Here is a 56,206-nt window from a genome sequence, read left to right as displayed (position 1 = left end):
AGCATCCTTTTTATTAGTGAAATGCAGTGAAAGCGAGAAGGGAACTATACCATTATGTTCTGTGTAATTAGGTCAGGTAATTTTTGTTCCATTTCCTTTCCTCTTCTTTTTCAACTTGGAGCAAATGCTTTTTGTTTCACCAAAACCATTGAGGAAATCTTGTAGCTGTTTCTTGGCTTTTTCTTGACTCAAAAATACCTGAACAACTCAAGGCTAAGTTCCACACTACAGTTGTCTGCCTAGTAGCCCAATATGGGGCAGAGACCTGGCCAGCAACAAAGAAACATGAACACAATGGAAATGAAAATGCTGAGATGGATCTTGGCTTGACACTTCTTGACCACATGCCAAATGATGACATCAGGCAAAGATTAGGAATCAAAGCGATTAGCAAGAAAATGAAGGACGTAAGATGACTGTGGTATGGCCATGCCATGAGAAGAGAACCAACTTCAGTAGCATAAACAGCACTGCATTTGAAGATTGCAGAACAGCAACGAAATAAAAGATGGATGGACACCATCGATGAAGACATGTGCGCTGCCAACCTATGACCTGAGGATGCCCAAAACAAAGCCTTGTGGAAACGACAGTCACAATGCTAACCGCTAAATGGGAAAATATCTTAGAAAGAAGATCAAAGGAGATAATCCACTTTACCTGCTTTGAACTAGATTATATGAGTCTACACTGCCATATAATCCAGTTCAAATTAGATAATCTGGTTGTAGATGGGACCTTAGGGCCCTTCCAGACAGGCTCTGATCCCAGGTTTTCTGCTTTAAACTGGAATATAGGAGTCCGCACTGCCAGATAATCTGGAGCCCCTTCCACACAGCCATATAACCCAGAATATCAAGACAGACAATCCACAATATCTGCTTTGAACTGGCCATATAATCTGCCATATAATCCAGTTCAATGTGGATTTTATACAGCTGTGTGGAAAATAAAGCCCTGTGGAAATGACAGTCACAATGCTAATCCCGCCAATTGGGAAAATAGTTTAGAAAGAAGAAGACTGCAATTTGGGGGCTGCAGTTCCCATAATCCGTCATCATTACATACACAGCCCAAGGCTTTATAGGAATAAAGGGGAAGGGGGGAATCAGGAAGGCTAGTTGTCCATCTCTGGTTGAAAATTAAAATGAGGTTGTATTGCTGGAGGCTTTCATGGCTGGAATCACTGGGTTGATGTAAGTTTTCTGGGCTCTATGGCCATGTTCCAGAAACATTCTCTCCTGATGTTTCACCCACATCTATGTCAGGAATTCTCAGTCAGCCATAGCAGATCACTTGATGAACCAACCTGGACACAGCATATTATTTGAGAATACAGAAATGCTGGACCACTCTAACAACCCCCATGTCAGACTACACTGAAAAGCCATTGAAATCTACAAACATGAGGACAATTTCAACAGAAAGGAGGAAACCATCAAATGAACAAAATTTGGCTACCAGTTTTTTAAAATTCTGAAATCAGGACAGTAAATAAAGAACAACACTCACAAAACAGGGGAAATCCAGAGAGGAAACCATCAGGGCCAGCTAATATCTCCCAACAAAGGATTCTCCCAGGCAGGAAGCAGTCAGACTTGAAGCTGAAAGGTCATTCAATGCTAATCAAGGTGGCCAGTTGCCACATTCACACTTGCCTCAAACAGACAAGAGTTCTTTCTCCCACCACAGATGTACAAACCTCACTTGCCTAGTTTCCAACAGACCTCACAACCTCTGAAGATGCCTGCCAGATATGTGGGCGGAACATGGCCATACAACCCGGAAAACTCACAGCAACCCTATAATGAGGTTAATGCCTCCCGCAGCCCCAGAGGAAAGGCACTTCCCAAACGCTCCAGGCGGGGGCGCCAAAGCAGCGGCGTCTTCTTCTCATTGGCTTCTGCTGCAGTTCCCCGTCCGGCCGTGAGGTGGAGCTCGACGGCCATTGGCGGAACTGAGGCCTACTCGCGCTTAAGCCCTTCAAAGCCGTGCGACTCGAGCTCCGAAGTTTCCGCCGCCGGAGACAATAACAACAGCAGCAGCAGCCCCTTGGCAGCGCGAAGGAATGAGGCGGAGACGGCAGTGAGGTAAAGTGCGTCGTCGTTTTGTCCTAGCGTCTTGTCGTCGAGGCGCTGAGAACGCTGTACTTTGTAGACTCCCCTTTCCCTCTCGTCGCAGTCGTACAACATCAAAAATATGCGCCGCTTCCCTGAACGTTGTGGGCGCCAAACACCCCACAGCCCCTCATTTCTCAGGCAGGGGCGGAAAGCAGTAGACTACAACTCCCATCCACCATTGACTTTTCCGCCCGGCTAAGGTTAATGGGAGTTGGAGGCCCCTTCCACACAGATGACTAAAATCCCACATTTTCTGCTTTGAACTGGAATATATGACAGTGTGGATTTAGATAAACCAATTCTCGGTTATATGGCTGTGTGAGAGTTGGAGAGCCGTGGTCCAAAAAACCCCCTCTACTAAGGGCCTTTCCAGACAGCCCTATATCCCAGAATATCAAGGCAGAAAAATCCCACACTATATGAGTGTGGACTCAGATAAGCCAGTTCAAAGCAGATATTGTGGGATTTTCTGCCTTGATATTTTGAAATATTGGGCTGTATGGAAGGGCCCTAAGGGTCATATAACCCAAATATCAAGGCAGATAATCCCACAATATCTGCTTTGAACTGGTTTATCTGAGTCCCCACTGCCATATATTCCAGTTCAAAGCAAAAAAATGAGGGATTTTATTCAGCTGTGTGGGAGGGGCTTGTTTTCTATTTATCCCAGGCCTCTTCCACACAGCTGTATGAAATCCACATTGAACTGGATTATATGGCAATGTGGACTCCAATAACCTAGTTCAAAGCAGATATTTTGGATTGTCTGTCTTGATATTCTGAATTATATGGCTGTGTGGAAGGGCCCCCAGATTATCTGGCAGTGCGGACTCTTCTATTTCAGTTTAAAGCAGAAAACCAGGGATCAGATCCTGGGATATAGGACCTGTCAGAAAGGGCCCTAAGGTCTCATCTACACTGACATGTAAAACCAGATTATCTACTTTGAACTGGATTATATGGCAGTGTAGACTCATAATCCAATTCAAAGCAGATAATGTGGGCCCCTTCCACACAGCGATTTAACCCAGAATATCAAGGCAGATAATCCACAATGCCATATAACGCAGTTCAAAGCAGAAAATGTGGAATTTTATTCAGCTGTGTGGAAACAGCCGTGGATTATTTGCTTTGATTTTCTTTCTAAGCTATTTTCCCATTTAATTATTTATCGTGTCAGAAGCGAATTGAGGGTACAAGTTGTAATGTATTTGAGAACACAAAGTTATAAAACTTGGCATTAAATTCAGTGTTCTGTGACTAGTAGCTGGCCACTTGTAGTGCCTCTGGTGTTGCGATAAGAAGGTTCTCTGTGTATGTGGTAGGGCTCAAACTGCATTGTAATAGGTGGCCTGGTGTTTGCTCTTCTCTACATTCACATTTCATGGTCTCCACTTTGTAGCTCCATTTCTTAAGGTTGGCTCTGCATCTTGTGGTGCCAGAGTGTGGTGCCGGAGCGCCTTCCAAGTGGCCCAGTCTCCTGTGTGCTCAGGAGGGAATCTCTCATCCAGCGTTAGACGCTTATTGAGATTCCGGGTTTTAGCTTACCACTTTTGGACTCTCGCTTGCTGAGGTCTTCCTGCAAGTGTCTCTGTAGATCTTAGAAAACTATTTCTTGATTTATGGTGTTGGCGTGCTGGATGATATCCAAACAGGGGATGGGCAGGAGTGTCTATGCCTTGGTCCTTTCATTGCTAGCTGCTACTTCCCGACAGATGTCAGGTGGTGCAGTGCTAGCTAAACAGTATAATTTTTCCAGTGATGTGAGGCATAGACATTCTGTGATAATGCGACATGTCTCATTAAGAGCCACGTGTTGAGATGTATTCCACGCTGGGCATGCGTATTCAGCAGAAGAGTAGCAAAGTCCAAGGGCAGATGTCTTTACTGTGTCTGGTTGTGATCCCCAAGTTGTACCAGTCAGCTTTCGTATTATGTTATTTTTAGTGCCCACTTTTTGCTTGATAGTCAAGCAGAGCTTCTTGTAAGTCAGGGCACGGTCCAGGGTAACTCCCAAGTATTTTAGTGTGCTGCAATATTCCAGTGGGATTCCTTCCCAGGTAATCCTCAGAGCTTGAGATGCTTGTCTGTTCTTAAGGTGAAAAGCACATGTCTGCATTTTAGATGGGTTAGGGATCAGCTGATTTTCCCTGTAATAGGCTTACTGAGCACCTAAAGCTTCGGAGAGCTTCTGTTCAACCATTTCAAAACTCCCTGCTTGAGCGGTGATGGCATGATCATCAGCATAGATGAAACTTTCTGTCCCTCCTGGCAGTGGCTGGTCATTTGTGTAAATGTTAAACATTGATGGAGCAAGCATTGACCCATTGACGGGTTACCATTGTGATTGTAGTTTCCACAGGGCTTTGTTTGGGCTTCCTCAGGTCTCAGGTTGGCAGCACACATGTCTTCGTTGATGGTGTCCATCCATCTTTTGTTTGGTCACCATCTCCAAATGCAGTGCTGTTTGTGCTACTGGTGTTGGTTCTATTCTCATGACATGGCCGTACCACCGTAATCTTGCTTGCTGCATTTTCTTGCTGATTGCTTTTATTCCTAGTCTTTGACAGATGTCATCATTTGGCACATGGTTGAGAAGTGTCCATCTCGGCATTTCCATTTCCATTGTGTTAACGGCTTGTTTGTGTTCCTTTGTTGCTGGCCAGCACTCTGTAGAGGGCTGACTACTGGGTGGACAACTGTAGTGTAGATATTAGCCTTGAGTTGTTAAGGCATTTTTGAGTCACACAGAATGGCAGTAGTTTGCCACCATTTCAACCAGGCTGCATTTATTCGTTACCGTACGTCTGGCATTGTGTTGCTATCTATGAAGACCAGAGACCCTAGGTATTTAAATCCGGTGGCCTTCTTTAGTGGTTGTCCATTCATTTGAATTGTTTTTCCAGTTTGAAGGTCACATTTCAGATTCTCTGTTTTGGGTATCTTCAATTGAAAATCATTTTCACTGAGTCTATCTATCTGCTTTGAGAATCTGAATTATATGGCAGTGTAGATCCAGCCTAAAACACCCAGGATTCTGCAGTATTGAGCCATGGCAGTTAAAGTGGCACCAAACTGTAACATTTCCACACATCCACACAATGTGAAGAATTTCATATTTTAGAATCTTTACTTACTACGTTCCTCCAACATCAGTAGAGGAATGAAATGGGTGTATCTCTGTGGTGTCTTATTTATGCTTGCTTTATGTAAATAATGCAAATACATACTACCCTTTTACCGTAGGGTGTGGAGGAGTGGACTGTGTGTCATCCTAGATATTTGTACACGTCATAGCATTCAGGTGCTACAGGTTTCATGGACTTAATTGCTCTGCCATAGATTTGTCTTGCTTTTTGTTGTTGTATGACTTCTTTGAAGGCTTTTCAACAGAGGGCATCTGTTGGGAGAGCTTTGATTATGCTTTTCCTGCATGGCCGGGGGGGGGGGGGGGGTTGAACTAGATGGTCAATGTGGTCTCTTCCAATTCTGTGAACATTAGGAAGAACTTCTTGACAGTAAGAGCTGTTCAGCAATGGAACTCACTGCCGTAGAGTGTGGTGGAAGCTTCTTCCTTTGAGGCTTATATGACTGTGTGGAAGGGCCTCCAGATTATCTGGCAGTGCTGACTCTTATATTTCAGTTGAAAGCAGAAAACCTGGCTCTCCTTGCTTTTCCTCATTACTTAAAAGCTACAGAGCAAGCTCTGATTAAGGGATACTTCTGTGCCAGTCCAAATAGAGTTGCGCCACTGGAGGTTTTGTCAATGCCAGAGTGAAGACTGAAACGACATCGCCTGTACTAAAGGTACCATTTTCGAGTTATAGTCTTCTTATGTATGTATGTATTCATGAATGTATTCGTTGGAGATTTGTTATTGTTTGTTAACCTACACATTGTAGGTTTTTATGGGAAAGGGAGAGATGTGCTTAGAGCCCTGGTTCCCAGTGTGGGAGGTAATTTGATTTTTAAGGGGGGGGGCAATTTAAGAATGAGTTACAGGCAGTCCCTAAGTTACAAATAAGATTAGTTTTGTAGGTTTGTTCTTAAATTGAACTTGTATGTAAGTTGAAACAAGTACATTTTAAAGCGTAACTCCAACCATATATATGTATATGTATATTATGTATATGTACACACACATACGTACATGCAAGCTTTGGATATCATAAGCAAATTGGGTTTGTTCTGGTGTCGTGCCCTTATTCAGAAGATTTCACCTCACTTTCTGTTCCCTTGAGAATTGGATTTTGAAAAGTTTGGCTTGTTGTGGAAACAAGGATTGGTGATAAAGCTTCAGTGGGGACACCTTTTCCCTATGGTAATAACTCTTCCAGGAGTGAATTTCCCTTCTGAGGGGTAGATTTCTCTCACTTCCTATTGTCTCACCCACATTCTTAACTATGAATCATTTGTAAGTCGGATGTTTAAACCTTGGGGGCTGCCTGTTTTGCATTTCTTATGGTTCCAAGGGCCTCATAAACAGCATATAAATATATATTGTGACATACACATTTTAAAAATTAAAATCAGAATATACACAGCGGTGAGCGGGTGACAATGGTGAAGGTGAAAGCTCACTCATTGAGAGGATTAGGGAAAGCATAGAGTTAACTAAAGCATGTATGAGCACAGAAAAGTGAGGAAACATTCTTTCCAAACACTTCCATTCCTCTTAGTGTTCTTTTAACATTACAAGTTATACAAAATATATAAAATGTATTTTTGTTCGGCGTATGAATGTAGCAAGAAATGTGTGAAAAAATCCAACGCACTATTATTACTTTCATAGGTAAGTCAATATTTTGTATGCATTTTTAAAAAAAATAATATTACACTATGTAACAAAACTGGGAAACAATTTCTGTTCCCTGGTTTGAAAAGTGTTATTTCCTGTTTAATTGCATGGTGCTTTTGCAATTAGTTATTATTCTCCAGAAGCTTCGTTTTGTGGCTGTCACAAACCATGTTGAATTATTTGAGACTTGATTCCTATTGAACTTTAATGGTAGGTGAATAATGTTTTTGATTTCAACAAAGTATGGGTTATGAACCCGACTTAGTTTTTCAGAAATACTTCCCATCAGAAATTTGAAGGGAAGTATTTCTGAATTTGAAAAGGTAACCATCAAACAAAACCAGCATTTGTAAGGGTTTCTAAACAAGATTGACTGGTGTTCCTTTTTTATGAAGTAAAACAGGCATTTTCTGCATGTTGTTGCTAACAGATTCACTTAAATGTTTGAAGTAGCCACCAGGTGGCAAGCTATACACATTTTTCACAACCCCATCATTCAGTTAGTGGACCCTAAATGGGATCATGGCCCACAGTTTAAGAAACTTTGTTTTAGGCCCCTTTTACACTGCCATATAATCCAGATTATTAAATCAGATAATCCACATTATCTGAGTCTACACTGCCATATAATCCAGTTCAAAGCTGATATTCTGGATTTTATTTGGCAGTGGAGAAGGAGCCTTAGGGTAGCATGGTTTTCAGTTCCATTTCTTACCACTATTTGTAATTATAGTTTGAATAAAACTAAGGCATGAATAATTTCTTATAAATGACAAAGAGTACAAGTTGAATTCTTGTGAAAATATTGATTTGCTCTTACAAATGTCCCCAGTGCCCATAAATATGTTGCATTCTCCTTCGAAGTATTTGTTTGCAGATCTGTAGATTGAATAGTATAGTATGCTCATTCTGTTACTGTCACAAAGCAAAATTGTTGGCTACTTCTTAGCAACTTTCAATAGTAGTTTTGAAATCAAAACCTTAGATCACATTAAAAACAAAAGTGGGGCATAGATTTACATGATAAATGTTTATAAGTAGCAGCATCACAGGGTTTTTTTTAAATGCTGTTTATTTTTAGGTTTCAGTCTAAAAATCATGCTTGTTGCAGGAAAATCGTGTACAAGGTTATCTTTTCCTGCTTCTTAGCAGGGGGTTGGACTGGATGGCCCATGAGGTCTCTTCCAACTCTATGATTCTATGATTCGATATTCCTTTAAGAACATTATAAGCTGCCACATGTCATTGATCCACTTAGCAAAGTAAAAGTTGAATAAAACACTGATTGCTCAAATAAGATTTACCTCTAGATGATTATTATTTACATTTTGTTTCTGTTTTGCAAAACATAAATATGAAGACTGATCAATTACTGTCAATGTCCCTTGCACTTGAACATTTTTAAAGGGTTTATTAATTTTGAGTGGACAGATTTTAAAAATAAATTATGATTTTAATGCTATCTGACATTGCAAATGTCTGGTTTAAATTTCTTTATCTGGCAAGTTGTGAAGATGACCATTTTGTAATTAGGACTTGAAAAGTGTACAACATCCTTCAGTGCTGAAAATGGAATAAGTTTCCTCCTTCCTAAAGACTTTTTTGTCATGGCAAATATTTGTCAGAGTTATGCTGGTCTTACAGTGGTATTTTTTCCATAGCTTTATACCTGGTGACAACAGGCCAAAGCAGGGTCCAGAGAACTTGTATGTTAGTGTTCGTAGCCTCTTGCTTGGTACTTTAATTGTCCACAGCTGCTAAAGTATTGCATCAATTCATGCAACACTGTACATGAAATGTAGAAATATAAACCACAGAGGCCTATGACAAACATGATTAGATTTTACATGATCTACCCTTCTATTCTTTATAGCAATTGGCCTAAAAATACATCAAAAGTTTAACTAAAACTTAAGAAGATCTCTTTGAAAATCCATATGAAAATGGGGGTGGAGGAAGAAATGCAATAATATTTCAATTTACTAAAGAAATAAAAGGAAATAAGATATTGAAGAATATGTTTCTGATTCATTGTCTAAATTGAGCTATGAAGTTTTTCATGATAACTAAAGACTAAATTTTTGTTTCTATTGACTTAATTGTAGGTTTGATAGTGATATTTAAAATTTCTTAACCAGTTAATCAAGAAAACAGGAATTTAGTGTTAAAATCTGTAATGTCGGTGGACCCAGGGTGTGTATTTAAAATTGCACACACTTAATTTTTTTCTGTAAGAAGATAGGGGTGGGTAGGTAATAACATAAATTACATGGCTTCAAGATCTCAGTCTGCTCTTGTGATATGTGCTCTTAACATCAGTAACTTATTTCTAGATTGACACCTGTCTGTATGTAGATAAATTCTAAAGGAAGTCTTCATGCTCCTCCAAAGTTTTTAAAGCTAATAACTTAACATGGGGTTCAAAAACACCTTTCTCTTCCCTCTGTTATGATGGTGAACTAGAAAAGAGTTCTTAGCTGAGGTTTTTCTAATCTAGAGAATATGATCCTTTGCATCAAGGTGTCTTGAGGTCAGTATCTTTAGCAGGTTCTTTTAATGGTACCAATGATTCTATCCTGCTTTATTGCTGGGGGACCTGAAATTCATCTTTATCTTTGTACTACTAATAAAAAACATGCAGCATTCATTCCACAATGAAAGCTACTGTATATTTTTAATACTATAATATTATATCTACTTGTCTGGAATTTCTCAGTATGTATGTTAGAATACAACATGAAAGCTGAATCTGATTTCTTAACATGTTTAGCCTTCTCTCTTCCTTTCCCCATTAGCTATCTTGAATAATTCTACTAAGGTGCCATCTACACTGCCATATAAAATCCAGTTTATTCCCTGAAGAAAGCAGGGAGGTTTTTTTTTTTTTTTTGTATATTAGACCATAGTTCATTCTTTATTCTCGCCTTGGCTACTGCACTCTTGTTTTGACTGGTCTTCCCTTATATCACCTTTTTAGCCTATAGTTTTAATTGTGTTACTTACTTTTGATATCTCTGCATTGGTTCCCCAGTCTTTCTAGGGCCCCTTCCACGCAGCTGAACAAAATCTCACATTATTTGCTTTGAACAGGAATATATGGCAATGTGGACTCAGATAACTTAGATTAAAGCAGATATTGTACGATTTTTTGTCTTGATATTCTGGGTTATATGACTGGGAAGAAGGGTGCTCAGATTCAGTATAAATGTCTCATTTTAATATTCAAAGCCCTACACAACTTAGTTCCCCCAACTTTCAGTCCTTATTTCTTTTTACTGGCCTGCTTGAGAACAGCATTTTACGCATTCTAAGCTTCTCACCTAAGTAAGGGTTTCCTCTTCCTTGGCTCAGCTTTGTCCTTTCTCACTCACTGCTCTTGGAATCACCTCTGAACTTTTGAAAACTGTTCTATTCATATTTTTTGTAATCTCAAGTGGAAACATTTTTGTTTTTTGTAACTTCTAGAATTTTAGTTTGACATTATTTTATATTCTTGCATATTTTGATTACATGTATTAATCAGTTTGCTTTGTATTATAATGGTTTTGGGGTGTTTTACATTTTATCTAGATGGTTTATTTTGTAGTTAAATTACTAGTTTTGTGTTTTGTTATTCCTCCTTCTCTCTGTGTGTGTATGTGTTCACACATATGTTTAGATAGTACAACTTTGGCAGGACCAACTGTTTTGCATATTTTACTGTAAAGCACCATGTACATTTGATGGCAATGTATAAATCAATGGTTCCCAACTTTTTTTTTTTACCAGGGAATACTTGACCAGGAATCACTTTGACCAGGAACAACTATGACCAGGGACTACTCTCCAACATTAGTACCAAAAGAATTACTAATCAGTTTTTGGGCAACTTTAGATTCAGTTTGATTATTTGGGTTGCTGATTCAGAAAATTGCATTGGATAGACCACATCAGCTCTAGTTTCTGATGCAGAACATATGCCACCCAGTAGTCGCCATCTGCTTGCCCACAGAAAACCATATTTAATAATCTAGAGCTGATGTGGTCTTTCCAATTTTCTGAATCAGCATCCCAACTAACCTCAGGAACAGGCCTAAAATGAAGACACCAAGGTGTCCCCACTTCCAGGCGCCACATGGAACGGCTCTGCTCAGAGGGAGGGAGGGAGGAGGAGGACAAGCAGCAGTTAGGAGGCTTGTTGTCATGCCTTTTGTGGGTAGTCAACCTCTCCCCTCCCTACATCCCTATTGTCTCGGCACTCTAAGAGGGTTTCGCGAGAGTCACTCTCGTTACAACAGTGTAGTAATGGTAAGGCTACACCAGTGGTCTTGGGGACCACTGGTGGTCCACGGACCACAGGTTGAGAACCACTGGTATAAATAAACCACAACCACAGTAACAACAAAGCAACAACAATTGTACATTATGGAGCAAATCTGAAGTCATTTTGGAGTTTAGAACACCAGATTCCTACAAAACCATTATCAGCATACATTCTTTAAAAAGTTTTTATGACCCTCAATTTGGCAGGCTTGTATTATAATTCTGCTTTTATACGAGAAAATATATTTTGACTTTTAACTATTGCATACTTTTTTTTGTAGGTTAATGAATTCCAACACCAGGTTAAACAAATGAAGCAAAACCCAGACTGGATTATTATGTTTCTCATGAGGAGTTATAAAAAGGATAATTGTCTGAAGTAGTAGATACTGAAGAGTTTATACTCCTTATCATTGATTAATGATCTTTCATGTCATTAATCATAAAACAGATGAAATGTGGAAAAGAAGGGACCACTGAATTTTTTTTTGATCTAAGTCATAGTGAGTAAATATTTGCATCTTCCTTTTATAGTCTTGTGTTAAGATGTCACAAAGTAATGTTCAGTGCTTTAAGCATATAGTGTTTGTTCAGCATCCTTAACCTCTGTGCCCCATGTACATTGGCCATGAATCATGCATTCTGCAGGCCATGTGCATTTCTAAGGCAATATTTTTGGACATATCCAGGCCACCATGCTATCCAAATAAAGTAAAAAATGCTCTCAGAAGCAGTGATCTTTTATAACAGTCAAGCATAGGGACCTATGTGGAAGAATTTTTTATTATCAAAAAACTGAAAGTATTCTAATAGTCGTTTCTGGTTAAAGTTAAATTGCTGACATTTTATATGTAAGCTATATTTCTCTTTATATTAGTGATCTAAAAATATAATGTTTCCAGTTTCATCTTTTTTTTTTTTTTTAAAAGCATATGAAAATTTACCAGACTTTTTTTGCTTGTTCTAATTGTTCCAGAAAGTTCACATCACTAGTTTAGGTAACATCTATAGTAACCATCCCTGAAAATTAAAAACATTGAACCCATGAATTATTGGTGTATTTCATCTGAGGGGCCTTCTATACTGGCACAAATTCACATTAAAATGATGTTTAATACACTGATTTCATGTGAATTTGGTGCTCACACAGCGAGCCAAAACCCCTCCTTCTTGGTGGGGAGAGCATCGCCAGACACCCACCTGTGCTAAATCATCATCAGCACAAGTGAGCACAATTTGTATTTTAAATATGGCCAAGCTTTGTTAGGCAATTGGAGAATTATCTATGTATATAGGCTGAATCTTCCTTTCCCAAAATGCTTAGACCAGAATGTATAATACATACTGTATATACTCGAGTATAAGCCTAGTTTTTCAGGCCTTTTTTAGGGCTGAAAAAGCTCCCCTCGGCTTATACTTGAGTGAGGATCCTGGCTGGTTTATGTTCGGGTCGGCTTATACTCAAGTATATAGGTAATCAGACTTAGACAGTCTTATCTTATTAAAGTCTTATTATTATTATTATCATAAGTTACAATTTTATGTAAACATTAAAAAACATTTAACCTATTGATGCCTCAAATAATGTAATTTTATTAGTATCTATATTTTTATTTTTGAAATTTGCCAGTAGCTGCTGCATTTCCCACCCTCGTCTTATACTCGAGTCAATAGGTTTTCCCAGTTTTGTGATAAAATTAGGTGCCTCAGCTTATATTCAGGTCGGCTTATACTCGAGTATATACGGTAATTATTTTTGATAATATACTGTTCTGTAGGTGACACAACTGATGTATTAAATTGCTTTGTTATAAATTGAAAATTATGCTGTTGAATAATATTTTTATAGGGCACATTTGAAATTTGGCCGTTAAGTCTGCTGAAAAATTTGATTTATGCTTGTAACATTTTTTTTTCTATAAGAGAGAGATCCCTCTTAATTTACCTAAGAAAATCTATATCTGGATATTTTTTTCAGTATTAAATAATTGGCTTTATCTCAAGATTAGTTGTTAGGCTGTGTGTGTATTTGTACAAAGTGTCATATAAAAGATAAATCATGATTGCATGTTTTAAAATACTTGTCCCCTCTCTCTACTCTAGTTTTTTTTAAATCTGGATATGTCTTTGTAAAAATGCCTTTCTTTTGTTCTTGACATAACTAGCATCATGCAAATAAAATAAAACACAAAGGAATATTTACATTAAGAAAGAAAATGCCAAAGAAAAAGAAAAACCTAGGTGTGAGCCCAACAAAAAAAATCAAAAACACAGAAACAATTCCAGCTGACTTGATGTCCTCAGCAGTTGATCGAGCAATGGTACAAACACCTCATGGGACCAAGAAAGAGGAGCTCATCAGCAATCTTTCAGAAATGTTTTCAGATTTGGATCCCACTGTCATTTACATGGTGCTGTCTGAATGTGATTTTCAAGGTAAACAAAATTTTATCAGTTGTGTTAGCTTGTGTGCTTAATATGGGGATGTGATTTTTCAGAAAAAAAACCCTTACATTGATTCAGATTTGATTCATTATTTTTATTTTACTTTTGTTTAATTCAAAAAAATAACTGGTCTGTTAACATTTTAATAGCCCTCCTTCTAGGTCAGATGTGGGTTAATCATTTCACCCCTGTGTTACTGAAATATTAGATTCAAAACTATAATCAGAAGTTACTGTTACTGGAATTAGTATAAATACTTTAAATTAGAATTATTAACATATAACAGCTCAACAATCGGCACTTCTCTTGTTCCATTCAGATTTCAGTGACAGATGTTTCATAGAATCATAGAATCATAGAATAGTAGAGTTGGAAGAGACCTCATGGGACATCCAGTCCAACCCCCTGCCAAGAAGCAGGAAATCACATTCATAGCACCCCCGACAGATGGCCATCCAGCCTCTGTTTAAAAGCCTCCAAAGAAGGAGCCTCCACCACAGTCCGGGGGAGAGAGTTCCACTGCCGAACAGCCCTCACTGTGAGGAAGTTCTTCCTAATGTTCAGGTGGAATCTCCTTTCCTGTAGTTTGAAGCCATTGTTCCGTGTCCTAGTCTGCAGGGCAGCAGAAAACAAGCTTGCTCCCTCCTCCCTATGACTTCCCCTCACATATTTGTACATGGCTATCATGTCTCCTCTCAGCCTTCTCTTCTGCAGGCTAAACATGCCCAGCTCTTTAAGCCGCTCCCCATAGGACTTGTTCTCCAGACCTTTGATCATTTTAGTTGCCCTCCTCTGGACGCTTTCCAGCTTGTCAACATCTCCCTTCAACTGTGGTGCCCAGAATTGGACACAGTATTCCAGGTGTGGTCTGACCAAGGCAGAATAGAGGGGTAGCATGACTTCCCTGGATCTAGACGCTATTCCCCTATTGATGCAGGCCAGAATCCCGTTGGCTTTCTTAGCAGCCACATCACATTGCTGGCTCATGTTTAACTTGTTGTCCACAAGGACTCCAAAATCTTTTTCACATGTTTAGGCTTTTGGAAACAATTGCCATTATAATTTTGAGTGTTTTCATGCATGTTTAACCACAAAGTATTTATGAAAATGTGAAAGAGTTAGTTACAGCGTTGATTCACTGGAAAGCCCAGCGAGTCTGAAGGAGAAACTGGAATGTTCAGTCTTCTAACAACCTGTTCTACTAGACAAGGCAAACTTTGATTTTCAGTTAAGTGGTGGTGCTACACATTTTAGGATCAGTTTTATCTTGTATGGAGCAAGTTTTATTTTATTAATGTGAAGATCTCTGTTAGTCATTATATTTTTCACTGGAGAGATAGCTGAAAACACCATAGTTGTAGGATCATTATCTTCAATGTTGCAGTCAACATTCTTTCCTAAAATTTATAATTCACTGTCCGGAGTTTGCTGAAACGCTTTGCTCACTATCATAGTTTGCTTACTTGTTTCTTCTTTATGGTAATACTTATTGCCTATATATTTTTCATTTATTCAACAGATGCCATCAAGATTTGGGTTTAGATTGTTATGAATGGCACTTCTTAAGTATCTTCCTCTTCCTTTCCTTCTTCATTTGAGCAGTTAAATTTGGGACTTATGACTAGAAAACATTGCGGTTTTTAAAAATTAGTAAAAAAATATTGTCACTTTCTTTACTAATATCTCATATTTTAAAAATTTGGTTATACGTTCTGAATACAACATGGAGTTCCACCTTCATTCTCATTTTTTATTATTTAGTTAGATGCAAGTAATTTATAACATTGTCACAATTGTATATACACAATGATATATTATTATTATTTATCTATTATAACATATTCTATTGATAACATTTTATCCTTTACAGTTCTATACCTCTAATACTTATACCTATCCATTTCTCCCCTCCCTCGTTTTTCCTCCCTCCCTCTCACTCTGGGACAGTTATGACTCTACTCATTGGTTTATATTATTTGTTTGATCATGAAGATTTTTTGGTTGGGTAAATAATTGTTTTTGTTTAGTTCAGTTCTTCTAATCATCCTTCATTCTCATCCTTAATCTTTTCGTAAAAATTTTGTAGCTTTTCACAGTCCCACCACATATGGATAAACCCTCAAATTCCCCTGCATTTATGCCAACAAAATTTAAATTTTTTGTAATGTGGGCCCTTTGAATCGTGCAGGCTGTGTAATGGATGTGCTTGTTGCAGGTATTACCTTTTGATCAATTGATATTAAAAAGTAATTTATACTAGATTCTCAAATAAACAAATTAACTTCTCATTGTTAGCTCAAAGCACCGCTGCTTGGCCTTTATGTAGCTGTCAGTTTTCAACTTTTTTTGGTTGGAGGATGGACAAAAGTTACTGAGTCAGGCTGGCAGGATATATGGAGAACAAGGTAATCTTCAAAAGAAAATAAGTTATGTTTAGCCCTGTGTTTTACCAGAGAAAAGTCTTTGTATAGCTTCCCACAACACTGATCTTTCCTTATTTAATAGTGGAAGAAACAATGGATTACCTTCTGGAATTGTCCACAGCTGCAAAGGATATAACATCCGAAGTCTCAGGTTTTGATTCCATATCTGCATCACTGGTTGGTGAAAATCAGCCCTGCTCCGAAACAGATGGCCAAAATTCTGCTTCAATGAAAACTGTGAACTCCAGTAAAGAAACTGAAACATCTTTATCATCTGAAGAACTATTTTCCTTGCTACATAATTCTTTGGGGGAACATAATGTAGATAGTGAAATGAAGGATTCAGAAAATGACCAGATTTTGGGTAATCTTTCTCTGGCTTTGTACTATAGTAGTCCTGACTATGTTAAGGAGTCATCTCAACATGTAAAATCCAGTTTAGGTTATAACACTATGCTTTCTTCAAAACAAATGGAAACAGACAGTGAAAAATTAGAAAGCGCCTTTACACCATTAAATACAGATTACTATAAAGCCTCTGATCTGATTTGTAGAAAATCAAACATTCAGACAAAGTCTAGCCCATTAGATGAAGTAGATATTTTTGCAGCAGTCCCAGAGAGCTGTAGTTTGCCTGCAGTAGTACTTGACAGTGGTGTGGTTCTTGAAGGTATTCCCCTAGCCAACATGGAAGCATCTGGTACTGACCCATCTCAAACACATAATGTTGGTTTGGACTTTACAACTGTAAATGGAATACCAACTCAACTCCACCAGGAATTTGCTGAATCTGAGACAGGTGCATTTGATAGTTTTAGTTCACAAGGTGCTGAAAACCAGGCACATGTCATAGATGTACATCAGAGTCCTAAAAATGCTGCTGTGCCTGATCTCTGTGCAGGATCTGGTTTAACATTCACATCTTTTATGAGTGTTGACCCAACTCAGCAAATGTGGAATTCAGAATTTTCTATGCTCCAGAAGCATGCACAACAGCCTATTTTTTATCCTTCATTTTATCCTCAAACTACAAGTCATAGCTTTGTAACGCCAGTTGCAATCAGCCCTGGGAAATGGAGACCTGCTTCAGATTTCAGAAGTCGTCGAAAAATGTGTTCTCCTCAAGCATTCTCACAATCCTGGGACAACAACTCCTCTGTGCCAAAGGTATTGGGGAATAAAGATGGAAGTCAAAAAATGAACTTCTCCCAATTACACCCACTTGCTGGTTATCACGCAGTGAGAAGAAAGACTTCCTTTGCAGGTCATGTCCTTGTTCTTCTTAGAGGGGTTCCTGGATCTGGTAAATCATATTTGGCAAGGTGGGTTATTCATTTATGCTGCATAATAAAGTAGTATTCTCTCTCCCTTTCTTTCTTTCTTGCTCTTATTGTGGCTTTGCATTAAGTGTGTATACATGCAAGCCTGGTCCCTTCCTAACATTAATGTTCAGGTCTGCTGCAAACCGCAGTTTTGTCCTCTAATAAATGAGAGCCATTTGGTGCCAGACCTCATGTAAAACAAAACCATGGGGCAGATGATTGCTCTGGGTGAAGGTATGAAGAATGGCATTGTAATAGATCCCTTTGAACAGGCTGGCTCTCAAGTTCTAACCTCTAGGAATTCTGCCACAAACCCTGCCCTTGTTCCCCCAGTTATTTCCTTGCTGTATTGGTTAGTTGGTTTCCAAGTGACCTCTTGAATCTGGATTTGTGGCTGTGTTGTTGTGTGTGTGCATGTATTTTTGGTATGCATGGCTTGATAGGCTTGATAGCACTATATAACACTAGCTCTGGGGATGCCTGCCAGAGATGTGGTCGAAATGTCAGGAGATAATGCTTCTGGAACACGGCCATATAGTCCGTAAAACTCACAGCAACCCAGTGATTCTAGCCACGAAAGCCTTCAACAACACATAGTACAAGTCCTGTTTTAGACTTTTCAATCACTAATGCTGCCGTTGTAAAAAAAAAAATCAGTTCATCTTCACATGAACCAAAAGTTAGTGTGTTGTGTGTGCATGCTTGAGTTTAGGTGAAATAACTTGTTTTGAGTTTAGGAGAAAGACTGCGATATCTGATTTTGATTTGTTTCATAATTTTGCACAGAGCTCTGCTTGAAGATAATCCTGGTGGAATCATTCTTAGTACAGATGATTATTTTTACCAAAAAAATGGGGAGTACCAATTTGATGCTAATTGTTTAGCAGAAGCACATGAATGGAACCGAAAACGAGGTAAGTGGAGATATAATGGATATAGTAGAGTAACAAAATATCGCTTAAGTATATTATAGAGAGGTAGCTATGTTATTCTATTGAATTTCCAGAAGGATGGCTTTGGTGTTCTGTTGCAGCAAAATCAGTAAATAATCCTGTGGCATCTTAAAAGACAAAACAAATTGTAAGTGAAATAAACCTTCATGGATATATGTCATCAGATTTGGTGGGTTGGAGTCCACAAAAGTGGATGCCAAACAAAACTTGTTAGTTGCTCAGGTTCAATAATACAATTTGTTGTTTAGGCATGTTGACATCTATGTATAACAAACTTCCTTAGAATTCTTTTGCCAAGTTCACATAATCAGGTCAATAAAATATCAGTCATACAGAAGAGGCACAGTAATCTCCAATACCATGGATTCATAGCTGGGGACTAGGAAAATGAAAAGAGTACATTATACATAATGATTCAAAATAGCAATATGTATTCTCATACATCAAATAATGTTTTTAAAGGTCAGTATTGAAAATCATTACATAGGTTAATGAGAAAACCCATAAATACAAATGATACAAATTATGTTGAGGTTATAATAGTACTCTCATTTCTATTTATGCATTTTCATTAGCTTCTGCAATTTGCTTTGTACTATTATCAGTGTGCATACATTCTTTTATATTTGATGAACATAGTCTGATTCCAAACATCCCATACACTATGACCAAAAGGATAGAGTGATTATGAAGAACTATTTTTTTTAAAAAAATTAAATAAAAAGGTATAGTGTAGATGAAGAGATGGTGTAGTGTAAATGAAGTTAAGTTTGATTCTCAATTCCTTGCTTTTTATGATGGTGCTGTCACATAGGCAAATAATAGATTTATTAGGGGATCCACAAAAATAGTTTTTTTTTATTCAAGAGACAGACGGAAAAGTTTTATAGAACACTTCATAATGTAATCTGTTAAAATCTGTGTAGATAATTTCTAATCAGTAACTATTAATTGGGTAGAATAAGAACATAGAAATAACATTATACTTCTGGTTATCTTTCTGTAATTACTTTTTAAATAACCTCTAACAAAATGTTGCTTATATTGTACAATTTTTTACACTTTTAAAATTTACTGATATATTTTTCAGCCAAAGAAGCTTTCGAAAAACGGATCACACCCATAATAATAGACAACACAAACACTCAGGCTTGGGAGATGAAGCCTTATGTTGTTTTGGTTAGTATTCTATAATTTAGGGTTGTTGAACTAAAAGCATTTAAAGTTTTCTATGTCTGTTGTTAGGTGGCACCATGGTACTTTAGGCATTTGACCTAAAGGAACATAGCACCAAATGAGACAGGATGCGGTGAATGGGCCCCATGGTGTCCACATGACATATGGGGCCAATTCACCATAATGGCCCTCCAAGGCCACTTAACATAAACTTATCCCATATTTTGAAAAGTTGGCTACACTTTGTAGTAGTGTAAACAGTTGGGTGGGTTCTGATTCAGAACCAGCTGTGGTTGCTTTCCTTGGGCTTGGGCAGTCTGGGGATAGGGGATGGCACTCACTGCTCCCCTAGTGTTGTCAGTAGTCGTCACTCGTTGCACTGGAGTGATTTGACACAGAAGTGAGGAAAGGAATGGACAATTCTATCTTATTCTCCTCCCTTCTCTTGTGTTGCTCTGACACTTCGGCCACAGTCAATAGATGCAACAAGTGATTACCATCAGGAATTTTTCATCCAATGGTTGCTGCTAAGCCATAGACATGAGGGGCAGTAAAGATGGCGGTGCGGCAGAACTGACATGGGTTTGGTGCCACTCGGCCATGCAGGTTCCATCCAGTTGGCAGGCCCAACCCAGATCAGCTTCAAGGTACTTGACCCATGGAAATAGGCCCTATGTCTGTCAATATTATACTTTTTGGAAGATCACAAATGGCCTAATGATTGCGCATTGGTTGGAGGGAGCATGAGCTCAAGGCCCATTAAATGGATCATTTGATATCTAACACTCAGAGAAGCAAGCATCCAAAGCTTATGTTCATCTGTTTGGAAACAAGAGTCACTGAGTCCAGTAGGTCATACTTTCAGATAACTGTTTTAAGGTTGCATTCTGTCGTTTGGTTTTGGAAGCAGTCAGTTAGACAAGACATTTGTTAGGAACAACCATAACCTATGGATAGATGTATTTATATAATATGTTTATGATGAGGGTATTTCTATCATATAGTTATGGGAAAACAATAGTGTTAGGAGCAGAGGAATGACTAATTAGATGGTTTCTAAAATAAAGTTTGGTTCACTTTTAATTGTATTCTTAACCTGATCTTTGGGGAATATGGAGATACAGTGACATGTTGTGCTTTTCTATACTTTTCCTTAGTCACAGCAACACAACTATAAAGTTATATTTCGTGAACCGGATACTTGGTGGAAGTTTAAACCAAAAGAACTGGAAAGGTAAATAACAGTAATAGTGATACCTTACGTTAAATTACAATTTATATTAGAAGAAAGACTAAAGTAGTCTTAGTTTAGAAAGGAGCAGCTTTTATTGGAATCAAATATGTTAATTCAGCTGATTTTTTTTTAAACATTCTCTCAGTTGTTCCTGCTTACCTCTCATGGGATTTTATGAGATTGCTTAGCGTAATTCATTAGTGGATTTCATCTTTAGTTTTAGTAGATATTCCTTTAAATTGACTTAAGAACAGACAGCATAATTTTGGGATTGTTCTTGCATTTGACACTTTCAGACTTTTGACACTTGAGGTTCAGACCAGTTTCTTCATTCTACCTTCAGCAAATTTTCTTTCTTAGTAAAGAAAGTCAAATGCTGACTGATCCAGATATAAACATGTGGATCAACTCAGGAACAGTGGCTACTGGTCTTTCTTATTCCTTATATAATTTTGATGCTATTTTTTCCCTGCAGTCCGTTGCCAGTAAGAGCTAAACTTGATATTGTTTGAAAATATCGGCAAGAAACAAGTCTGTGCCCATTTTGTTTCCTTGTTAAAATATCCTGACTTGTAACTCTGAGCTTCTCAACATTTGAGAAAATGTCATTAAACAGTCATATAGAAATTGATATTAAAAGTGTTAAAAGTCCCCTTTGATCAGTTTAGAACTCAACTGAATTAATAAAATAAGTATTTTATCAGAAGTAATGAGATATCAAGGAATTTATGTAATTTTGAAGTTTTGCAATGTTCCTCATTTGAATTGTGATGTCCCAGGAAGCAACTTAAGCTAACTAATTTCTTCACATGTTTCAAATTTGTTAAGCATATGCATATTATGGTATTACAGTCTCAAATGTTCTGGTTTTTTTTTAATGTTTAGGCGAAATATTCATGGTGTGTCTAAAGAAAAAATAAAAAAAATGTTGGAACGGTATGAGCGTTGCCTGACTGTTAATTCAATTTTGAATTCTTCAATCCCAGATGAATTGAAAAGTGGAACTTGTGATGAAATTCTTCATCAGAAAAAGGATCTGGGGTAAAATGAATATATTTCATGGGCCTTTGGGGTGACAGTGGATGACAGGAAATTCTAAGACTTATTGACGCATACAGTCTCCCTAAACTGCAATTTATGAAAACATTGATGCTTAGAAAACTGTGAAATAGCATAATACCCAATCATGACACTGAAGAACTCACAAATGATCCACAGGATAAGGTTTAATTTTTTTACTGTGCCCAAACATTTTTTGTTGTTGCCTAATACTTGTTATCAGGACTACTTTCAAGGATTTTTATTTTACAATCATTGGTCCATTTGTCGTATTTTCTGATTTATCTTTTTTTTCTTTTGGAGAAATATTCTGTTGAACATATGTTGCACATTTTAAGTGTTTCAGTCTATTTATTTTTTTAATCTGGAAATACTGAAACACATTTCAGTATGAACATTTAGACTGATTGAAAAATCCCAGATCATTTGCTGTTCTTTCTGCTTAAAATAAACCAACCTGAACAGCTGGTATAAAATGTCTATGATAATACAAGGAGCTGTCAGGAAATATTCTGAGATAAATAAAAGGTCTATAGAAATCCAGAATAAAATCAGACACAACAGGAACAAAATCTAGGACTGTATTAAAGATGAGATTTAGCAGAGATACACATGGTAGAGATAATTATAAAAACAAAAAAGACAACTCGATTTTGTTTTTTCACTTACAGGAAAGAAATTATACATTCTTATGGGGATAATGAAGAACTTTTTATTTCACCTATAAAATGTCTAGATGACAGGCATTTCTTAGAAAAAGCTGCAGTAGAAAATCAGAAACTTAAGAAGGAAAAACATGATACTACATATAATTTACAAGAATGTAGTTCTGAATTCGGAGTCCATCAGGATGACGTGGATATTTACATATCATCAAGGAAAGACAAAATTGATTCTTCTTCTGAAACAGAAATCATTAAAACTGACATCACAGTATTGAGAGGAAAGGCACTCTCAGATTCCTGTGTCAATGAAAACATTCAGGAATGCAGTAACAGTGATTTCAAAGTTCAAGTAGAAGCAAGTCAGTCCACTGGAGTAGTAATAGAAACAAAATCAACAGAGGAGCAATTTACGGACTTAAGAGATTCAACTTTAGACAAACCAATAAGGCCAGAAGTGTTCAATTTTGTGGGAGACTGGCCAATAGAACAAACTATGGGGCAGAGGGTGAAAAAAGCCAAAAAATTTACAAAGGATCACAAAGAAGATAAAGATGCAAGCATGACCACTTTGGATTCATTAAAGATTCAGAAAGGAGAACAAATGGGCCTGATTGATATTCTGAAGGAAATGGGACTTTCTGAAAATAAGGAGGATGACAATCACCAAGCCTCTGCCTCTTTGTCCAGAACTGATACAGAAAAAGGTACAACAGGATGGCAAGTAGCAGGAGACTGGCCTGTCCAAAACTCTCTAGGACAAAGACAAAACAGACAGAAAAGAATATCTCAGAAAATTCTTAGTGAATCAGAAGGGATTGCAAGTAGTCAGTGTGATACCAACATAAATATTCCAAACACGGTAGTTGGCCTTTCAGGAACATGTGCAAACATTGGTGAAAAGAAGGAAGGTTTTCAGACATCTGATAACTCAGTTCCTGACACTGTTTATGAGAAGAAGCCAGTGCAGAATAAAAGAATACGGAAGCACCATAAATTAGCCTTGACATTTACCAATAATTTGACCCTTAGCAAACCAGAGGAACAGTTGGCTTTGTTTAATGAGCTGGAACAGAAACCTGACCAATGCATCATGATAGAAACCAGCAAGCATTCACAAACAGAGCCTCATGATTTTGCTCTTCTATGGAGGCTTGAAAGGAAAATAGTTGTTTCACAGGATACTAAAGTTTTACATGGCAGGCTAGATGGGTTCATACCAAAAGGTATTGATGCTACCTCAGACTGTCCAGAAAAAATACCTTATAAAGTAACTTATGAGAAAAGCACATATGTGGAAGAAAGTGAATTTGTCAGTGTCGATGAATCTGAGAATCTGAATATTTTGTGTAAACTCTTTGGGTCCCTTTCATTTGATGCACTAAAAGATTTGTATGAAAGATGCAACAGAGACATTGATTGGACTACAGGAATCCTGTTAGATTCTGATGAAAAGTTAGGCAAAGATGATGAGATTGAATGCTTGCAGAAGGGAGGTACTCCGTCTCTTAAGTCTGAAGAAAATGTTAATTGTGAAGGGGCTGTTGCAAACTCTGAAGAGAACAAGCAAGAAACGGTGGATGTGATTTCTAGATTTACTTCAGATTCTGAAATCACAGGTAACTTAGTTGATAATGGACAACATATAATGAAAGAATCCTTGAAGGAAAATGCTGAAATACCCAACTTGTTAGCAAATGTGTTGATTGCTCCCTCAGAAAGAAACAAAAATTCCAACCAAACTCTTCCAGAAGCTCTTGCAGAAGAAGCAGAGAAGGAGGAGGCACCTTTCTTAGATCATATGAAAACACATACAAAGGAGATGTACTCTGCTTCAGTGTCAGTAAAAGAACAGCAGAACATCACTTTACACAATGAAAACAATGTGTGTGTTTCTGCGATGCTATCTGATAATTTGAATGGAGGCTTCATCACTTTGAAACCTACTTTTGATACGGTAACAGATAATACATCTTCAGATCATCGGGAGTGCTCAGCTGTAAAAGATACATGTATTCAGGAGGCGTTGTCTGATGTAAAGCAAACAGAAAAAATGGGAAATAATGGAGGCAGGTTTGAACAGCACAAAGAAATGAAGTCTAAACCATTGTTTTCAGAGGAAGCAGGAAAGAAACAGAACAATATGCCTAGTCAATATGATGATATAACCAAAATACAGAACCCAACACCTACGTCAAACCCTGTGAATATAGATTGTTTGGAGCTGACCTTACCTCCAGAATTAGCCATTCAATTAAGTGAAATATTTGGACCGGTTGGTGTTGATATAGGTATGGTACCATAAAATATTACTGTTTTGTTGATGCCCATATTTATTACAAAGGGGCCCCTGGTGGCACAGTGTGTTAAAGCGCTGAGCTGCTGAACTTGCGGACCAAAATGTCCCAGGTTCAAATTCTGGGAGCGGAATGAGCGCCCGTTGTTAGCCCCAGCTCCTGCCAACCTAGCAGTTCGAAAACATGCAAATGTGAGTAGATCAATAGGTACCGCTCTGGCGGGAAGGTAACGGCACTGCATGCAGTCATGCTGGCCACATGACCTTGGAGGTGTCTACGGACAATGCCGGCTCTTCGGCTTAGAAATGGAGATGAGCACCAACCCCCAGAGTCGGTCACGACTGGACTTAACGTCAGGGGAAAACCTTTACCTAGGTATTTGGATGTTGTGACATAATTGATGCATTGTAACAGAAAGCCAAATGTCTGAGGGCTTTTAGAGGAGGAAGCAAGTGCTCTTATCTCAGTCCACAGTACTCCATCCCAGCCATGGGAGGAGAAAGAGGGAAAGGTTATGGTGGGAGTAGCTTGTATGGTGGCCTTCTTGCATGTTGCTGAGATTGTAGGAGCTGGGAAGGACAGCTATTGTTTTGAATCCTTGTTGGAGCTAAATTGGGAGTGAAACTTCGCTACAGAACAGGTGATTTTTTCCCCCAGTCCTTCCTCCTAGTGTCATTGCTCCAGCAACTATTTGAAACAGTAACATGTCCAGCTCCATCCCTGGAAAGCATGTGGGAGCTGTAGGTCATTCTCTCTTCTTCCTCCTTCCATAGCAATGATTGAGGGAGGCAATCTGTAGCAGTCCTAATTGGCTACCAGCTAGGGTGCTTTAATCTCCCTATATCAGCCTGGCTCCATTCATCTCATGTCAATATTTCTGTATCTTCAAGTACATTACAATCTCCTCCTCCACCTCATATGCATGAATGACTGCCATTCACCTATGCAGAGGCTGGGGAACAAATTAAAAAGAGAGAACTTTAAACCTGCTTCATTCAAACCTGGTGTCTAAAGTGAGAGTCAAAAATTTGTTGTTGTCGTGTACCTTCTCCTCATTTCCAACTTATGGTGACAGTAAGGCCCCTTCTACGTTGTGATATAATCCAGATTATCAAAGCAGATAATCTGGATTTTATATGGCAGAAAAGGGGCCTAAGATAAACCTATTGTGGGATTTTCTTAGTAAATTTTGTTCACGGGGGATTTGTTTTTGCCTTCCTTTCAGGCTAAGAGAGAAGTTGTAAAGGGTTATCCTCTTAAATATGTCTTAAGGCCTTTCTACACTGCCATACAAAATCAAGGTTATCCACTTTGAACTGGATTATATGGCAGTGTAAACTCATAATCCAGTTCAAAGCAGATAATGTAGATTATCTGCTTTGATAATCTGGTTTATGTGGCAGTATAGAAGGGGCCTGAGATTGCAGAAATTTTGTTTTGGCCCTGTAGAACTCAAGAAATCTATCTTTGAAGGACTTGAACCTTTCACCTTCATTGTTTCAGTTTGCGTTCTGTAGTAAGGAAAATTGTCCTCTGTGTCATTCAGCAATTAGGAAGGATATTTATTTAATCTTACATAGAGTCAATTTACTTTTTTGTGACATGTTTTTTTTCTATGACACAATTTGAATTGGGGTTGAAAGTCCTATATGCCTATCGCCTTTAGATATGCCCTCTGTATTATTTGAAGGAGTTATGTTTATGCCAGAACGTATTTCATAAGTATATTAACAAAATTATTGGGCAGTGTGTTCTTAAATAAGAACAGTGTGAGAAAGTGTTGTCGAAGGTTTTCATGGTCGGAATAACTGGGTTGCTGTGAGTTTTACGGGCTGTATGACCATGTTCCAGAAGCATTTTCTCCTGATGTGTCAGCCACATCTATGGCAGGGAGCCTCAGAGGTTGTGAGGTGTATATATCTGTGAAAAGTTCAGATTGGGAGAAAGAACTCTTATCTTTTGGAGGCAAGTGCAACACAGCAAGATTCACAGCAACTCAATGTGAAGAAGGAAAATACAGTTACAGTATAAAGCAATAAATTGATGTACAGGAGGTCTTGAAAGGGAAAAGGCTAAAACTAAAAAACTATATCTTAAAAATGGTACTGTGTTAAATGCCTTCTAATATACCTGATTGAATACATGAATGTCTCATTTTCATTTATTTCATTCCTTATCTCCATGTCTCTTATTGTTTAATTAAGGATCACTAACTTCTGATGATTATGTGGTTCATATTGATCTCAATTTGGCCAGAGAAATTCATGAGAAATGGAAAGCATCTATTATGGTTAGTCATATTATTTCTAATTGTCAGGACTGTGTTATTTCTTTTATTCAGTTACCATAATTAGTTTTGAAAAACAAAACTGAAGAGAGCAGTTTGCTAACTAATGGTATTGGATCATCCAAATGTACATGATGCTTAGACAGAATCATGTTATTTTTTTAAATAAGGAGACAATGAAAAATGCGATATTTATTTATTTTTTACATATTTCCCAGTTTGGGACTTAAGGAGACTTACAGTGACTAAAACACTATAACATTTGAAACCAGCCAAAACAAAATAATAGCAGAAACATATAAAATTCATCAAATTATAAAAACAAAAAAATGACAGTCAGGTGTCTCCCAAGAGATTGCATTAATTAAATATGTGCAGTCATGACTGGAACGTCTTTTTGACTAAGATTATGTGGTTCTTGCTAATAATTGGTTTTGATGTTTTACATTTTTAATCGTATGTGTTTTATTGTATCTGTTCATTTTACTATATGTCTGTTTAATGTTTATGGCATCAGATTGCTGCCTACTATAAGGCCGCTCTGGGTCCTCTTTGGTTTGAGAAGGACATGATATAAATACTGTAAACAAACAAACAAACAAATAAATAAATAATTTGAATTACCATTTGGGAAAGTGGACATTCTCTCTTCTCTTAGTCCAACTGTTGTAGCTTTTGCAGTATAGATGTTAAATCTTCCTACATCATCAGATTAATATGGAGAAAATAAGGTATGATTGGAATCAGGAGCTGGGTACTAGAAAGAGGACAACTTCAGATTATATTGCTCAGTAAGATAGGTGTCTTTAAAATCAACTGGAGTTCAAGACTTTAGCCTTCTGAGATCTCCTATCTTGCTCCCAAGTTCTTGGCCTGATGGACAGAGTGGTAACAGCAGTTGTATTCAGAGTGCCCATTTACACTGAGATGTGCTCAGTATTGGCTTGTTTGTTTCATTAGTTACCTGAAATGACCACAGTTCATGATAGGATAGTGTGAATTTTCTTCTTATATCTCAGGACAGGGAATTTGAAGCCCTTCATATGTTGCTGGTATCCCCTGTATCATCAGTAGTGAGAGACAATAGCTGTTGTAGTCCAATGATCTCTACAGGACTCGCAATTTCCCACCTCTAATAACATGTATTGGGAGCTAGCATTTTGTCAATAAGAAATATTGTTGCTTCAGAATTTAAAATTTTAGTTTCTTGCATATCTGAACCTGTTCTGAATCATGAATCCATCTAAATAAATTGTTTTAAGTTCTGAAACGTATTTCGGCATCCTTGTACTTATATATGTTCTTCATTATTAAATATTTTAATTTAGAAGCGTCAAAAGAGAGAGGAGGACTTGAACAAGCTCCTTGAAGAAAGTAAGTATGTGCTGTTATCTTTGACCAAGTGTGTATTTCCTTGTATTAAAGTAGGATGGTGCATTAAATATGCTTCTAGGAAACCAAGTTCAGATCCTTGATAAGAGGCAAAATCAAGAATTTAATCTTTTACCCTTGTCTCTGTAAAAAAAATTAAAAATATAAATTCATATAAAATCATATTTGATTCTATTTTTCCTTCATGGAGTTCAGACTTTCCTATTCAAAGTTATTCTGTTTTATCCCCAAACCATCCTGAAAAATATATTTGGCGTCATGAGTGTGGTGTGTATCTGTTTCCCCTTGTACCTCCCCTTTTTTGCATGGATAAAAAAGACACACTCTGCATGTAGGAAGAGGAAAGGAGCCAGAATCTGCAGCAATGTGCATGGTAATGGGGCGAATAAGTCCTACTCCTCCTCTTCTTGCCCATGAGATCACAATAAGTAGTGTCCAGGAGCAGAAAAAGCAACCATTCTCTCTCTCTCTCCCCCCCCCCCCCCCAATTTGACTGAAAAAAAGGAGTTGGGATATCATGAGTGGGGCATGACTGGAATTTGCCAACAATATTTTTTAAAGCACAGGAAAAAGAATGCACTTAAATTTTCATTAGCTTTTTTTTTTAATTGAAACATTGTTTTTCTTTTTCAATCTTTTTTTCCTGAAGATCCTATGCTACTTGAGCAGTTGCACCTAGATGAGCTGAACAGTGCCCTTTGTCAATATGAAAATAGTCAAGCACAAAAGACTGGAAAACTACCTCCAGATGAAATGGCTGGAAAGACAGTGGCTTCAGACATTTTTCCTTTCATGGACCACTGGAATGTCCAGACTCAGAAAGTATCTCTTCGGGAGATTATGTCTGAAGAAATTGCCTTGCAAGAAAAACAGGATCTGGTATGAACATTGCCTATTACAACTGTGTCTTACCTGTATTTCTGCCTGTGAGCGGCAGTAGATAACATAAGATCCATCAAGTGGCTCAACAATTAATCCATGCCACGATGGCCCTTTTGTGTCACATTTCCAGGCCTCCTATTTTACCGCCATCATTATTGGCTGGGCAGAACAAACATAACTTGCATTGGCCAGTCAGTTGGAGCTTTCCAACGTTCCCAAAACCTGCAGCAACCAGATGTGTTTGGATTTCACCCTCCCCTGTTTACATTTTATAGGGGCGTTGTGTAAGTCAAACTACAGAACCTAGAGTCCTCCCCCTTTCTGTTCACCATCAAGAGACAACAGGAAGTGAGTGGAAATCTGCCCCTAGGAAGGGAAATTCACTTTTGTAAGTTATTATGGGGAAAAGGTGTCTCCACTGGAGCTTTATCCCCAATCCTTGTTTCCACAACAACCCAAAAGTTTCAAAATCCAGTTGGCACAGGCATAGAAAATGAAGTGAAATCTTCTGAACAGGAGCAAAGACAGCAAAATAAATGTTACAGGGTTATTAACCCTTCCCTGTACTATCCAAAACTAAAAAAATGGCTGCAGATACACTTAAAAATATACATGTTCCAACTTACACACAAATTCAATTTAAGAACAAATTTACAGAACCTATCTTGTTCATAATCTGGGGACTGCCTGTTTCTGGAAAAATAAACTGACTCAACCTGTATTTTACTGGTGAAATTATTTTTCTGTAAAAGGTATGTAATTATATCTATACATTTTAATCCCGTAGAAAGGTTTTCTTTTCATGGCTCGAAAAGACTGTGCTGCCAGACTGAAAGAGAAACAACTCCTGGAACTATTCCCAACGATAAATCCAAATTTCCTAATGGACATGTTCAAGGACAACAAGTGAGCTTCTGATAATACAATGTATATTAATGGAAAAAGAGTTGCTGCTTAGTTTTAAAATTTAACATAGTAAATACTTTGAATTTAAAGTGCTAAATAGCTTGGGTTCTTGAAGACCACTTTCTTTGTCATCATCAGAAGTTCTTTCCAGGTCCCCCTGCTATCTGAAATAAGACTGATAGTGAATAACAATCATATCTCTCAGATTTGGTGTCTGGCTCCCCCTTTTTTTATTGTGAGAAAAATATACACATACACACATAAAAAGCATAGTCTTTGAAATTCCGCAATCAAAACACAAGTATTATTTCTCCAGTCCCACCTGTGAATCCCCACCCTTGACTTGACTTTACGTAATACAAAGGTACATGAATACTATTGAAAATTTATACTTCAGTATAATCAAGCATGTAATTATTTTCTCTTGGTTTCACCAGCTATTCCATTATTGCTCAGTCTTATTAATCTTATACATAGCTGTCTGTCTAAGGTTCTCAAAAGTAATCATTTTGTTTTCTTCTTCATCCTGTATCCTGTTTTACATCATTTCCCCTCTTTCTCCCTCCCCCTTCCCCCTGGGAACAGTTTACTAATCTTGTTATGCTTATTATAATTGTTCAGTCATGAGGGTAATCTTATTTAATTCTTTATATTTATCTTTCCTCTTTATTCTGGGCATGAGACCTTTCCATTTTGCCTCCTATAATAAATTTTTATTTCACTAATATGGTCTTGGAGGAGGTAGTCGGCTAGATATTTATACCAAGTTTTTATATCCCATTTCTTTCGGTCCCTCCAACTTAGGGCAACTGAGCCTTTAATTGCATCTAATATGTGTTTTATTATTTCCTCCCATTCTTTAAGTCCCCCATTACCCCCCATTTTTTGAATGAAATACTGGTGCCTTGTTCCAGATACAAAATAATAATTAATGCAACATAATGGTAACTCAAGATACCATGCATTGGTATGCTATCGCCTTTAGGTTTGTTAAGCCTTTGTTACTTGTATTATTATTATTTTATACAAGGATATGAATTGAGAATTTGAACATGAAGGATTAGAAATAATGTTTCTCTTGTGTTTTTTTCTTGTCCTGCTGCAGAAGGATTTGGCTAATTTATTCCATCACCCCTTTTCTTTTCAATTTGTCTTAGTTATTCTTTGAAACAAACTGTTCAGTTTCTAAATACCGTTCTGGAAGCTGATCCAGTAAAAACAGTTATTGCCAAAGAAACTGCTCAGAGTGCCATTCTACCAACTGCTTTGAAGAAAAAGGTAAGGTTCATTTTGCACAGCCATTCAAATATGTATTTTTTAAAGAGAGCTCTGTAAAGGCTAAATAATTATCCATTTCAGAGAAAAGATTGTCTTCAGTAAATTCAGAACCAAGCAAATAGAATGTGATTGTGCAGGTTTCTCTGCATGTCGTGGAGCATCTAACAAATTTTGGACTATGTTCTTATTACAAATTTTATGAATCTTAGGTCAAAAAGACCAAGGAGCCAGAAGACATTCTCAGTGAGAACGCATTTCAAGACTTTGACTATCCTGGCTATGATGACTTCAGGGCTGAGGCATTTCTTCACCAGCAGCGCAGGCAAGAGAGTCTGACAAAAGCTGGGGAAGCATATCGCATGGGAATGAAGCCTGTGGCAGCATTTTATGTGCAACAGGTAATTTAATTCAACCAACAACTGTGCTAGCTTTGCATAATTTAATATATTTTTGACACTTGTAACCACAAATCTGAGTGTCTGTCCTGTTAATTCACTTAAAAATGTTTAGTGCAAATTATACATGAGCTTAAATAGGTCTTGTCAGAGATAATTTCTAAAAAGGAAAAAGCATTCAAAAATAGTAAAGAAGCGGTAGCAGCAACATCAGCAGTTTGGCAGATCAGAAGCTTCTAGTGCCAGCAGTAGACTGATAGAGCTCCCTTCTACACTGTCATATAAAATCCAAACTATCTGCTTTGAACTGGATTATGTGGCAGTGTAGATTCATATACTCCAGTTCAAAGAAGAGAATGTGGATAGTTTGGATTATATGGCAGTGTATAAGGGGCCTGAGTTTAAGCAACTCAAGAGCAGAGTCAAGCTTTAAAGTTATAGAAGACTTTATTGAAATAATTACATTTCTCTATAGAAAAGTAAGGGCCTAGCTTTCTAACTACAGTAGAGTCTCACTTATCCAACATAAACGGGCCGGCAGAACATTGGATAAGCGAATATGTTGGATAATGAGAGATAAAAAAAAAGCCTATTAAACATCAAAATAGGTTATGATTTTACAAATTAAGCACCAAAACATCATGTTTTACAACAAATTTGACAGAAAAAGTAGTTCAATACGCAGTAATGCTATGTAGTAATTACTGTATTTACGAATTTAGCACCAAAATATCACGATTTATTGAAAACATTGACTACAAAAAGGCGTTGGATAATCCAGAATGTTGGATAAGCGAGTGTTGGATAAGTGAGACTCTACTGTATTTGGAGATATCTTGTCTCTCTTCACACTCACAGGAGAAGAACAAAATCTAGAACAAAATGGAGGTCTGGTCAACAGTTTGACAGTATCACTCAAATTTCTAAACTCTTTCTAAAGCCAGCCTCCATGTAGAGTTTGCAATAGTAATGCACACAATAGAACACAAGGTGTACTTCACTATGACCAGAGTATCTATGCTCAGCAACAGGGGAAGCTAGTAAGTTTATTTTAACTGGGGAAATACACTCCTGGGTGCTGCTGCAACATGGACATTCATGATCAGGGCTGAGTCCAGGAGTATATCCAGACTGCAATACCGAGTTTTCTAGAAGAGCCCCATCCATCATAAATTGAATTCACATGTCATCACATAACCAGTCTTGAAGCCAAATTAAAAGGGATCTAGTTAATCTTTCTCTCCCAGGAATGTATGGAACTAGGAAGTCACTGTATACTCAAGTGCCTTGCCTAGCAGTTGTCCAGTAGGATGGAGTTCAGAGTTGGACTTGTTTTTAGCAACCTCTGCCTCTTTTATAAAGGGTCGCCTTCACGAGCAGAAGATGAAAGAAGCAAATCATGCTGCCGCTTTGCAAATCTTTGAGAAGGTGAATGCCTCCAAACTGCCTGAAAATCTTTTGGACCTTCATGGTCTTCATGTGGATGAAGCTTTGGATCACCTGAGTAGAGTACTACAGGAAAAAGAAGAAGGTAAGTGACTACTTTGCCGCTTTGAGTCTCCTTGTGGAGAGAAAAAACTGGCATCAATAAATATATTAACAACAACAAAACAACAACATCTCTCTCTCTCTTCCCTCTAATATAAAAGGCAAAAAAAAAAAAAACACCCCAACACCTCATAATAAGATACAAACCCCAAAACAAAATCCCCATAATACTCCATCCACAGTCTATCTTCACCAACAGTCAACCACCATCACCCCTATTTAAAATATCATAAGCTTCTTTTTCAAAGATGCTATTCTGTTAGATCAGGGGTTCTCAACCTGAGGTCCCCAGATGTTTTCGGCCTTTAACTCCCAGAAATCTTAACAGCTGGCAAACTGGTTGGGATTTCTGGGAGTTGTAGGCCAAAAACATCTGGGGACCCCAGGTTGAGAACCTCTGTGTTCGATGCTATGCAGCCCTCTGCCAAAGAGATTCAGTGTGCTCTTTCCCTGTTTTCTTCTGCCTGCAAGCCAAGACCTTCTTATTGAAACAAACCTTCAATTTTTTTAATCTGGTTGGGATAGTGCAGTGTGTAGGTTTTAATATGTTTTAATTGTTTTAAGATGAAATTTTATTTAAGAGGCTTGTTTTTCATGCTTTTTTGATTGCTGTATTCCAGATTGTTTTAAGCTGTATTGTTTAATAAATCAGCTAAATTAACTGTCATAATTTCAAATACAACTTCCAGCAGGCCTATCCAGGCAATTTTAACTTGCAAATTTTAACATGCAGGGTAAACCTTAATCTGTGTATTACCTGTGTATATTTGTAATATGTATTTAATAGTGTTTTGTTTTGACCATGTTGTACCCTGCCTCAAGCCACAAAGAGGCACGATAAATAATAACAACAACAACAACAACAACAACAACGTATAGCATCTTTAGGTGTCGTGGGAGAAAATCAGAATATTCATTAAATAATTTAAGACTGGGGTATAGGAACTAAAACAAATTATTGAATTGCTTTATCATCAGTGAGAAAAAAGTTATGATACTATTGCATGTTAGAGTGGGACATTACAGGGAATAGTAGAGCATGTGCTTTGTTTTCAGAAATGTATTAAAAGTGGCTTTCTAAAAAGATAATATTCTGACTGTTACAATTTTTGTATAACAGAGTGCAGCCTGGCTGGTGGTAAGCCATATCTCTACGTGATCACAGGAAGGGGAAACCATAGCCAGGGAGGAGTTGCTCGCATCAAACCAGCCGTTATGAAATACCTCACAAGCCACAAGTTCAGGTAGGTTGACATACTGTGACTAAAGGTTTGAAACCTACATGTACATTTAACTCATTAAAAGTTGACAATGATTTTCAAGGAACATTGATATATAGTTCTTTTTATAATGCTCCTTTCATATAGGTATTACTTGGTCCGCAGTCTGCCCCCTCTATTTTCTGTACATCTTCTCTAAGGGAGTGAGAGCCAAGCTTATGAGAAATGCCACAGTGCTATTGCTGTATTAGGAACGTCACTAGTCCAGTGATGGTAATAGTCTCTTCACATTTCTAGGGAAAAGTAGACATGGAAAAAATGTGGAAACAAATGGCAATAATCATCATAATCATATATAGCATCTATTATTATTATTTGAAAGCACACCACAGTAACCAGGATTTTGAACAACTTATCTGGAAGGTAACAGGTTGATGAAGGCCATATAACATTTCAAACCAGTTAGATAATTAAAGGAAGAATGAATGGCAATTTAGTAGATTGGGAATGTGGAGGAATTTGAGCATTTTTAAGTTCTCTAGACTAGCTCAAACACCCTGCATCACATTCTAAAACATTTCTTTTATTTTACCTTGGAAAACATCCCACTTAATGTCTGAAGGAGCAACTTCTTTATCTGATGGTCATGGACAATTTCAAAAGTGTCCAAGGACTTGGGCTTGGCCATTTTTCTTTTTAAAAAAATCTGTGAATAATCTCTCCACTTTCCCCATGCTCTTATCAAAAATTGCTTTTGAAAACCACTTTTGCTATCTGATATGAGACCTGCTTTCTCTGAAAATGCATGATTGCATATCATCCTTGTGCAAATAAGACAAACTGAATTATTCTTTTAATTCTGTTGTGTGTAGTTTTTGTTTATAGTGTTTCTCTTTTTCTTGATTTATATTCTCTCTTTTATCAAATATTGTAAAAGCTGGGTTGCTGTGAGTTTTCCAAAATATATGGCCATGTTCTAGAAGCATTCTCTTCTGACATTTCGCCTTTGTCTATGGCAGGCATTCTCGGAGGTTATTAAGGTCTATTGGAAACTAGGACCTCAACTGCATGGTATACGGTAGACTCCTGCAGGGGTCCCTCTTGTCTTTTTCTGAATGTGGTATTTGCTGGATTTTCTTAGTGGGTCTGTAGATAGTTTGTAGATTGTGTTTCTTCATCAGCTTCCCTATGCGGACAGAGTGAAGCCATGAGAGTAAAGACAAACATCCACCCAGAGGTAAAGGATTCTTACCATACATCAAGGGAACTACTGACCGCATAGGAACCTACAAATTATCTACAGACACACTAAGAAAATCTGGCTGCCAGTATTAAAAAACTCTAATATCAGGACAGCAAATAAAGAACAACATTCTGAATCCCATACATGAAACAATCTGGTCCAGTTAACACTTCCCAACAAAGGATTCCTCCAGGCAGGAATCAGCCAGGCTTTGAAGCTGCAAGGCTTTTCAGTGCTAATCAAGGTGATTAATTGAAACATTCACACTTGCATCCAACAGACAAGAGTTCCTTCTCCCACCCTGGACCTTTCACAGATATATAAACCTCACTTGCCTAGTTTCCAACAAACCTCCACAGCCCCTGAGGATGCCTGCCATAGATGTGGGCGAAACGTCAGGAGCGAATGCTTCTGGAACATGGCCATACAGCCTGGAAAACTTACAGCAACCCAGTGATTCCGGCCATGAAAGCCTTAGACAACACATTGTAAAAGCTAGTTGGACTCCATTATTTTTCTACCAAATGCAGAGAGGGTTTTTTAAACTCACAAAATTGCCATTTTATACCTTGTGAGAAAAGTAAAACTAAATTCAAGACTAATCATCCATGAAACGTCCTGCAGAAGCATAAGAAGAACTCCTGAATTTAATGGTGTGCAAACAGTTTAGAAGTTACTATTTAAATTCAATCCTATGTGAATCTTCAGTGATATTATCTTTTGATTTCCAGGTTCACAGAAATAAAACCAGGCTGCTTGAAAGTCATGCTGAAGTAAATGGATACTGGAATAACATCACAATTTCTTGGAATTACTGTGTACTTCAAAGAACAATATTTTTCTGTAAATTGATAAACCTATTTTTTGCAGATATTTTTGGTCATATTACTTCCCCTTCCCACATGACAACTGAATGGGGTATTGGTTTTTAAGATATTTATTTTTGCAGGCCATTTGCTCTTAAGAATTGCGTTGTGAAGTGCATTTTGGTTTCTGTACAAGAAATGACCTTTCAAAGGGAAACAACAGTTCCATCTTGCAACACCGTCCTTCTCAGATTATGGAACAATATCTGTGAATGTCTGGAGCACTATCCTTTTTGACATTGTCCTTTTTGTATTAGCATTTTAAAACCTGGCAAGTTTTAAATATTTTTAGCTGCCATAACACATTGTAGTAACACAGTGGAGTATCTTGCATTTGTCCCTGTTGAACTTCATTTTGTTAGTTTTAGCCCATTTTTCTGATATGTTTAGATTGTTTTGAATTCTGCTCCTGTCTTCTGGAGTATTAGCTATCCCTCCCAGTTTGGTGTCATCTGAAAACTTGATAAGCACACCCTCTAAATCACTGGGTTCTCAACCTGTGGGTCCCCAGATGTTTTGATCTTCAACTTTCAGAAATCCTAACATCTTGTAAACTAGCTGGGATTTCTGGGAGTTGTAGGCCAAAACACCTGGGGGCCCACAGGTTGAGAACCACTGCTCTAAACCATAGTACATCAGGGAGGCAGGAAGCATGAATGAGACCATTTGGGAAGCCATTCCTCTCCATCAGGCCGAGGCTGGAGAAACAATTCCCAACTAGCTTCATTCACAAGGCCTTCAAAACCAAGGGAGCACACCTCCCTGTCCGGCCTCCAAGGCTCTGGGTTCCTTTGGGCCTTTTCACGCAGGTGGGATGATGTGTTCCATTCTAACCACACCATTAAATCTAATGTGCACCTCCATTTTGACAACGATTTAGCTAAAAAAGGTGAGCGTTAGACTCAAGTAAATATGGTACTAGGACTAATGTTTTCAAAACTAGAGGTTTTGACTACATATAATATAGTAGGATTTAAATAATTTCAGGCATTTTAATGCATGTTATATATAACCATGAAAATAAATTGCATGCATACCCAGTGAGACTTTTTACAGAAGTTCTTAGTTGAAATGGCCCTAGTTTTGATGCCTGCTTCTACATTGCATTAGTCTAAGGGAGTTCCAGTCTTTCTAAAGAGAACTTTGAGTAAAAATTGTTTTTTAGACATGGATCTGCCCTCCCACCACAAGTAAAGGGACTATTTATAAATTTTTATCTTTAAAATCCAATATATTGAATGTGTGGAAGAGGAGGTAGCAGAGATCCACATTGCCTTTTGAATTACAGATATATTGACTTATAGGGAGAAGGGAAATATTTCTTCTATTTTTATAGATCAGGGATTTGAAGTATTTGTAGGGAGGTGAATGTAGACAGGAAAATATATCCATCCAAGTGAATTGTAATGTATTTGCTAACATAATCGACAAATGTTGACTCCCACTTTTTTAAAAAAAAAACCCTATCTAGATTGCATTTGTGCAAGAATCCTTTGTAGAGCAGGAGTGCTTCACCTATTATGCCCAAGACCTATATGTCAGTTTTGCTTCATATATTCATGATAGAAGATCATGTAGTACTTAAAAATAACATGAATAAGTGGAAAGTGCTCCAGATGAAAACCCCATTCTAGGGAGTTCTGAGAATTGTAAGTGCCATTTTCAAGCTTTTCCTATGTCAAAAAGATTCACGTGTTAAGAAAACTATGGTGTGAAAATTTCAAGTTACTTATGCTACACAGGTATTGATGACAGAATTATAAGATGTGATACATTTGATTGTTTTTCTGTTAAGATTCCAGTTAGAAAATGTCTACATAAAGTAGTTTTGCTCAAATCAGCCTCATTTTAATAAGACTTGCCTGTGACAGTGACTAGAATGGTACTCCTCTCTGTGTGCCATTAAGGTTCTAGTAGATTATTGAAAAATAGCCATATGACAGATGAATTATGCATCCATAAAAATACTCTTGGGTTTGCTGAGGAAATTAAAAATTAAATCTGAATATAATATCTTGTGCTCTTGAAGGGCTCAGTAATACCGCCATAATTGTTCTGCTTTCCTATTAAACTTAATAGGAATCCCTGATCTGCGAAGAGCCAGTGATGGTTACAGTCTTAACAGAATTTGAAGGGCTGCATGATTCCTGCCCTTGCCTTAAATAAATTAGGATCGGTGTTTCGCTGCTAAATCTCTGATCATTGTTTTGCTGCTAAATCTATGTTGTATTGAAAAGAAATGTACTCAGGGCATTGGGTTTTTCCTGAAAAGTGCCTAAGGAAATGAAAGCCTTCCCTCAAATTGTTCTCAGCAGATATTTACAGAGGGATTTTAAGTAAGGTTTCTATTAATCATATGCATGCAGGTCAAGTTTCAGAACCTAATATCTACTTGTTTCCTATCACATGAGAAAAAATACATCACGGAATATACATGATACATGAATTTTAAAATTCTTGGATAAAATATTCAAGGCTGGTCCATATGCATTATGTACATCTGTGTATTTACTGCATTTTTAATGGATGAACAGATGGGAAATACTGATCACATGCATTACCTGCACAATGATTCCTATGCTCATATTACCTTTTTTTTCTGGTCATGAGAATTAGGGAAATTGCTGCAGGCCATAAGCAGTTGCAGTAATCCCATACTAACATTTCTCCTTATGATCCTGTACCAGGATGATGACAAATATTCACAAAAAAGCAGGGGAAATAATATTGATCTTTTTCTTTCCAAAGAAGAAAAAAAACTTTCGGGAGCCTATTGAACAAGAAAATATACTGTTACTATTAAAATGTGTGGATTTAAAATTTAGTACTACTCAAATCTTATGGCCAGTACATACATGGATTTCTTTGTCCTTTTAAAAAATGTTTTACATGCATAAAGCTGTTCTGGGTTTCTGTTTTGTAATGCTCCGTTGTTATAGTATAGATTTTCGTATGTGAACTTTAAAATAAAATACCTTAATGAAGAAATTGCATGATGTCATTATTTAGAAGTTTTAGAGGATTCTCAAAATGAAACAATTTTTATTCATCAGCTAATTGGCCTTATCAAAACACCCAATATAAACACAACATACAGTATACCTCTAGCCCGATTAGAAATATAAATATACAAGTACAGAGAGAAAAAGTGGGGGTGATCAACTTGTAACTAAATATACCTTAATCTGAAGTACCGTATTTTTCGCTTTATAAGACGCACCTGATGATAAGACGCACCTAGTTTTCAGAGGAGGAAAATGGGGAAAAATAATTTGAACTAAAAGATGACCCCACGCTCCTGCGGGCCTACTCTGCCTCGGAGGGAAGGGAGGGAAGGCGAAGGCGAGAGAGAGTGAGAGAGGCCCGCCCTCAGCAGCCAGGGGGGGAGGAGGAGGAGGAGGACGGCCCCACGTGAGGTCATATTGCGTTTATAAGACGCACTGACTTTTTCCCTCTATTTTGGGGGGAAAAAAGAGCATCTTATAAAGCAAAAAATACGGTATATACATTAAATGTCCTCATCCCCCTTACACTGTATACCAATCTGATAAATATGATCTAATCTCTTTTTAGATGCTTTTTACAGATAAAGGACAACTTTTGTTGTTAAAATGTGGTTATAACCAGCTAGTAAAAATGTGGTTTTGGCTGCTGTATCCCAGCCCGTTTTATTACAAACTCTTGGATATCCGGCATTTCCCGGGTTATTTAAAAAAGTAATTGTTTAAAAATCGTAAAAAATGTATAAGGTTGTGGATTAACTACAGCTCACATCAAGCCAGGTTAACCTCAAGAAACTCCAGTACTTAAAGTTTGTTATGTTTGGCAAGTTTGCTCTGGATGCATCATCGGTGGGGTTCAGTGTGCTCTCTGGCTGTAGGGTAAATTACAACTCCCATAACTGTGAGTCAGTACCCTCAACCCCCTCTGGTAGGTTGAGTTCGTCATGTGGGTTCTGTGTGCCAAGTTTGGACCATTTTTAATGTGTGCCAAGTTTGGATCATTGGTGGTGGTCACAGCTTCCCTGGTTTATAGCTCACCTACAATCAAAGAGCTATTTGAATCCCACCAACGACAGCGGCATCCTGTGATTGATGCTATATTGTACCAAAGAAGAAGAAAAGAGATATTTAAGGACAGGTTATATTCCAGTGGAACTTCTGATATGTTGATATTTCTGATTGACTTATGGATAATGGAAGAACATTCAGTCATGAGACACCCAACTGCAGCTTGAAGCAACAAAGTGCACTGGTATAAGCATTTGAAACCACTTGGACATAGAAACTCACTTCGGCAAGTTACACTCAGCCTCAGAAGAAGACCATGGGAAGCTCCCTCTGAACAAATATTTCCAAGAAATCCCATTTTATGGCTGCCACCAGATGTCGGAAATGACATGGTGGCACACAACAATAGCGACAAATGGAGACACAGTACTTTCCTAACTTCCAAGTGCATGTATAAGAGCAGCTGAATGCCACAAATGCTAGCTCCACCTCCAACACTTAATATGCTATAGGTATACTTAGTAACTATACTTTCCTTTAATCTATTTTTCTACATATTGAATGGATTGGCATATACTAAATGAATTGGCAGTAAAAACTGGGTAGTAAAGGTAAAGTTAAAGGTTTTCCCCTGACATTAAGTCTAGCCACGTCCAACTGGAGTACTCATCTCCATTTCTAAGCCGAAGAGCTGGCATTGTCCATAGAGGCCTCCAAGGTCATGTGACCGGCATGACTGCATGGAGTGCCATTACCTTTCTGCTAGAGCGGTATTTATTGATCTCACATTTGCATGAACTGCTAGGCTGGCAGAAGCTGAGGCTAACAGCGGGAGCTCATTCTGCTCCCCAGATTCGAACTGCCGACCTTGGTTTAATCCACTGTGCCACTGGGGGCCTCATAAACTGGGTAGTTTTGAATTTAGAACAACTTGCATTTTTAAGGCAATTGCCCACTCTATAAATAATGATTTATCAGCAAAGCGTGTATATAGCACAGGCTGGAAACCTATTGCTTACACAATAGGTATTGACATTATATTCAACAAGTTTTCCATCAAAGGAACTGACAAATAAAAATATTGTCTATTGGCCGGGCTGTGGCGCAGGCTGGAGAGCAGCCAGCTGTAACAAATCACTCTGACCAAGGGGTCATGAGTTCGAGGCCAGCTCGGAGCCTGCTTTTGTCTCTGTTCTACGTTAAGGCATTGAATGTTTGCCTTATATATGTGCAATGTGATCCGCCCTGAGTCCCCTTCGGGGTAAGAAGAGTGGAATATAAATATTGTAAATAAATAAATAAAATAACCTTACCTTGACTCCCGAGGACTGAAAAAGTTTATTGAAAATGTTTAAAAGTGTAGCATGTCTTTATCACCACTAGAGGTTGCTGGTGATACTACACAACATTCCTCTCCAAAGTAACTAAGGTCTGCTGCTTTTCTGCAGATGTGTAAATAATAGCTTCCTCTCCTGAGGTGGACAATAACTCAAGGAAAAGATCATGTAATAACACATGTGTCAAGGAAAAATCATGTTAGGTTATAAATAATTATTGAGCTACAGTTTATGCTATTTTGACCGGCACAGCAGACTTACTTTACTCTTTCATGAGGCAGAAATGGGGAAATCATTTGGTTACATCCTTCCTTCAGTTTTTCATAGGCTGGATCTATACAGCTCTATATCCCAGGATCTGATCCCAGGTTATCTGCGTATCTCAGATTATTTGTCAATGCAGACTCATATAATTCAGTTCAAAGCAGATAATCTAGGATCAGATCCTGGGATATAGGGCAATGTAGATCCAGTCTTAGTGATAGGAAAAAATAACTGGATATTGGTAGTAAATCTGTTAACTTTAGACCAGCACTGGGATACTGTTGGACTAATTCGCACCATCCCAAGTCAACTTAGCCATTTGTGAAGGGGTTGAGCAAGTATCGTAATCTCATTTATTTATGAAGTGAACGGCTTGGTATCTATAGTTTCATAAAGGACTTACAAAAAAGGTATTTTGAATGCCTGTTCGACAAAGCAACCTTGTGGTCGCATATGCAACAGAGTTTGAAAAGAGCAGTAGAGTGCCATGGAAAGGTGGAAATGGCAAGGGACAAAAAAAGATACAGTAAAATAAGGGGGATTGCAATAGGATAAGGAGATGAAACAACTGAGATAAATATAAATGAAAGAGATGAATTAAAGGAGTGCTGAAGAGGAGTTTCTTTCTTGTAGACTTTGAAAATGAGGGAACAGTAGCTTGGTGATAGGGAAATGTGAGTTTGGTGAAATGTTCATGCAAAAATGCCAACTTTTATTTGAACTAAATCTTCCAGAATCCCCTTGCCAGCACAGCCAGAAGCCTAGCTTGCTTCCAGTTACTAGATGTTATGGTCCAAAGAAGGAAATTCTACACTTTGAATTTGGCACCACTGGCTTCTTTCCCATGAATGAGGCTGAATCTACACTGTCCTATATCCCAGGATCGGATTCCAAATTATCTGCTTTGAACTGGCTTATGAGTCTCAACTGCCAGATAATCTGGGATAAGCAGATAATCTGTGATCAGATCTTGGGATATAGGCCAGTGTAGAAGAGGCCTGAGATGTGACCAAAGATCTTTTTAATTTTCCATCCTATTTTGCACAGTGATTCAATGTTTCTGAGAAGCTCACCACAAAATGGAAAGGCTGTAGTTCCTCATTTACAATCCAGGCTCTGATATTCAGAGGTCTTCCTTCAATATGGAGATTTATGTGCTTTAAAAAAAAAAATAACCATACTGGCTTTCAACCTTAAGAGAAGGTTTCCTTTGCCTGTTTCTGAGAATTCGGTGTGTGTGTGTGTGTGACTTGTTCAAAGTCATCTTGTTGAGTTTTCATGGCCGAACAGAGATTTGAACCTATTCTCCAAACCACTATACCACACTGGACAGATAGCAAGCTATTTAACTTCAGCAGACTGAAAGCCAAAACCTACACAAATGTCACAACAACATCTATTATAGAACTCCAATATGCTGATGATAATGTAGTCTGTGCTCATTCAGAAGAAGACCTACAAGCCACTCTAAAACACTTTTGCAGAAACATATGAGAAGCTCAGCCTCTCATTGAACATCAAGAAAACCAAAGTGCTCTTTCAGCATGCATCAATCAATCTCCCTGCAATGCCAGAAATACAGCTTAATGGTGTAACATTAGAAAATATTGACCATTTCTGCTACCTTGGCAGCCACCTCTCCATAAAAGTCAACAATTGACAATAAAATACAACATCACCTGAGCTCTGCAAGTGCAGGATTTTACCAAATGAAGCAATATATTTTATCTGATCTTGGGAAGCTAAACCACATCAGTGCTGGATGGGAGACTACCAAGGAATGCCAGGTGCTGTAGGCTATATTTCAGAGGAAGGAGCTGGCAAGCCTCAGCAACTTACCATCTTCCCTAAGGTTAGATCTATACTGCCATATAAAATCCAGAGTATCTGCTTTGAACTAGATTATATGGCAGTGTAGACTCATAATCCAGTTCAAAGTAGATAATGTGGATTATCTGCTTTGAAAAAAATGAATCATATGTCAATGTAGAAGGGGCCTAAGAAAAAGGTATGAAATTCATAGGGTCCTTGGGTAAACTGAAGGAGTATAAACACACACACACACACACACAAACAAACACTAATAGACATATTGTGGAGATGAACACTGTGGTGCATGCTATTCTTTTTCACTTGCATCTGAGAAGGTAAGAAGGCTTAAAGGCATGAAATAAAAACTGACTTTTCAACAAGAAATATAAAATTTCCAGAAATTTTGATGACATGAGGGGGATTTTTCCTGATTTTTTAAAAGAATCCCCCCCCCCCTTGAAAATTGGGAGGGTGTTAGTATTCATACAGATTTAAAACCACATTGTTACTTGGGGAATATAAATAATGCACTTAACTATAACACAATACAATGATGTATTTTTGGCATGAAATATTCATTTTATGTATATTAAAAGTACAGTTCCATAAGACAATGCTTTCAAACTGAATTCTCTCAAATTTTCTTTAATTTTTTTCTGTTCCTAATGAAGCCACAAAGTCCTGAATTGTATGTTTTTGCCACTTCATTTGGAGTAGGCAAAAATAAAACTCATGAAAAACAAAAGAAACCGTCAATGTTAGTAAAACAGAGAAGATCATTTTGCCTCAGCTAATCTTCCCAAGTATCAGGAAGACATAAAACATTCATTCTTATAAAAAGAAGTGAGAAAAGGAAACAAAGACCAGAAATGAAAATGATCAGATACTTTGTATTATTTTATACTAGCTTGGGTCCTCGGTGGTGCCCGGGTTATTAGAAGAAGGCATTGTTTGTTTTGGGATATTAGGTCACATCACTGAAGTTTTGTCTAGATCCGTCATTGGCTGGGTTCAGTGCTGTCTGGATAAGGGTGAACTGCAACTCCCAGATTCCCAAGGCAATCACCCCAAAACCCTGCCAGTATTCGGAGTTGGCCATGTTGCCAAGTTTGGTCCAGATCTGATGTCAGCTGAGTTCAGAGCTCTCTGCAGTATGTTCAGTTGGGCACTGGGCTTCTCTGCTAACTATGTGCCATAGGAAAGGGTAGGAAAGGATTAAGATAGAGGCAGTGGGCGGGGTCATGCAAATTAATGAACCCTGGGATATCCATTCTGGAGAAAAAACAGAACATCTAGGATGAAATTGTCTCCACATGAAACCCTTCACTTGGGTATGGGGGGGGCAGGATGGTGTTTGTGGAGGACACTGGCAGGGTTTGGGCTACATGTTCATGACGTTCACTATAACCTGCATGGCAGTGGAGGGAGGGCCATTGGTTTATGCTGCTCAGAGAAAGCTATAGCTGTGTGTGGAAGCGAGAGGTTGTCTGTGTAAGTGGACATCTCCGCCACGTACACACATACACATTTTTCACTTTTATTATGTGTATAGATAGATAGGTTATGGTCTTTCTATTATATAACTTTTAGAAATAACTGGGATGGGGTGGGAGAGTAAATATATGAATACTTTGTCTTAAACAAAATATTAATATTCTTAAAGAAAATATTCCAAAATCCATTTTCTTTAGTTTCATTTTTTCCAGAAAAAAAGACTACATGGAAAAATAGGGGGTGGGGCGTAGATCCCCCTAATCTAAGCACATTTATACCTGGATTTGCCACTCTGAATGATACCTAAACTTAGATTTAATTATTCTATTTTCATACGTGTACATGGACCAATTAACTTAGAAGAAAACAGAAGTTGTGGTTCCGAGGATGATGACAGGATAGTGATTATCCAATTGTTCCACTTCCTCATGGTATTGGTGTACTCAAGGTTCACCAGAAACCTTTCACATAATATTTTCCTGCCTAATGGACGTCATACATTAAATGAGATAGTTCAGATTCAAAGAAAGTGGTCCTGTTGGATACAGAGAAATTTCAAAATCAGTGCACTTTTAGAAGAAAAGAGACATGTTTCATTATCTGAATAATCACAGACTCCATGCCTTATATTTCACTAAACTACACCCAAGGTTCCTCTTCATGCTTGACCTCAACCCTGACTCGAGGTGAGATACACTGTAATGTTGTAGAACATTTCCTTTTTTGGCCAATGCTGACAGATATATTCTGGCGTAAATGCAGTCTAACACGTAACTTTTTCCAAGTTTGGGTTGTCAGTCACATTTGTAGCCCATGATCCATACTTGCTTACACCTGATTTACACTACAAAGGTTAATAATAATAATAATAATAATAATAATAATAATAATAATAATGATAATAACAACAACAACAACAACAACAACAACCCTATCAGGACCTCAAGATTGAACTTCAAAGACTCTGGCAGAAACCAGTGCAGGCGGTCCCGGTGGTGATCGGCACACTGGGTGCCGTGCCAAAAGATCTCAGCCGGCATTTGGAAACAGTAGACATGGACAAAATTACGATCTGCCAACTGCAAAAGGCCACCCTACTGGGATCTGCATGCATCATCTGAAAATACATCACACAGTCCTAGACACTTGGGAAGTGTTTGACTTGTGATTTTGTGATATGAAATCCAGCATATCTATCTTGTTTGCTGTGTCATAATAAAATAATAATAATAATATGAATAACAACAACAACAACAACAACAACAACAACAACTTTATTTTTGTATCCCACCTCCATCTCCCTGAAGGGACTCGGGGAGGCTCACATGAACATAAGTTAAAACACAGATCAATAGAATTAAAACACTGTAACAAGATAAAACAACATAAAACATCAACAGCAAATTAAAACCTAGACAATAATAATAATTATATATTCATAGGGTAAAATTATATAGAACTATATACAAAGCTAGAAGCTGATACATAAGGAGGAAAGATCTGTAGCGCTCCAAATGTTGTTGGACTTCAATCCCCATCACATCCAGCAAACATATTCAATGGCCAGGGATGATAGAAGTTGTAGCCCAACATCATGAAAGATAGTTTTTTTGTGTGTGTCAGGAGCAACTTGAAAAACTGCAAGTCACTTCTGGTGTGAGAGAATTGGCTGTCTGCAAGGACATTACCCAGGGGACGCCCAGATGTTTTTTAAAAATGTTTTTACCATCCTTGTGGGAGGCTTCTCTCATGTCCCCGCAAGGAGCTGGAGCTGATAGAGGGAGCTCATCTGTGCTCTTCCTGAGTTGGATTCAAACCTGGCAACCTTCAAGTCCGCAACCCAACCTTCAAGTCACAAGGCTTTAACCCACTACGCCACCGGGGGCTCCACGAAAGATAGTGAAAATCCCTGTTTAACTATAAAACCTACATCCTATTTGTGCTTTTCCCAGTATATGGTCCCATTCCAAATGAGACATATTTCCATGTAGACATGCCTAGGAGAGCACTGAAAGTGGTGTTGGATCTTGACACAATCAGTTATTTGGGTGTGCAGAACTTCCATTGCATGCATGGGGGTCTTGCCAGCCTATCCCATTCATCTGCATTAGATGATGACTGTGTGTTTAGAATGCCCTTTCCACCAAAGAGTAGAACATCAGACATACACAAAGACAAATAACACTATACACATACAGTACATAAAAATCCTCAACATCCCTCTCATTTTAGCTACTACCTTTCTCATCAAGTACAAGTGGAGCTACGAAAGGCAAAAAATGTGAGATTTCCAAGTGTGGGAATATAGCCGTTTTTAACCGAATATCCATATCTTCGTATGCCTGTATGTCCCTGCAATCAGAAATCACAGAATTTTTTTTCTCGGGTTTGTTCCTGGGTTTTACATATTTGTTCTTGATTGGTCACTTCCTAAAAAGAAGGTGACACTTGAGTAGAAGGCAAAAACCTTGTCCTGGGAATAGGAACTTTGTCCTTCACCTGTTTAATGAAGTTTGTGTCAGAAAAATGAAGTTCCTGGGGTGCAAAAAGTATTTTCACATTAAGTACTTCTGCCCAAGTCAGCACTGCACAATGAAACGGGTAGAGACACTTTCAAACCAGGAACAGAATTTCTCCATTACCGTAATTAGTCAGACCTTGTTGTATGGCCACCTGTGCAGACAGGTTTCATGGTGTACTTGTGCCAGGAACAACAGGATGATGCTGCCGGGTTATACATGTTGGTTCCTCGTTGGGTGTATGCTGACAACATGGGTAAAGGTAAAGGTAAAGGTTTTCCCCTGACGTTAAGTCCAGTCGTGACCGACTCTGGGGGTTGGTGCTCATCTCCATTTCTAAGCTGAAGAGCCGGTGTTGTCCATAGACACTTCCAAGGTCATGTGGCCAGCATGACTGCATGGAGTGCCATTACCTTCCTGCCGGAGCAGTACCTATTGATCTACTCACATTTGCATGTTTTCGAACTGCTAGGTTGGCAGGAGCTGGAACTAACAGCGGGCGCTCATTCCGCTCCCGGGATTTGAACCTGGGACCTTTCAGTCTGCAAGTTCAGCAGCTCAGCGCTTTAACACACTGCGCCACCACCAGGGACCCAGACAACATGGGTACAGTTTAATAAATGGCAAAAATGTACTACTGCTGTTAGGACATGGATGTGCTGGAGAAGAATGTAAATACTGAGAACCATGATCATACAGGTGGCTAATAGAAGCAGCCATGTATAACCCAGGAACAGCACCCTATTGTTCCATGCTACAAGTACACAGTCAAACCTGTCTGGACAGATGGCCAGGCTGCCAGGCTCTTAAAAAGTGTGAATAATGACAAAGTTCTGTTCCTGGCTTGAAAGTATTTTCCTGTTTCATTGTGCAGTGCTGACTTGGGCAGAAGTCTTCCTACCCCATTAGGTTTGTTTGGGTGGCAGATACTTCATGAAACATATGGAGAGTACAGTTTTTCTGGCCAGGACAAAGAATTGAACTTTTAAAAATATATTTTATTGTAAACATGAGTAGAATAATATCAAAATCCATTATCATTTCAATATACATATCAAATGATTCTTAGTATTATTATCCTTGCTAATTCCACCTTTATCTCCCACTTGTGTCTATTGGTTTTTCACCCCTCCCCCCTCCCTCCAACCTCTGGGAACAGTACTTTCTTTCATTCAGATATTATTTTAATTGATCAATCATAAAAAGAGAATGATTCAGTTCTTTATATTTTCTTTGTCCTTTGACGTTATCTATCAGTCTTCCCCATTTCAGATCCCAGTTCTTTTTTATTTGGCCTGATATATATTTAGTTCTCCTTTCAAGGATGTAACCCTGGAGCATAAAATCAGCCAGGTATTCATACCATTTTAAAACTTCCCACTTTCTTTGCTCTTTCCAACCCAAGGCAACTGTTGCTTCAGCGGCAGCTATCATGTATTTTATAATTTCCCCCCAGTCCTTAGCGTTTTCGTTCTTGTTTAATTTTCAGATGAAGAATTCTTTATTTTTCAAAACCAATTTATGTCCTGTTAAATCTACCATTTCCTTCTTTACTTTGTTATAAAATTTTTGTACTTTGTCACATTCCCACCACATATGAATATATGAGCCAATTTTTCCACATCCGTGCCAACACAATTTTGTGGTTGATTTAGTTATATGAGCTAATTGGATTCGGGTTCTATACCATTTAGTCAGTATTTTCCTTTGTGTTTAATCCTTATGTGTTTGATTTTTTTTAATTGAACTGATCCAGTGTTCAATGTCTGAGTCATTGATATTTATAATCTTTCCATATCTTGGCCAATGTTTGTTTCAATTTATATTGTTTTTCAATTAATTTCTTATATATAAAACCCATCAGGCCTTTCTTCTTTTCTAATTAGTTCTTGTCATTGGTTTTTATTGGCTAATGTTTAAATTTTTATAATTGTGCATGTCTCTTGTCTATTGTTGTGTTTTATATTGCTATTGTTTTTATTCGAACTTGGCCCCATGTAAGCCGCCCTGAGTCCCCTTTGGGGAGATAACGGCGGGGTATAAAAATAAAGTTATTATTATTATTATTATTATTATTATTATTATTATTATTAATAATAATAATAATTTCCACTTTAAAATTTGGTCAAAGTCTGTTTCTGGACCTTCTTTTTTTCCAATTCATAATTCTTTGTTTCAGTCCATTCCAAAGAAGCCAGTTAGTTTGACCACAAATGTCTTTTATTGTTTCCCAATCCTTAGTTGTCCCATCTGTGTTTAGGAGGTCTCTTATCAATTTCATTCTGTTTTGTTTTAAATTTGTCATCACTTTACCAAAGAATGGAACTTTTGCAGAGATCCGCATATCTGTGTATCAGTATATCTGCATCCCAGGGCTTTAAAAAAAAAGTTGTTGAGGTTTCCAGCGGAAGTCATCTTGGGGGCCTCTAAATCTCAGAACAAAGAAGCAAGTCTGGACAATGGAGGCAGAAATAGAATCATAGAATCATAGAATCGTAAAGTTGGAAGAGACCTCATGGGCCATCCAGTCCAACCCCCTGCAAGAAGCAGGGGGTTGGACTGGATTAGCAGGTTTGTATGTGGACCCCTTTTTATTTTTTTATTTTTTAAATATAGATTTTTATTATTTTCTATGTGATTTTTATAGCGAAAGTGAGGAAAACAAAACCATGGGGGTAGTGTAGAGAAATGCTGGGGAGGTAAAGTGGGTGAAAAGACAGCAGAGAAGGGGGGAAAAAAAGGACCCACATTGTCCCAGTGGGTTAAAATTTATCGACTTCCCATTGTCCTCCTGAAGAGTATTAGTTTTGAAGTTTTTCCGCATCTATTTTATTATCCAGTCCACACTTCTATGAATATTGTCTGTCATACGTCAGATAAATCTAATGTAAATGTATATCTGCTGTTTTGTATAAAGTCTCTGAAGCCTGTCCAATCCGTTTTCTTTTTCCATCCCTCAGCTTTTGTGTCAAGGTGTCCATTTGTATTAAATCTAATAATTTTAGGATCCATTCCTCAATGGAGGGAGTCTTTTTTTGTTTCCAGACTTTTGCTAGGACTAATCTTGCTGCTGTGGTTATCAGAAAGACGATTTTATCCTGATTTTTATTCAGTTTCGGGCTTGTTATGTCATTTCCAGTTTAGGTGGGAATTTAATTTGTAATATTTTTTGTGTTATTTGATGTATATTGTTCCAGTACTTTTTGACATTCTTGCATTTCCACCATTGGTGATAAAAAGTTCCTATCTCTTTGCCACATTTTCAGCATTTGTTAGATGACCATTTACTAAATTTGGCTATTTTAACTGGGGTATAGTACCACCTGAATTGCATCTTATACCAATTCTCTCGTATCTCGGTAGCTGTTGTAAATTTCAATTTACACTACTAAATTGGACAACGGAAGGAGAACAGGTCAAAGACTGCCAAGTGAAGTGGGCAAAAGACTTTGGGTATAGTATAAATCTAAATCAGTGGGAAGAAATCTGGAACAAAAAATTGTATGTGGACCCCTTCTGAAGTCCTGGGATTTTTTGCCCCTGTTTAAAACCCGTGATTTAGTGCTGCCTGGAAGTGTCCTCTGAGTAAACATGTGATTTTTGGGGGGAAGATTTAAAACAACTTAGATGGCATTGCTCTGAATTAAAGTCAGAGGAGGAAGAAGACAACAAGCTGCTTCACTGATATAAACGAAACAACCTTAATGTGCAATGAGAGTTTGGTGCATGTGACAGCCTCATTCGGGTAAATGCAGTGTTCAGAACCAAAATGTGTTTTGATGCTGTACAGTGATACCACCTCTTCCTGTGGGCTATTTTTCTTCATTGGCACGCAACAGAGAAGAACATCTGGCTCAAGGGAGCAGAATCAACACTATCAGATAAACACGTTTCTTGCTTTCTTAGCTTACTTTGAGTCATAATGTGCAAGGATTGCAAAATTCATTATTTACTCTCTGAAGGAATGGGTGGGTTCATGGGGGCTGAAGGCAGGTGTTACTGAAATCAGTTAATAATAATGAAACAAAAACCCGGAATCCCTTGATTCTGTGTCCCGAGGGTGTATGTCCTACAAACTGTTTGCCACAGCTACCATCACACTACCCAAAGAATGCTTTTTCTAAAATAGCTGGGTGTGCACAATGTACGAGTACAACTCAACTCACCCTCCTCTCCAAAAATTCATGAGACACACTTAGAAATGTTAGAGCTATTCATTGTCCTAGAGCTTCATCACACTCGAGCATTTATCCACTTTAAACGTTTTGTCTAGAATTCTGGGGTTTGTAGTTTAGGGAGGCACAGGGCCTCTCTGGATGAGCAGTTTAAAGGTCTCTCCCTAAACTACAAATCCCAGAATTCTGAGGAGACAGTCAAACAGCATTTAAACTGGATTAAAGTAGATAAATGCTCAAGTGTGATGAGGCCTCCAAAGTTGCTTTCCCCACCTGGCAGTCTTCAGAGGTATTGGTCTACAACTTTCACCATCCCACTCAGCTTATTAATTTGCCACATGGATGGAATTGATGGCAGCTACCCTGAACCAGTTCTCAGTGGAATACCAGTGACTCAAGGCTGACTGCCGCACACTCAAGAAGTTCCATGTAAATGTAAGCAGAGAGAAGCTTGTTTTGCATAGCGCTGGTTTCTTTTCTTGTCTCTGGCCAGAAATGCAGAAGAAAACAAGAGTTTGGGGTTATCCCTAACATAATAAGACAACCACTGCAAGCAGCTGTCAGCAACTGTTAGTTCATTACGAAATAACAACAGTCATTACATATGATTAATTTTAATGGTCAAGACCCATTATCTGGTTCTGGTTCAAAATAGTTTGGCTGGTCTGAAATATAGTGTTCATGGAAATAGATTTTGTGCCTCCTAAATGTCTTGGCAGGGATCCCATGGTCTTATAAAAGCTTTCAAACATAAAGAAGAATATAGTAATCATAGCACCTTAGCCAGGTCTGCCCAGGAATCCATCCAACTGTGTAAATTATTTCACTATTAGAAGAAATATACATGTATGTACGTAGCCATAGCCACATGTTTACATCTAGGATTGGAAGATAATTTATTTAGAACAAAAATGTGATGTTTTAAATAATAATAATAATAATAATAATAATAATAATAATAATAATAACAACAACAACAACAACAACAACACAAAATGCAGACTGTGCAAGGAAACTGATGAAACCATTGATCATATCCTCAGCTGCTGTAAGAAAATCGCACAGACAGACTACAAACAGAGGCACAACTATGTGGCCCAAATGATTCATTGGAACTTATGTCACAAGTACGACCTGCCAGTAGTAAAGAACTGGTGGGATCACAAACCTGCAAAGGTAGTGGAAAATGAACACACAAAAATACTGTGGGACTTTCATATCCAGACTGACAAAGTTTTGGAACCCAGTACACCAGACCTCACGGTTGTGAAAAAGAAAAAAGTTTGGATTATTGATGTCGCCATACCAGGTGACAATCGAATTGACAAAAAATAACAGAAAAACTCAGCCGTTATCAGGACCTCAAAATCGAACTGCAAAGGCTCTGGCATAAACCAGTACAGGTGGTCCCAGTGGTAATCGGCACACTGGATGTCAGGCCAAAAGATCTCAATCAGCATTTTTAAACAATAAACATTGACAAAATCATGATCTGTCAACTGCAAAAGGCCACCTTACTTGGATCTGTGAACATCATTTAAAAAATACATCACATAGTCCTAAATGCTTGGGAAGTGTTTGACTTGTGATTTTGTGATACGAAACCCAGAATATACATCTCATTTACTGTGTCATACTGTGTTTTTGAGTCAATAATAATAATTTATTATCTGCCTCTCCTTGCGGCTTGAGGTGGAGCACAACATGATAGAACAGAACACTGTAAAATGCATATCACAAATATACAGCGGTAAAATGCAGATTAAAATTCACAAGTTAAAATTGATTGGGTAGGCCTGCTGGAAGAGGTGGGTCTTCAATTGCATCTTCAATTTTGACAGCTGATTTAGCTGTCGGATCTCTTCTGGCAGGTCCTTCACAGTCCTGGGGTAGTCAAAACTGGTTGGCACACCTCCATCCACAGATTTGGACCCTTAATGGCATGTACTTCTGTTTTGTCTGGACTTAGTTTCAATTTGTTTTTCCTTATCCGGCCCATTACTTCCTCCTGCCATTCATTCAGAGGCATGATATCCTTAGCTAAAGCTGTTTTTGAAAATAGAATGTAAAAGGAAATGACAGCCCGTGACAGATTGGCTCATCTCCATTCAAGAATGAAATGAATCAACTTTGCAATGGTGACCTAAGTCCAAACCAACAGTATCATCAGGAGTTCAGTGAGAAGTTATTGGTGACTTTTATTTTAAAATAGACAACAATTAGGAAACCTACCGTATATACTCGAGTATAAGCCGACCCGAATATAAGCCGAGGCACCTAATTTTACCACAAAAAAACCTGGGAAAACATTGACTCCATTATGAGCCGAGGGTGGTAAATTTCAGAAATAAAAATAGATACCAATAAAATTGCATTACTTGAGGCATCAGTAGATTAAATGCTTTTGAATATTTACATAAAGCTCAAATTTAAGATAAGACTGTCCAACTCTGATGAAATCATTATTCTCATCTTCTTCAATGTAAATGTGCTTATGTATCCTGTTAATAAAAATAGAGTAAAATAATACATGTAATAATAATAATAATAATAATAATAAATATAGGAAAAAATACAAGTAATAATAAATAGAGTAAAATAATAAATGCAATAATAATAATAATAATAATAATAATAATAAGATCAGAGTGAAATAATAAATGTATTAATAAAAATAATAAAAATAAAGTAAAATAAATATAATAGTAGCAACAATAATAGAGAATAATAATAAATGTAATAATACCAATAATAATAGAAAAAATAATAAATGTACCATATATTCTCGAGTATAAGCTGACCCAAATATAAGCCAACCAGGACCCTCACCCGAGTATAAGCCGAGGGGGGCTTTTTCAGTCTTAAAAAAGGGCTGAAAAACTAGGCTTCTACTTGAGTATATACAGCATATGTTTTTGGAGGGGTATAACAAGGATTTCTTATTCAAATCCTCATGCAGTCATAGAAACTCAATGGATGACCTTGGGAAAGTCAACTTTTCACATTCTTAAAGAAAGGCAAAGACAAGTCCCTTCTGAACAAGTTCTGTCAAGAAAACCCCATGACCTTAGGGTCACTAGAAGACAGAAGTGACTTAAAGGAGTGGAACTGAAGGAACGCAGCAGCAGCAGCAACAACAAAAAGTATTCACTGACGTGTGGGAAATGTACTTTGTTTTCTAAAAGATTCACATACTTCATGTTTTGGGAAGCTCAGTTGCCCAGGGGGAGAGGGCAACAATTTTTTTGGACATTTGTGGGGAGTACAAAAAACGTTTGGTAGAATGCATGTGATATCAAGAAATCAGACCTCACAAATTGTGAAATGTATAAAAGTATATAAAATATGGGATGTGGCTCCACTAGGGACATAGCAAGCACACATAACCTTGCCTCATAGTAACCTTTGTTATGAATTGCCTCTGGAATGCTCTCCGAACACATCCAAACCCCTTCTTTTAATTTCCATAATCCCTTCACAGTGAACTGGGAGACATGGGGGGGGCACTCACTGAATTTGTGTCAGAGTTCCCAGATTTGTTTCCTACTCCCATTGATAAGATTGGGGCTATCTGTGGGAAAGATCTGTCACCCATGCACCAAGACACCCTCAACCATTGAAATGGTTGTCATTCACAAACACTCATTGTGTACTTTGGATTAACCCAATTGTGTTCACTGGAGTCAACCCATTATGCCCATCATGGACTAATTTCCCAATGACACACCACATTCTTCTCTGCACCCCTCTTGGAGGTTGATCAATAAATGGACTAACTCTTGAAATG

The 56,206-nt window shown here is 37.9% G+C and overlaps 1 protein-coding gene across 2 annotated transcripts; it reads left to right on the top strand.

The window, feature by feature from the left end:
• The first annotated feature begins 1,932 nt into the window (after positions 1–1,932).
• On the top strand, positions 1,933–39,796 carry n4bp2 (NEDD4 binding protein 2). 2 transcript variants are annotated; one of them, XM_062981668.1, is made up of 18 exons: positions 1,933–2,090; positions 11,502–11,723; positions 13,386–13,656; positions 16,171–17,410; positions 18,197–18,324; positions 19,454–19,542; positions 20,697–20,773; positions 21,659–21,814; positions 22,504–24,785; positions 26,996–27,081; positions 28,407–28,452; positions 29,120–29,349; positions 30,140–30,258; positions 31,416–31,536; positions 31,746–31,934; positions 33,294–33,462; positions 34,600–34,723; positions 36,674–39,796. In XM_062981668.1, the coding sequence occupies exons 3-18, from the start codon at positions 13,437–13,439 to the stop codon at positions 36,717–36,719; spliced, it is 5,322 nt and encodes a 1,773-aa protein (XP_062837738.1). In that variant the 5' UTR covers positions 1,933–2,090; positions 11,502–11,723; positions 13,386–13,436; the 3' UTR covers positions 36,720–39,796. The 2 variants fall into 2 exon arrangements, with proteins under 2 accessions (XP_062837738.1, XP_062837739.1); XM_062981669.1 differs by lacking the exon at positions 1,933–2,090 and adding an exon at positions 2,701–5,927.
• Positions 39,797–56,206: the final 16,410 nt, after the last annotated feature.

This window comes from Anolis carolinensis, chromosome 5, assembly GCF_035594765.1.
Source record: "Anolis carolinensis isolate JA03-04 chromosome 5, rAnoCar3.1.pri, whole genome shotgun sequence".
In the NCBI taxonomy this organism is placed as follows: domain Eukaryota; kingdom Metazoa; phylum Chordata; class Lepidosauria; order Squamata; family Dactyloidae; genus Anolis; species Anolis carolinensis.
This window is presented reverse-complemented; position numbering and strand designations above follow the sequence as displayed.

Excerpts from the sequence above, each read along its gene's own strand:
- n4bp2 (XM_062981668.1), top strand. The coding sequence starts at position 13,437 with ATGCCAAAGAAAAAGAAAAACCTAGGTGTGAGCCCAACAAAAAAAATC. Across the intron at positions 13,657-16,170 it reads GTCTGAATGTGATTTTCAAG|TGGAAGAAACAATGGATTAC; the intron begins GTAAACAAAATT and ends CTTATTTAATAG. Across the intron at positions 19,543-20,696 it reads TGAAGCCTTATGTTGTTTTG|TCACAGCAACACAACTATAA; the intron begins GTTAGTATTCTA and ends ACTTTTCCTTAG.